The sequence below is a fragment of the Oryx dammah genome, unplaced genomic scaffold, assembly GCF_014754425.2.
Source record: "Oryx dammah isolate SB20612 unplaced genomic scaffold, SCBI_Odam_1.1 HiC_scaffold_3, whole genome shotgun sequence".
In the NCBI taxonomy this organism is placed as follows: Eukaryota; Metazoa; Chordata; class Mammalia; order Artiodactyla; family Bovidae; genus Oryx; species Oryx dammah.
In genome coordinates, this window is record NW_024070187.1 from 60463892 (window position 1) to 60522070 (window position 58179).

The window sequence follows — 58179 nt, forward strand, 5'->3', positions numbered from 1 at the left end:
ATATCCTATTGACTCAGGATAATTTGTCAAAAAGGCTATTCTTTCCTTATTATCTTAGCACCCGTTAAAAATCAACTGACAACCAATGTAAGCATTGTTTGCATTTCTGTAAGAACTTTAGGATAAGGTGGTCCATTTCTGCAGAGGTCACCTGAGATTTGCTCAGGAATTGCAATGGACTCGTAGATCAATCTGGGAAGTACTGCCATCTTAGCAATACTGATTCCTCCACTTCACTATCCTGCAATATCTTCCCAGTTATTTAGAACTTTTAAGATTTCTTCCACTAATGTACTGTAGTTTGCAGAGTACAAGTCTGGCATTTATTTTAAAAAATTTATTCCTGTTTCTGATATGATTGAAAATAAAATTGTTTTTTAAATTTCAGAGTGTTGCTAGTGTATAGAAGAGTTGATTTTCATATACTGATCTTGTTTCCTGCAACCTTGCTGAATTTGTTCCTAACATTTGTTTGATTTGTAGCATTTACTGTGGGACCTGCTACAAAATATTAAAAACCCAAGTGACTTAATAATCCTGTTTCAATGCTTTAGAATAGTAAAATAATTTAAATTTCATTTTAATTTATATCCCAATTCAAACTCAAATTATTTGGACTAAATTGCGTTTTCATCCAAAACTACTGTTCAGGACACTCACCTTGTAGTGAAAAAAATAAAACATTTTCCCTAAATAAAAAAACATATTAGTTTTAACTTGGTCTAACTTATGAATGATACATTCAGTCTCACTGTTCAATCATATTTGATATGTCAGATTTATTTTATGTAATAACTAGTGGGAAGCCACCATGCCACCTTATTTAGCCATAGCTACTTTGCTTTTGTAATGAGGTCACTGTTCATAAACAATCAACATCTTTTCACTGTTAAAAGGTCAAGAGAAGACACTGTAGCATTCCTCCTCTCCCTTAGAAGCATGTATGTTTAAAGTGTGAATGTACAAAATGCTGGACAGAAATTTTGGATTGCATGTCACTTTCACTTCATCACTGGCTGTCTCTTTCATTCACTAGATCAAATGGATTTTTTGGATGAGTTCTGGTCAGTTCCCTGACATAACTCTCTTTTATATGGGTATTAAGCATGTAACATTTTCTTAGCATTCTGAGTCAAGCAGAAAAGCCCTAGTGTCAAGGCAAAAAAACAATTTTGTTAAAGAAAAAAACACCCAGAAAAGCGTCTTGAATAAATTTGAGAAAGATGCAAAAAGCAAGTTAAAACACTTAACAGAAACTTGACATTTATTGTGCAACTTTATCTCGAACAGAACATGTGGCATTCTAGAGGTATATGAAGTAATAAAATCAATACTCCAATTAGAACACCTGAAATAACTGGCTCTAGTAACAAATGTTTCTTATAATTAAAAATATTGAATGTTTAAAAAACTCTTATAACATTTTAAGTTCCTAAAAGAAATGTGCCTAACACTTAAAAAACAACTTACTCTTCTATATAAATTGTTCACAAAAAATCTTGCTATCCTGTATTACACTATGCATTTATAGCTTTATTAACATATCTCTAGTGGGTATTAACTCTACACAGTACAATCAAATAGAAATTATTCATAAAGAATCAACAAGACTTCAACAATAAAAATATCAGGATCAATGGATTTGTCACAGTTTCTGCACATGTGTTCATAGAAAATAGAGTAAAGGCAAGTTGGCCCCAGTGTCAGGCTGCTACAGGAAGTTCCAGAGAGGAGAGACACACAGAGGCAAAGCTTAAATGGGGCAGGGTCGGACTGCAGCAGCGACCTTCAAGGTTTCAGGACCCCTCTCATGGCCTGGCACGCCCTGTTCCCTAGAAACAAACCCAGGCTTTGATGGCCGAGGCAAGCTCTTGAAACTTAAAACATAGCCAGAGGTGTCAAAGCCACAACTACAGGAAAGGATCAACAGATTACTGTATTTTCCTACAATATCTTCACAACAATTCTCACAGTGACATCATGGTTAAAACCCTCTCTTCCAAACCAGACTCATCAAATCTAAGGCTACGAATACAACAAATGTGAAAAGTGAAGGAATGCTGGCTAACTGATGTCCAGTGCCACGTCTAACATCTATCTGTTCCCAAAAAACATCACTTCACTGAGTTCAAAGTTTTGCTTTTATATCCCTGCATTTTTGTACCGGGAACCCTATGATGGAAATGTGAACAAATTAGTCATTTTTTTCACTACTTTGATTAAACAACAAGTCTATCCCAAAGTGTTGATGGGTTTTGAGGGCTGGAGAAAACTGGAACTACTGGAGAAAACTGAACGAGTCATTCCACTTTCTAAACCCCAAGATTTCCCCTTACTAGCTGAGTAATAAGCTCAATAAAATGGGATAACAGTAACAGCCTAGGGAATGCTTGTGAGGATTAAAATGAGAGGAGGCATAAAGTGCTTAGCAAAACACCTGCACACAAGGACTCTGAACTATAAGCTATAGCTACTGTCAGTGGTTTTGAATGGGCCTGAATAGTTTTCCAATGCAGGCAAGACCCATCAGGCTACTTGTACTGGGGGAATTCTGACAATGAACACACTTTTGATTAAGTCGTCTTAGCAGATATATTTTTCATTGTAATTTGGGGAACTATGATTCAGTGAAAGCCTAGGGCTTCTATTAGCCAGTTTTGGACAGCCATGAGGAAATTTAATCTGGTACTTTTACCACAAAGATACGGTAATTCAGTACTATCAATAAGCTGTACTGACTGAGCTGGTCATTAGACGAGTGAAGTCCTCTGAATGTTCTTTGCAACTGGATACACCATGGAGGGTAAAAGTGCTCTCTAACAGGTAAATATACTCATTATAGTTTTGAGTTTTAATTAGGAGGCAAGTACTGGTGAGTTATTACTTTTGCACTTCATGTTGTCCAGCATTAATTCTTCACTGTCCTCTAACCACTGGCTGATAATTCAAGTAACTGCAGAGGGCCCTCAACTGGGTGGCATTTTCCACATCATTTCAAGTGAAGTGGTTATTTTTATCCAGTACTTACATGACTGAAAGAAGCCATCACTATGTTTACAAAAATATATCATAATGATACATACTGCTGTTTAGAGACATTTACACTAGCGTTCTGACTCAAGCATCCTATTTGACATGTTTTGCCAAGCAGTTTTGGCAAGTGTCACCACATTAAACACAAACCAGTAAGACTTGCACCATATGCTGAAAATCACTATTACATTTTTAAAAATTGGTATATAAGAGCTGTCAAAAATTATAAGCATCTGTATGGTGAAATGACACAGCATTGAATGAGAAAAGTTCAAATCTTTTCTAAAAATGAAGCTATCCAACAATGAGACTTTTTTTTAAAATGAATGAAATCTAAGAAAAACTAAGGAGGTAGTCTGTGGGCATTAGGTTCAGGTTCTAGAGTACATGTTGAATGACAGAATTCAAATGAGGGCAATATTCATTTGTTTTCCTACTTGATACTCCATCCGTTTTCTGATAGCATCAGGAGGTCAAGCCATTAAAAGTGGCAGGAAAATGCAGACATCATGAACTTGGAGATCACCAAGTTTGTACCGCTGTCTAGACTTTGGGAAAAAAATCTGCTATTATAAGAATTTACTGGACTTAACCATCCTATCACTATCTGACACATGGAGAAGCTGGATCAAATAATATATTAATATATCACCTTATAATTCTGATGAAAGTCAGTGTGTTTATGACTGACAAAAGACTACACAGTCAATGTTTACGACCAATGAAGGGCTAAGAAAGACCCAGAATAGGAAATCAACCACTTGCTCTATGGCTGTGAAGTAGCCACATATATAACATCTCTCAATTTCCCTATCAAAAGAGATGATGACTTTTTTTTTTAACAAATGCTCTAATGTTATCCTCTCCACTCCCAGTGAAGCCTAAAACAGCAGCAGCCTTTAATAAAAGCTGCCCATTTAGCCCTAAACTTTACAAAGAATGCAGTTATCTGGATTAGGGTGATAAAGGAAGCCTTCCTCCTACCCACACCTGAAGCAGAAACAGATTCTATCATCTCTAGAGCATCTGGTAATACGAAATGATTCCAAAGACACTACTACAAACTTGAGCTCAACAGATTAAACTGGGGAAAGCAGGTGGGAAAGGTCTGTGCTAACTCAGCCAAGGCCAGAAATTCAGGGGAATATTGGAGGGAAGCAAGTACAACAACTGGGGTGAAACATTTCCATTGGTGACAAAGAGAAACAAGATTTATGCGAATTCTAAAGATCAACTCAGCACAAAAAGACCCTCAAATTTCAGAGAAATTACAAACAAGCCCGTTGCATAGTTGTCAGAATGGCCTTGAAGCTGTGTGTATACAATTCCAGAACAAATTCAGTGAAACCCACTGGCCTCACCACTTGTTTGGTCCTCAGTGCACCAAACGGCTAGCTGATTGAAATTCTCATTGTTCATCCCATCACTTTGGCATTGTGTCAACAGAGCCTGATTTAAGGCTGTGGAAATTGTGCATCTATGAACCTACAAAATTGAGCATTTGAAAATGGTTTTAGATCTTTGGATGTTTCTTGACTGACACAGTGAAAACTTTTACCGTTTGTCAATTCCAGAGATCATATAGTGCCTTCCTTATCAACACAGTAGAAATTTTATTTTTTGGTCCAAAGTAACAAAGAAAAAGAGCTAGCTTCCAACTCATCATTATCTAGAGGTGACCTCTGATCTCTGGTTTCTGTTTTAGTAACAGGTTCCGTCAATGTAGACACAACATACAATGTCACCTATCCCACGTCTTTGCTGAGAAGTATAAATTCAAGTCTTTGGAAAACATAAAGACACCTTATCTGAACTAAAATGAGAATGCCTGTTCCGTGTCCCTCAGGACAATGCTGTGTCTCAAGCTTCTCCCATGAGCACCAAACTAACCTCCATGGGGACCAGCCCTGCTCAGGAAGCAGAGCTTACCTGAAGGCGTCAGACAGGCGACCAAGAACTCGCCTATCTTTTTTCACCCTCACCATCTAACTAGTCATCATTTGAAATCAACTGTAGTTTTTTCTTTGTATAATATAGTATTCTGAAAATCTCTGCAGGCTCCATACACTTTCCAAACAACCCGAAAATGGGCTTGTATTGGGAGCTGTTTGGCAGTAGGTCAAGAGAGTTAAGGTTTAGGATGTGTAAAGTCTGACAGAGTGACATGCTTTGGATTCTAAAGTGATGGTAATAGAACATTCACCACTGGAACTCGAGAGGACTGGCTGCTCGTGTGGAAAGATTTTGTCCACTAATCACCAGATCCATCCTGGGAATTTTTATTGAAGACTTCATCCTGGGAAGGTTGGTGATCAATCCCTTCATAAAAGGAGCCTCCGTTGTGCAGGAAAGTGCCCACAGCTCGCCCCTGCCGGGCGTGACCCACAGCATCGCTGAACACTTTGTTTATCTGCTCCTCTGAGGGCATCCACCAGTCGGGGTTGGAGGTACAGTGCATCCTAATGAATTCTGTGGGAATATACACAACAGTAAAAAAAAAAAAAAAAAAAGAGAGAGAGAGAGAGAAACAGCTGGTTTTTGCAGTGGATGACAGGAAGGATGCTTAAACTTTAACAGCAGCTCTATAAGGAAAGCTTTATGGGACATCAGATGTAGTGCCATGATGACATCACTTATTAGACTTTAAAACTTACACCATCTACATTTTCTACTCACGTGCAGAAATAAAAATTATGTGAGTGGTCCCTCTAAGACACATTTGCATGAAAGGTAAATCTGATTTGTGAGGCATGGTCTGCACCATGCTAGGTTCAAACCCTGTTGTTACACGCCCACATTTTTAACTCTTTCCAGAAGCACAGCAAGTATCATTAGCATGGCATTCTTTAACCAGCTACTAATTTGTAGATTAAGTGCAACAAAATAAAATCTCAATAAGAACCTGTGAAGGTTTTGGTTCAGAAAAGATTTCCACATTATTACAGGCTGTATTTATGTCTCTAATTATGATATCTATACATATACTGACAAATATTTTTTAGATGAGTTTTCCTCTAAATATTTAATTTTACCAGATACAATTAGGAAGAGATAAGTGTATAAAGAGTAGCTAAGATTCCAATAAAACAATCTCGGCTTCCCTCCAGCTGAGTTCAAATCAACCTTTCCTGTTTTCTCAGAGAGTCAGGGGACATGCAGAGTTCCCATACAGCTATTTCATTAATAACATGGGCATCTGAAAACTGAAGTGAGCTTTCTGGAAAAGGTCCTAAGTCAAACTGTGTTTTTTTTTCTTTTTTGCACAGCTGATTGAAAGTTCAGGGTGACTGCTATTTACACATCATTTCTTCTCCAGCACTGCTCCCTCTATAAGACAACGGTTCTGGTCATAGGATTGGATTTGTCTGAAATTTACTTATGAAACCCTGATCCTATCTGCCCTGAGAAGCTGATGCTTTTAAGAACCTGGACCAGAAAAATCTCATGAACTGAACTGTGTCTATCTTAGCAGATAAACAGGGCCTTCCCCTCAATTTCATGGCTGAGGTGAGAGACTCGTTCATCTCGTCCAAGTCCCAGCTCCGGTGGCCTTCCCTGGGCTGAGAACTGTGTTTATTCAGCATCTCATCCTGCAAAATTGCCAGGAACCAGATGGCTGATGGTGGGGTGCAAGCCTAGCAAACACCAGAGGACACCTACATCCTCAAACCCAGCCATGGCCACTGCAACGCTGAAGAGCGAGGAAGCAAGTGGGAGCACCAGGGCTCACATAGCGAGGTCTCTCCCCATCATCTCCCCGTGTCCACTTAGGCACAGCTGTAACTGTCCTCAGATCGCCTCCAGCTAGGCTGTGAGCTCCACAAGTCAGGGATTCTGTTTTCTACTCCTCTTTGCCTTTCCCAGGTCTCCTACTTCAAGTATTCACAAGTATTCCTTAACTGTTTAAGGAGTTCCCCTACCTCTGTCCAGATGCCCCATTCTCCTAGGAACATAAAGAAATGAAAGAAGGTGCCCATCAGCAGAAATCAGCCCTGCCACTCTGACAATGTGCTGCTTTGGGATCCCTACACTGCCCCCTCCTTAGCACCCACTGTTGTGACAGGACTTCCCCCAACACTGTGCCAGACGATTACAAGCTCAAAGTAGAGGTCATTCTGTTACACAGACCAGAATCATTGTCCTGTAACTGACCCTCTCTTCCTGCTGGAGTCAAGCCAGGGAACAGGCCCGCCTAGAATTTGATTTCACTCCCTGAAGCACCCTGCTTTCCATCCCTCAAGTGTCCAAACCTCTGCAGGTTCCTTGGCCTTCCTACGCTTGCTGACCACAAGGATGTCACCCTGGGAGTCATCACACCTGAGCCTTCAGGAAAGGAATCCCATTTAGGTCAAAGAAGGCCCCAAATTCAGCCTTTGGGACAGATACAAGGGCTCTAACCAGCTGCCCTGACATATCAGCAGTTCCTGCCTATGCCTTCTCCACCCATGGGCAGGGGAGGCCTGTGCCTCCTGCCCAGCTCTCCTGTGCTGGAGAGTACACGTTCTAATTGGGCAGCCTGGGGTGCATCGGTGTCCCAGCGGGCCTGGCAGCATTCCCAGGGCAGCAACACTAGTGCTTTGGGATGTAAGTTAATCCCTCAGTTTCACAGACTTGCTCATTAAAATGTAAAATGTTTAACAAGGATTTATGGAAAGGGACAGTGAGCCCCCTTATCCTGATTCTTCACAAGCCGCAGGGCAAATTCCTGAATCCATACTGAGCATGCTCTCAGCAGGCCCCCTCTCCCTGCTAAGCTTACCACCACTCTGGTGCCTATGTCTGCTCTGATGATACTGGGGAATAAAGGAACCTATGGCTAGTTTGCTAAGGCAGACACTGGAAATTTCCGTCACCCAGACACTCTAAATGGAATCTTTAGACTGGCCAACAGGGGGTGCTCCAGCGCACCTGCGCCAAGTTGTTAATAATGCTGGTACCTTCATTCTAGGAGGCTCTGTCAAGCCTGGGCCACCTGAATCAATCACCTGGGGTGGTTGCGAGGTGCAATAATGCACGCCTCCCCTGTCCTCCCCCCAGACCCACTGAATCGGAAGTTCAGGGTGGGTCTGGGGATCTCTGTTGCTAACAAATGCTGCACAGGCACCCTAGTCGCTGTGGGCGTCAGGACAGGGGTGCAGGAGTGAGTGTCTTTCTGATGAAGAAGGCCTTATCAGTGGTAAGGTTTTTCCACTGTGACTTCTTCACCAGGAAATATTTTGATTCCTATCAGGAGTAAATCATCAAGTCTTTCCAACCGATAAAATCACTCAAACTATACAGGTTAAGTCTTTCCAGCCAATAAAATCACTCTTGAACTACATTCAAGTTAATATTCTGATATGGACTTTTCAGGTGCGAACAGAGCTTACGCTGGCACTGTAATGTTTCTGCTTGTCTGTGCTGATCTGCACCCACCGAAGCAACCGTTTATATCTGGCTTCTTCCTCCTCACCCTCTGCCTGGCCTATCCGTAGTGTGGATCGGCTACAGAGTCATCAGCTGTTAATACTGATGAAGTGGTGTTTTCTGAGCAGTATTTTTTAAATACGGAAACTTAAAAAAAAAACTAGAACAGAATCTGACTGGGCGAGAAATACTTTAGGCCTAGGGAAAATTAACTAAATAAATTTAAGGAGCAGGGGCAAGTATTCTCAACAAGGGTTAGCTAGACTGGGGGAGAGTGCCATAGGCTTCAAATGAAAACGGGGTAAATTTTAAAATCCCTTGTCTTCTTTTCCTCTGTGCTTTCCCCAGTGTTCCAGCTTTCCTGGAGGTGGCCTTCCCAGGCAGCAAAGAAAATCTGAACTTAAAGCGTGAAACATGAGGTGCTATGCAGTGCTTATGTGCCACTAAGTGCTAAAGCAAACAAAGAATTTTTAAAGAACTTCTTGATACCAAAGAGATGGGCTACATGAAGCCTATAAAGTCTCAGCAGAAAAAAAACCGAAATACAGTCAAGGCTGAACACTTGCACGGGGAGCCACAGCCAATGCGGTGAAATGAGACCACAGATGGACACTGAGCGGAAGGATGCAGTACCTCGGAGGCATGTTACTTTAACTGGATCCAGAGGGCGCCTCTCAGGACCTGTCTCTCCTGACTGCACTGACCTTTTCCTTTTTCCAAGGCCGCATGAGTACTTAAGCTCATCGGTAGTGAAAACAAATCTGATGAGGTATCGAAGGAGCCGCCTCCCATCTTTCTTTGAAGAATTTACAGCCTCATCCCACTGTTTGCTCGTTATGTAGACAGGATAGTTGTTCAACAGCTGCTTGCTTCCCTGGAAAAGTGAAATATTTTCTCATTACCTACTTAGCTGGCCAGCCAGCAGCCCAGGCGATCTCCATTTCAAAGGCAAACACGCTTTTTAACCAAGTGGCTATGCTGACAATGAACCGGGTACTGAAGAGCACAAGTAATTGCTCACTCTCAAAACGGGCACTTTTCAAATTACATTTGCATTCTCTATAACAAGAGCCAATGAGGTTTAATGAACACCTTTGAAAGAGGAGCTATTTATAACTTGCATTTTAACAGGTAGGTTAAAACGTGTCAAGATCCAATGACAGGAAACACTATTTAAATATAACCTGTAACTTTCCTTTTCAATCTATTAAAATATGCAAAAATGACTTTGAAGAGCATGATCAAACAGGTCTCCTCATCCTTTGGGTGGTGGTTAAGTACTTTTAGAAATGATGCTGGTGGGTTATTTCCATAAGTCATTTTTTTTGTGTTTAATGTACCTAATATCTGATAGCTGCTGCATTTCAGTGAAACAACATTAAAAAGTGAATTTAAAAAAAGTGGAATTGTGGAAACAGAAAAAAAATCACTAATAATAATGCAAAACAAGTTTCCTCAAATTATAGCTTCTGCAAATGCCACTATTTCATCAACTCAAAATTTTTCTTACTTTTCACCTTTGTAATTTATGTCTGCTATAAAATTCCCAGGCTAAATAGCTGCAATGGGACTAATTATAGGAATTTCTGTAACATTTATAAGCCATGTTTAGTCAATTGCACCTACACAACCATTATTTTAGCTCTGGTTGTCTATAAAATTCTACAGTCCAGGACAAATTAATTAACCCATGATCTCAGTTTTAATGTACTTCTTCCCCAGTAATTAAGGTGTACAAAATAAAGAAGGGAAATTCATTTAGTTTTACAACTTTGCCAATTTACTACAGGTTATAAATTGGCACTGCTTGGGTCTCACAGGTTTTTATTTTAAAAAGTGCTCTGTTAAGGTCTGAGGAGGGCAAATGGTACAGGAGCTGACAGGAAAGGAAGAGGCAGCAGACACAACTATGAAACTGTCGCTAGATTATACCCACAGAAACTCATCACCGCAGCGTGATACTCCCGCGAAGGAGCAGGCGTGTGACTGACTGTCCTTTTTATAGGAAGCAACTGAGGGACATGGCTTGAGGTTTGAATTTAGTCAGTTTGGGTTTGAACTGAATCTTAGTTCTGCGTCTTATTTGGTGTTTCTTGAACAAGTTACTTCAACTGAGAGGAAGAACTAAGTTATCATAGGTTTAAACTATGAGTATCTGGGAGCATAAACCAGCCCTTGGTTGTGTCCTACATATGATCAAAAGATGGGCAGGAGCCCAAAGGTTCCTAAGGGCCCCTTAGCCTAGACTGCTGTTTCATGGCAGGAGGGGCGAGACAGAGGGTTGACTGGCACGTGTGGCAATGTGGACAGGAAAGCGGGGGTGAAAGACATAAGACCAAGGGGGTTGGGCAACCAATCCTGTGAGCCAGGCTCCGTACAGGGGACTGAGGTGTTGCCGATTCCCAGGTGAAACAAGATGTCCTCCACAAAGGTCAGCAACAGAGGATTATGGTTGGGGGATGGAGGAGGCAGATACTAATGAGGACCAGTGTCTGTCACACAGCAGGTGCAATGAACATCTGTTGAATGACTACTGCAGGGACTCCCCTGGTGGTCCAGAGGTTAAGACTCTGTGCTCCCAGTGCAGGGGACAGTTTCAACCCCTGGTGCAGGAAGATCCCACACACTGCAGAGCAACTAAACTCATGAGCCACAACTACTGAGCCTATACTCTAGAGCCTGGCAGATGCAACAAGAGAAGCCACCACAATGAGAAGCGCACACACCAGAACGAAGAGTCGCCTCTGCCTGCCTCAACTGGAGAAAGCCCATACGCAGCAACGAAGACCCAGCACAGTCAAAAGTGAGAGAGAGAGAGAAAGAAAGGAAAAAAAAAAAAAGAAAGGAATGGGGAATCAGAAGGGAGTCCTGACACAAAGGCCCAGAGAAAGAGAGCAGGTGCAGGAGGGAGGAGAGGCGAGACTCTGGGGATGAGGAGGGCTGGGAAATGGGTCCCTGGATGGGACAACTGGGAGAGTAGCCTGGGGTGGGGTAGGGGGCAGCTCTCTCAGAGCATTCTGATAAGGAGTGGAGGTGCAGCCAGACTACAGACAGGGCAGAGCAAACAGAAATAAAATACAGACCAGTCTTTCAAGGGTTTGATCACTAAGGTTACCATTCAGCAAGTGCCTTCAATGACAGGAATGGGGCTGAGACCTGAACCTACCCTTCAAGGAGCAGGATGCGTTGTGGTGTTAGGATGAAAGTGCCGCAGGGTGCTTTGGGTGATGGAAGGAGAGAGAAAAGATAATCGTTGAGGGAGGGAGGGAGCATCAAAGAGGGGCTGATTTTCAGAGTAGGAAGACTTGGAACAAACACTGTCTCTGCCTGAGGGAATGACAGGTGGGTTCCCCCATTTCAGGTCCCTCTGAGCCAAAAGAACATTGCCCACAATATTAAACTTCTGTTTTCCCCCCTCAGAGTACAGAGGTGAATGTACTTCATGATGCATGGCCTTTCTCTGCAGGATATATCCTCACTCATAAGGCTCAGAGTCTACCAGGCCTTCTGTTGGCCAATCTGTTCTGGTGTACAGGTAGTTAAGCGCCGAGATGCTTTGTCTTAAGGACCTTCCGCACGGGGTACTGTTTACCTCGCCACTGGAGACCTACCTCGGTCGGCTGGTCAGCTGGCTGTGGGATCATGAGCTGGTTGTGATGCTGGAGCACCATCTTCAGGTAATCTAAGACGGTCTGGCAGGGCACTGGGTGGAAGAAATTGCAACAATTGCACATGAGCTGAACTGTGCTGGGAAAACAGAAAGCTTTCAAGGTTTAAAAAGATTTTTGATGTAAACATCTAAAAAAAAAAAAACTGACTCATTTTCTAAAGGAAACAGAATCTTCTTTCATTTGACATCCGCAGTTATTTCAGTTTGTAAACATGGAACAGATGCTGCAGTTTGGGGAGAAATTTTGGGTTCAGCACAATTTAAGTCAAACTGACTCTAAGATGAATTTGGGTCAATAATAATGATGTCACATTGAACAAGTCACAGAACAGACATGTCTTCTTTGATTTCAGTTGTAATATGAGCACCCAATGGTGGTTTTGAAAATTAAGGTACTGAAGACTGTGATGTTTCACTCATTTAAAATTGATGATACAATGCTCATTATTAGTGCCATTCACCCCTAGTTCTTCAGGAAAGCAGTTAAGTCATGCACTTTAGACCTGCTTCCTGACATGGACATGTCTGACCATGTAGTGCATCCCCTCTCCAGACACTCACCTGATCTGGTCCAATTCAGATTCAGTTAGTAGGTGTATCATTAACTGTTGTACTATATTTTTTGAGGCATAGTCTTATAGAACTATCGAATAATTACAATAAAACTGAACACATGAGCCCAATATACAGCCTGATATATTTTTGTACCACTGGAGAAATAATTCTTACATCTCAAGATTTATATTAGAGCCCTTTCTGAAGTATTAACTAATTGCTTTTAAAGGTCTCAGTAGCCTAGTTAATAACCTAATTGACATGGATCACTGGCATTTTCTATCCCGGCTATATGTTTTCTTAGAATGTTTTTGTCACATTAGAGAAAATAGTAAATATTTAACCTTAACCTTACTTTTAGAGTATTATCACTAAGCTTTCTTCACTTTTTTTCTCACATTTTTTTTTTTTTTTAAGAGAGCAAACCGAAGTTATCATCTTTATCCCCTGCTGATAGCTCTGGGTTTTTTTTAGGTGACATTACACTGCAACGTAAGAAATCAAACACTGTATCAACATCCTTTGGGAGAATTTGAACAATAAGTAGAAGTAGGTTAGGAAATTTTTCTTCTTGCCAAGAAATATTTTGTTAAATAACATCCTTACACATTTGTCTTACACATCAGTGTCACAGGTCACTCTTGCATAGTCATCTGAATATATTCTTTAAAGAAGCATTTTGGGGACAACCACAAAAGTCAACAAAAAGAAGGAATATGTGTTTCAGTTTGAAGCAGGACTTTCACTAAGCCAAAGTTTAATAAAACCTGTCAAGTATCTCTAATTTTGCCACTATATTAAAAGCCTAACTCACTTTAAAGTCCATCCTGATGTAACTAAATCCTGTGATTTACAATTCTGCCAGATCTCGCCCAAATTCCTCTTAAGGGGTGCACTTACTAGATAACAGTTCTATGTTCTGACAGACACTTTTACCCTGGATATGGCCGAGTAGGGAGTTTGAGTCACTGAGAGCTAGAAAATCCACTTTCTACACCATACCATTTCTGCTCAGCTATGCAAAGTTCATGGAAAAGTCTGAGCAAGTTAACTGAAGGACAAATAGTAATTTCCCACATTACTAGAGTTCCATAAACAAACAGTCCAACCCACTTGCTGATGCCATAGTGAGTGAGAATGAATCTTCTGGCAATGGGAATTGATTACAGGAAAAATGTAGAAGACTTGAGAAGCTAATGGAGACAGAAAACAGGTTTGCTATTGTTCTGGCTTTTCACTGACTGTGTGGCCTTTGGGACTCCATTTAACTTCTGTGTCTAAGTCTCTTCTGTACATTGCCAAATATAAGGGTTTCAGTAGCAGCAATGCAGGAGAAGGCAATGGCAACCTACTCCAGTACTCTTGCCGGGAAGGTCCCATGGATGGAGGAGCCTGGAAGGCTGCAGTCCACGGGATCGCTAGGAGTCGGACACAACTTCACTTTCACTTTCATGTATTGGAGAAGGAAACGGCAACCCAGTCCAGTATTCTTGCCTGGAGAATCCCAGGGACAGGGGAACCTCGTGGGCTGCCGTCTATGGGGTCACACAGAGTTGGACACGACTGAAGTGACTTAGCAGCAGCAGCAATCCAACTGTATGTATGTCACTGCACTGCAAAGCAACCTGTGCGAGGTATTCTGGATTTAGTTTGGAAGTTTTAGTAAAATTTGTAAATACTCACTGACTGATTAGGATTTGAATGAAACTCCTTTTGCTACTTTATCCATATTTTACATATGTTTACAGAAAAATGTTTAAGAACAAAATGCTTATAAAACTGAATATTCAGTGTGACCTCAACCGTGTTAAAAATAATTATGTGCAAAGAGAAGAGACTGGAAAGAAATAAACCAAAGCATCAATCATTAAAAATGATTTTAAAATTATTTTAAAAAATTAATTTAAAATAATTAAGATCTTTATCCTTTACCATCCTTGTAAAGACCAATTTAAAAAAATCTCTACAGAGTGCATGGACCATAACTTCAAAGTTGTTTAAAGAATGTCTACATAACTGTTATCTCCCCTTCCTTTGCCATCTATGACCTTCAGTGTTGCTTGTATAGGCTTGGAGGCAGACTCTCCCATCTCTACACCCCCAATATTCAGGCAGCAGTGCTAACCTCTGAGCAAGGCCAGCTGACCCAAACATTCTGGAAGAAAATGGAATTTCACCTGCATTTACCAGCCATGGGGCTCTGCTGAAGGCAGGTGGGTCCTGTGGGCTGATGTCTGGGCACAGGGCTGAAGCCAGGAACACTGAGGACAAGGCTCAGGTCTAGCTACTTAAATCGACTCTGCGGAGCTGGCTGCTGTATGGTCTGAAAGGCTTGTTAAGTAAGGTTCTTCCACGGAAAACTGCTCTTTTTGCCCTTGTTAAGGGTGCTTGGGTGTCAAGTACCTAATTTTCCTGGCAGATCACTACATTAACATCTTGATCAGCTTTTCTTCTTGTTCATTCAGCATTATTTAATCTACTCTGCTATATCACTGTTTTTAAAGACTCAAAACATTTACTCGAAATCCAGCACATACTGTTTTATAGGGAGACTGAAATTATTTACCATCCTGACAAGCATGCCATCTGTGTGCTGTATCACCTCTAAGTTTCTGTCCTAGTCACACTGTCTCTGGAAAGTATAAGTTCCTGAATTGTAAACATCTAGAAATAAACAGTGAGCTTTAAAAATTACTCAGCCTACAGACACATGGCTGTTCTCTTGATAATGAAAATGTTCTGTCTCTGATTAATTTAATTGATATGTACAGATGCTATAAGAGAACATGCCTGAAACTCGGCTGGAAATCAGGGATACAAGGATGACTCTGACTTAAGTCTCTGCCCTCAAGAACCTTACATGGCCTGCCTCTCCTTGTATCAAGACACCAGGAGAGACAAAGAGTGAAAACTTGCCCTGCTACTGACTTCAACAGAAGCAAGCATGATGTGCTACAGAGAGTGGTTAGTTCTGCCTGGGAACTGGGGGAGGCGTCTGGTAGGTACCTGTCACCTGCCTGGGATGTTACCTGAAGGATGAGTAGGAGCTCCTCGAGTGGGGAAAAGGGAGGGTATGTCCTTAGACTGGAGGGACAGCAGGAGTTAAGGGAAGACCAGAAGCAAGAGGTAAAGAAACTGCCTGCCAGTGCAGGAGACATGGGTTCAATCCCTGGTTCAGGAAGATTCCCTGGAGTAGGAAATGGCAACCCACCTCAGTATTCTTACCTGGAAAATTCCATGCACTGGAGACTGGCAGGCTACAGTCCATGGCGTTGCAAAGTCAGACAGGACTGAGTGATTGAGCATGCAGAAGCAAGTGCATGGAGGTTTAGGAATCGCAAATTGTCCAGAGGGGTTGGAGCACTCGGGGCCTGGTGGGAACTGAAGGGCGAGCCTCCAAAACTGAACAGGAGGACTCAGGTAGTGAAGGACATCATGCCATGCCACATTAAGGGTGCTGGAATTTACTCCATGCACCACGTGAAGCCAAGAGGCATTCAGCAGAGTGATGTGTGCTGTTTCATCTGGGAGAGCCTGGGATTGAACAGATACTGCAAGAGGCCACGTTCTGAGTCAGGCGTGGATGAAAGCCGTGGGAAGAGAGAGGACTCCATACGGATGGGCACATACAAGGTGGAATCCAAAGGACAGAAGACCGACATGAAATAGGAACAGAGATGCTTATGAAAGGAGCTGAAATTTCCCACCTGGGTAACTAACTCAATGCCCACCTCTTTACAAGGTTAAGATCACCACCACCAACCTAAGAAAACCACTTAAGATTTCTGTATTCTCAGGCACAGCACAGTGTCCGTATTGGTCTCTTAAGGTTGCTGCTCTGTATGGAGTGTTTCCTAGAAGATCTAGCAGGCACTTCGTTGTTACTTGATGAGCTTAATACTTCAGCATTCCAGTGTTACTAACCTCATGGTACAGAAAACAGAAACTGAGGCTCAGAATGGTTATGTAATTTGCCCAAACCACTGCTAGCCAAGGAGCAGGAGCAGGAATCCAAGCCCAGGTTTGACTCTAGAGCCATTTTCTTTGGCTCATGCTCTTGTGTGTCCCACAGTCTCTCTCACAGCTTACAGCAAGAGCTGTGTGACTTTTACCAAATCCTAAGTTAAAGAACTCAATTGTTTCCTCCTCTGTCCCTATCACTTGCTTTTTTTTTTTTTCTCAGAACATATCTGTGTCTCTTCATTCTCCCTAGAACGCCCGCATTAGATACGATCACTGTGTGTCTCAGGGCCTGAAGTTGACCCGAGCCTTCTCCCACAGGCACTTCTGGCGTGTGTGAGCTGGAGGCGGTGCAAGCAAGGTAGGCACTAGCAGACACTGCGGCTCCTCCAGGGGCTTTTTGTTCTCGCAAAACTAGTTATCCAGAAACGGACACTGATTTATCTTTTTAAAACCTTCTTACCATATCCTTACTTAAGATCAGACTGCATAATTCAGTGCGCAGCCTTGTGAGTTAGTGCAAATGATCCTCATTATTTGCAGACTCTGTACACTTGCCTACTCGCTAATGGACTTCCCAGGTGGTGCTAGTTGTAAAGAACCTACCTGCCAACGCAGGAGACATGAGAGACTCAGGTTTGATCCCTGGGTCGGGAAGATCCCCTGGAAGAGGGCCTGGCAACCCACTCCAGTATTCTTGCTTGGAGAATCCCATGGACAGAGGAGCCTGGTGGGCTACAGTCCACGGGGCCATAGAGAGTCGGAAACGAATGAAGTGACTTAGCACACACACACGACTCACTGACATGAATCTGTAATGGTCAAATTCGAATTTGGGGTGCTCTTGCTGGCACTGGAGGACTTCGGCAGGTCACCAAGAAACCCGAGTTGCTGGAATCATACACTCCTGGCTGAGGCTGAACAAGGATACGCTCTGCCCGCTTGTTTCAGCCCTCATAACAGTGTGGGACCTTTAGTTAGTGCCATGTTCTTTTCATTTTTGTGCTTTTCCTGTGTGGTGATCTTGCTGTTTAAGATGGTTCCCAAACGTAGAGCTGAAGAGCTGTGTAGTAGTTCCTGAGCACGAGGCTGTGATGCGCTTCAAGGAGATGTGTATGAGATAAGCTTGGCTCAGCTGTGAGTTACAGGGTTGTGAATTTAGTGTCAACCGACCAGCACTATATATTAAACAAGGCCTCTTTAAACAAACACATACTTAAAATGAGGTTATGAACTGATTGGGTGACAAAAACATTGAGACCTGAGGCTGCACAGAACTACAGTGAACGACAAGGATCGACTGTATTTTGAGGGTGGAAGAGGGTAATAAACTAGCTCTGTAAAATGTGAACATTAATTTTTGTTTGGAGTTATAAAGATAAATCAAGATGATAAAAAAATGTACATTAAAAAAAGTAGAATGTTCTTTAATAATATCAACAGTTAAGTTTACCTTCCCTATATCTGCACTTAGAAAATTTCAAGGTATTTTTAATGTCATAGTTATTTTACTTTGGAAGTTATCATTATTTCTAAAATTTTATTGAAGTTGATTAACAATATCATGTAAGTTTCAGGTGTACAGCACAAGTTATTCAGTTATATACGCATGAAAGTGAAAGTCACTCAGTCATGTCCAACTCTTGAGACCCCATGGACTGTGGCCTGCCAGGCTCCTCTGTCCATGGGATTCTCCAGACGATACTGGAGTGGGTTGCCACACCTTCCTCTAGCAGATTTTCCTGGCCCAGGGATCAAACCTGCAATTTTATGTCCTCCTACATTGGCAGGCAGGTTCTTTACCACTAGCGCCACCAGAGAAGCCCTCAGTTACATATAAATTTGTGTGAGTGTATATATGTATGTATGTATTTTTTTCCAGATTCTTTTCCCATATAGGTTATTACATAATATTGAGCACAGTTCCGGGTTCTACATAGCAGATCCTTGTTGGTTGTCCATTTTGTATACAGTACTGTTGGAAGTGGTTTTTTAATTACCATATTTTATGTTTTTAATACCTACATTTTGTCATATTTTAAAATCTCTAAACTTGGTGTTCAAAGACAATTATAAAGGGCAATTAAGATTTGAAGTGTTTTTTCTTCTTAATGGAACATAAACTACTGGTGTGTCTTATACTCAATGAGGGTTGAAATTAGATGAAATATGGCCTTTTATACCCATCTCCCTTATGAGTTCCCTTTAACCAGTGCTGACTGCAAGCTTTCTAAATAAAAGTGACTACTGTAACTTGACACCTTCTCCATTGAGATGTCTGCCCATCATTTTTCTTCTTTTAATAACCTCTTAGCTCTTTGTATCCCTGACCCCAGTATCTTCCTTTTGTGACTTTTTTCTTTAAACCTATTTCTTTTAAAAAATGTAAACTTCTAAAGACTCTGTAATTTCTAGTGTGATGTAGTATCTAGTGTAATATCTAGTATAACTTCTAATACAAAAGAAAATCTGCTAATGCTACCTCCTGGGATAAAATATTTAGTTACTTACATCTGCAAATAACTGGAAAGTAAGTTAGAAAGTACTTTCTAGAAGCCCCTCGCTTGCATGTAGCTGATACTCAATACAACTTTGTTGGATGTTTCACAAATAATACAATAAAGAAAGGCTGTCTCAGGTGGTGCTGGAAAGAACACCTCTTCCCAGTCTCTTTCCTTGAGGTGAGGGCTGGCGCCTTCCTGTCCCCCTTTTATAGCTGAAAGTACCTTCCCCCTGTAGACTAAATAGACTCATTTCTTTTGAATTCTTAGTTCAAGAACTACTCCCAGGTATGAACGCCTTATTTCAGGGAAAAACAAGAAGAAACCAGAATCTCAGACTGCTCAATAGCATGACTCTGGAGAGAGGGACGCGCCCGAGGAACTCCTCCCCTACTCCAACCCACAACAGGTGCCCCCATCATCTCCCACACCTGACTCCCTCTGCTCACTCTGCATGCTCCCCTCCCCTTTGTACTCATCCACCTGCTTGGCCGCAGGAAGAGTGATCCTATGACACGAGGGCAGATCCTATGAAAAGAAAGCCCCAGGTGCTTCCACAGAAATACACTGGCCTCTAGGATAACAAAGGCCCGCTGTGATTGTTGGGAAGTGTGGACACTGCTTAGGGAAAACTGACCTCAAGTCTCACAGCAAAGTTACTGCTTGCAAAATACTCCCGTTATGTGCAAAACCAGACATTATTTGCCACACTTTTCTTCATACGGGTAAAAAAATAACAGATTCCCCTGACCCCCAACACCAAAGGGATAGCTAGCTCATAACAGCTAGCCAGACTGCTTTCTTGGGTGATCACCTAGTCTGGTTTGTGTTTAGCCAAAGATGGAGCTTGGGGGGTGAGGGCAAGAGGTCAATGTCCTTCTGATTCAAGTTTTCATCTTAAGTGGCACTTTCAACCTGACGCCCAACACTCATGTCCCTGGGCAATGAATCCATGAGTCAAGTAATCAAAATAGCTCGTCTTTCCTGCATTTCTCACTGATTTTTACTATACATAATGGACAAAGCGATTTTTACCTATATAGTTGAGTTTCAGTATGGACTAAACTCAACTAAACTCTGACATTTAAGAAAAGAGTGAACTAAAATGGACCTGAAGGGGCGAATTTATTTCAATGACCATTATACCTACTACTGTAATTATCTGCAATTTGATCTCTGGTTCCTCTGACTTTTCTAAATACCTACTTCCCTTAGAAGAAATGGAGTAGCCCTCAGTCAACCAGAGTCTGAAATGCTGTAGTACTTGGGTGCAATCTCAACGACAGAATGATCTCTGTTCATTTTTAAGGCAAGTCATTCAATATCACAGTAGTCCAAGTCTGTGACCCAACCACTAATGCCAAAGAAGCTGAAGTTGAACATTTCTATGAAGACTTACAAGACATTCTAGAACCAATACCAAAAAAAAGATGTCCTTTTCATCATAGGGGACTGGAATGCAAAAGTAGGGAGTCAAGAGATACCTGGAATAATATGCAAATTTGGCCTTGGAGAACAAAATGAAGCAGGGCAAAGGCTAATAGCGTTTTGCCAAGAGAACACACTGGTCACAGCAAACACATTCTTCTAACAACATAAGAGATGACTCTACACATGGACATCACCAGATGGTCAATACTGAAATCAGACTGATTATATTTTTTGCAACCACAGATGGAGAAGCTCCATACAGTCAGCAAAAACAAGACAAGGAGCTGATTGTGGCTCAGATCATGAACTCCTTATTGCAAAATTCAGACTTAAACGGAAGAAAATGGGAAAAATCACTAGGCCACGAAGGTATCCATTCAATTCAGTTCAGTTCAGTCACTCAGAAGTGTCTGACTCTTTGTGACCCCATAGACTGCAGCATGCCAGGCTTCCCTGTCCATTGCTAACTCCCAGAGTTTACTCAAACTCATGTCCATTGATTCAGTGATGGCATCCAACCTCTGTCATCCCCTTCTCCTCCCACCTTCAATCTTTCCCAGCATCAGGGTCTTTTCTACTGAGTCAGTTCTTTGCATCAGGTGGCCAAAGTACTGGAGTTTCAGCTTCAGCATTGGTCCTTCCAATGAATATTCAGGACTGATTTCCTTTAGTATGACCTAAATCAAATCCCTTATGATTATTCAATGGAAGTGACAAATAGATTCAAGGGACTAGATCTGATAAGACAGAGTGCCTGAAGAAATATGGATGGAGGTTTGTGACATTATACAGGAGGTGGTGATCAAAACCATCCCCAAGAAAAAGAAATGCAAAAAGGCAAAATGGCTGTCTTAGGAGGCCTTACAAATAGCTGAGAAAAGAAGTGAAAGGCAAAGGAGAAAGGGAAACATATACCCAACTGAATGCACAGTTCCAAAGAACAGCAAGGAGAGATAAGGAAGCCTTCCTAAGTGAACAATGCAAAGAAATAGAGGAAAACAATAGAATAGGAAAGACTAGAGATCTCTTCAAGAAAATCAGAGATACTAAGGGAACATTTCATGCAAAGATGGGCACAAGAAAGGACAGAAATGGTATGGACCTAACAGAAGCAGAAGATATTAAGAAGAGGTGGCAAGAATACACAGAACTATACAGAAAAGATCTTAAAACCCAGGTAACCATGATGGTATGATCACTCACCTAGACCAGACATCCTGGAGTGTGAAGTCAAGTGGGCCTTAGATAGCATCATTACGAACAAAGTTAGTGTAGGTGATGGAATTGCTGCTGAGTTATTTCAAGTCCTAAAACATGATGCTGTTAAAGTGTTGCACTCAATATGCCAGCAAATATGGAAAACTCAGCAGTGACCACAGGACTGGAAAAGGCCAGTTTTCATTTGAAACCCAAAGGAAGGCAATGTCAAAGAATGTTCAAACTACCATACAATTGTACTCATTTCACATGCCAGCAAAGTAATGCTTGAAATTCTCCAAGCCCAACTTCACCATTACGTGTACTGAGAACTTCCAGATGTTCAAGATTTAGAAAAGGCAGAGGAACCAGAGATCAAATTGCAGAGAATTACAGAAAAACATCTACTTTTGCTTCACTGACTATGCTAAAGTCTTTGACTGTGTGGATCACAACACACTGTGGAAAATTCTGAAAGAGATGGGAATATCAGACCACCTGACCTGCCTCCTGAGTAACCTATATGGAGGTCAAGAAGCAACAGTTAGAACCAGACCTGTAACAACGGACTGGTTCAAAATGGGGAAAGGAGTACATCAAGGCTATATATTGTTACCCTGCTTATTTAACTTATATGCAGAGTACATCATGCAAAATGTTGGGCTGGATGAAGCACAAGATGGAATCAAGATTGCTGGAGTAATATCAACAATCTCAGATATGCAGAAGACACCACCCTAATGGCAGAAAGCGAAGAGGAACTAAAGAGTCTTCTGATAAAGGTCAAAGAGAGTGAAAAGGCTAGCTTAAAATTCAACATTCAAAAACAAAGATCATTGCATACAGTCCTATCACTTCACAGCAAATAGATGGGGAAACAATAGAAAACAGTGATGAACTTTATTTTCTTGGGCTTCAAAATCACTGCAAGATGGTGACTGCAGCCACAAAATCAAAAGACGATTGTTCCTCAGAAGAAAAGCTATGACTAACCTAGACAGCATATTAAAAAGCAGAGACTTTAGTTTGCCAACAAAGATCTGTCTAATCAAAGCTATGGTTTTTCCAGTAGTCATGTATGGATGTGAGAGCTGGACCATAAAGAAAGCTAGCACTGAAGATTGATGCTTTTGAACTATGCTCTTGAAGAATCCCTTGGACTGCAAGGAGATCAAACCAGACAAACCTAAAAGAAATCAAACCTGAATATTCATTGGAAGGACTGATACTGAAACTGAATGCCACCTGATGGGAAGAGTTGACTCATTAGAAAAGACTCTGATGTTCGAAAGACTGAAGGCAGGAGAAGGGGATGACAGATGACGAGATGGTTGGATGTCATCACTGACTCAATGGACATGAGTTTGAGCAAGCTCCGGGAGATGGTGAAGGACAGGGAAGCCTAGGGTACTGAAGTTTATGGGGTCACAAAGAGTCGGACAGAACTGAGTGACTGAACAACAAATGGACTAATTAAAGCAATCAAGGTTCTCTGTGTAGAAGGGCTATTCATTCAAGTTCATGGAGGTGACTCTTTACAGCAGCAGTGGTGGGTATTTACACTAACAGTGGGGATCATTAGCCTACTTTCAACAAGAGTCATTCAATGTCTGGCCATCAAGAGGACTCAAGAAATTGCAGCATTTTTGTTTTTCTGGGCAGTCGAAAAGGACGATTAATGGCAGGCCAGCAATGATTTACTCCTGACCCAGACATTTCACCTGTGCAGATTCAGGAAAAAGCAGGTGGAGTGAACCCTACATTGGCTGAGTAAGTTTACCAAGGATAGACGTCTTGCCACACATTCAGGATGAGTTGGGCAGCAGTACTCTGCGTGCGTGTCACCCGTCCTTGCACTGTGAAACCCCTACCCACAGTGCTGAACAGCTAATTCAAGAACCTGCAGTTGGCTGACCTCAGGACACCGTGTTCTCCCCTAATGAAACAGCAGTGGGGAGTGAGATGAGACATACCCTTTTGGTGTTAAAACCCACAGTTAATGGATCATAATTCACACAACTGTGAAAGGTGTAAACTGCCAGTCTGTTAGCTACACCTGACTGGGAGAAACCAATAGGGCTCTGGTTCTACTGCACTCTTCTGGGTTCCACCAGTCTCTCTCCTGTAATTAGTCTCTCTCCTGGAGTTACACTTTGCATCTAACTCCAGAGCTCAACTGCAACAACCAAGAATGGATTTACTTCACCTCTGGCTTGTCTCTCACAGGACAAACTGCACTCAATCCAACTCCAAGATATTCTGAGCCAAACCTCAGCACTGTCTGGGAAATGCTTTAAATAAAAGGACAGAAGGAAAGTAAACTTTTTGTTTGGCATTTCTAATAAACAAGTGGGTAACTTTAGTCAACATTTCCTTCTTTCTACATAAGCTGCCAAACTGTGTGATGCAAAGACATCGAAGAAGGAAAAAAAACATAATTTCTATTTATGGATCAGCCTTAAAAATTTAAAATGTATTATGTATGCTTTACTTTGAACCTAATATATTAGTATAGTAGTACATGCAGGTAAATAATCAATGGGTGTGTACACTGGTGGGTACATGCTCAAAATTTATCAATGGGCTGCATGATTAAAAAGGTTTTAATGTCTCTTGTTTCTTTGGCTATCCCTTACAGCTTGTGGGATCTTAGTTCCTGGACAAGGGATTGAACCCAAATCCTTGGCAATGAAAGCAGAGTCCTAACCGCTGGACAGCCAGGGAGTTCCTATTTTAAAAAAAAGGCTTTACTGTCTTTTATTTATTTAGCATTGCTATATATTCTTTTTAAAAAACTGAAGTATAGTTGATTTACAATATCATGCCAGTCTCTCTGCAAAGCCAGAGACATGTAGCAACGAAGTGAAAGCTATATACAAAATCAGAACCTTCCCAAATAAGGAAAAAATGGCTTTGCAACCCACAGAAGATCTTGCCATAAAGATGACTTTACTACTCTGCAAATCTAGCGTCTCTGAGAGGCAGTGAATGCCTCATGTTTAGCCAGGAGCACAACTGGTTTGGGAGTAGCCTATCTTTGAGCTATTCCTTTTAGTTCATAGTTGCTTGTTAACTTTAAGGGGAGTTTGCATGCTAAAGAAACCACACCTGTTGAAACTTAAGAAAGGCAAGAGATTAATGGAATAGAAGAGACAATTTGTTCTGAGTGCTCCCTTTGTAGGTGTCATTTCATTTCAATTTCTATCACAGACTGATAAAACACATATATCAAAATCTTTACAGATACAAAAGCTATTTAAAAGGAACAGGATCACTTTTTGAAGAAAACTCAAGCCCACAGCACATGGCCTATTTCAGTCTCATTGCCTTACACCTTGGAATCACATTTGTATCAATGGAGACATCTTTTAACAGGACTATAGCCTTCAGGTCTATACCCTAGAGGACTGTGACTTACACACAGGACAAGACTAGTAGCTCAATCTGAAATTTGTTTGGCACTGGCAGACTAACACTGCGCATGCCTGTTTTCCCAACTTTTCTACATCACTGGTTCCAACAGACAACAACAAAAACCACACACACATACACACATGCACACACACACACAGATGGGACAATGGAAAATGAGTGGCAGTGGCTTTCAAGTAACAGGGCAGGGTACCTGGGATGCTCTCTAACTTTCTTCTGAGTTCTTCGTTTTCTTGTTGCAGCGAAATCACCTCCTGCTCCAGCTCTTGGCATCGGGGACAGTAGCCTTCCTCTTCCTCCTCCTCTTCCTCCTCAGGCAGTGTAGAAGATGATGGGTGACCATGGGATTCAGATGTTGCTGGGGAGGTCCAGCCACCTAGCGTGTGCACAGGGGATGTTGACAGAGGATCCACATCCGCCAGGTGGCCATACTCACTGACCGAGGAGGTGTTTGGAGTTGGAAAGCTCCCTGAGAGCAGGTAATTTTGCAGGGAGTCGGTGAAAACTCTCAAAAATGCAGAAGTTTGTTGTTTCCTTTGCATATATTGCATTTCAATGTCTAAATTGTCTGAGGTCTGACTGTGGACCCCTTTGCCAACAGGACATGGTTCCTGTCTTTCAGTGTAACTTGAGCCTTCCTGCTTCACACAAGATATCATGGATTGAGAATGGCTGGAGTCTAGAAGTTTACCTCCACAATTTAAGAGGCTAAGGACTCGGCTGCATTGTTGAGCAAAAGCGTCCAAGATCATACGACTCTCTGAAACAGAGGAGAAGACACGTCAGAGACTGACAGCCAAGACAAGGGACAGAGGGTCCTCGACTTGGAGCTCAACATTCAGAAACATCAGAACCATGGACTTCTACTCTCTGCCGCACACCAGTGTGACACAGTGAATCCACATGTACCTGGATACACAGCTTCCTGCTGCTCCCGATGAGCCACCCCAACTAGATTCTGGGAAGTGGCTGGATGGGACTGGGGCACCGAATAGAGACCCCCTCTCTATGGCACTGGCTGGCCTGCACAGCTCCGAACTTACACCTTTGGCTTCATTAACATCCTCACTCTAATGAATCAAGCCAGCCCTGCAGACTCAACTCCTCATTGACAGGGGAGCTTACAGTAATCATTACTGCTATTTCTGGAGTGCCCTCATGCCCTTGCTATTAATCAGCTGATACAATCCTCACTGAGAGTACCTTGCTCCCAGATGCAAACTGGAGAAGAACAAGAGGTGAAGTGCTCACTAAACACCTAAGATAAAACAAAGAGTGGGCCTATGAGGCAAATGAGGATGAGCCCCAAAGCAACATTGTGTCATCCACCATCTGGGTTGGTAATTCTTTCCTGTATCTGATACCTTAGCCTGATCTATAGCAGCATCATCTGAAAAGCAGTGCCCTTCTCAGGGCTTCTCCCACCAAATCTCTTAACTGGCATGCACAGACAGGGCCAGTCAGTTTCCACAGATGTATTCCAAAGCGTGTTAACTGTCAATCAGTGGAAAGCAAAAAACGGATAGAAAGCAATCAGTTTACCTCAAAAAGAAAAAATATGGAAAGGCCCCCGTCCCCCACCCCGGTCAATATTGTGAAAATGTGACTCAATATTGTCAGTCTAAGAGTTCTGAAAATTCACCCTAAATGTAAACACTACATCAATATTCTCTTCTTTGTAGACCACCACCCAGAATGGGCAATTTATAAAAACCCAGAGAGAGAGATTTTTTTAGGGTTTATATTTGGCAATGAGGGTGCCTCTTATTTCCTCTCCCCTCTATGTAAAATAGTGGCAACAAACAAAATACTGTAGATTCTAGATGCCAATATCTATTGTTTATTATAGAAATATAACTAGTCACTGAAGGACTGATGCTGAAGCTCCAATACTTTGGCCACTTGATGCAAAGAGCCTACTCATTAGAGAAGACCCTGACGTTGGGAAAGATTGAAGGCAGCACAAGAAGGGGACAAGAGGATAAGATGGGGGGATGGCATTACTGACTCAGTGGACATGAGTTTGAGCAAGCTTCGGGAGATGGTAAGGACAGGGAAGCCTGGCGCGCCACAGTCCATGGGGTCTCAGAGTCGGACACGACTCGGTGACTGAAACAACTAGTTGCTTGTTGTCCCTGGAAATGTTGTCTAGCTGTATCTTTACTGAGGAAAAAAAGACCTTTAAAAGTGAAAAATGGTGAGATGCTCAAGAGTTTCTTTGGGGACAACAAACCAGAATAATTGTGATTTAAGAAAATTGATTTCTCTAGAAAACCCGTTAATGACCAGTAAAACCAACCTTTAGAAATCTCCATGCAGTACGTCATGCTCTTCTTTGTTTTTTCTTACTAGTCTTCCTAAAGTAACAAAGATATCAGGGGGAGGGGGACAAATCTCCTTTTCTAACTATTTATTTAAGGCCCAGAGTACACAGGAAGCACCCCTCACATCTCCCAAATCTATAAAATGCTACCATTCGTAAACCTTCAGGAAAAATGACAAGTCAGAACAGAGGCCAGTACTCTTCAGCTCAGCAGAGACCTGAGACTGTATATTTCATGAGTGGACTGGAGCTTGAGGGCCAGCACAGTATCTCAAGAAATATTTACTGAATACATGCGGGGACTCTTGTAGATAAAATAGTATCTTAGTTTACAGCATTTGTATTCTCACCCTGAATCCCACAAATATTAGGCACAGGCCTGCTTTTTAACCATAATTACTTTGAGTGCTGAAGAAAGAACTAGATGCCAGGTATAGTTTTAGTCTAGAGCTGACTGATGGGCTATGAAACTTGACCCAAGTAGCAGCTGAGATAAAGCTGGCTTGCTACTTTGGAGAAAAGGGGATGTGTATATGGGAACTATCTTTCCTACACCAAACACCGGAAGTCATGATGACTCTGCCCCCAGCCTGGTGGAAAGAAAGAAATGAGCTCATGATTTGAACTGAAATGTAATGGAGAAAGACTTCAAATAGTTGGGCATTATATTTTACAATGGCCAAAGCCAAATAAATCAGAAAGTAAACAGCTGAACCAAGTGGGGAGGTTTAAGATGTTGCATTCTCATTTTTTACTCCCAGGTTTTTGTTCTTTTATTAGTGAAATCAAAGGACAATATTGATTGGGGAGTCTCAATTCTGGCACATTAGCAGTTTTCATTCATTTAATCCTATAATCCCATTTCAGACCTGAAGTTGTATTTACTGTATGCATTTTAATCAGAATAGTCCCTATCGATTCATAGCCTATACACCTTTAATACAACCTTGATGAAACAAAATATGAAAAGAAAGACTAAAACAGAATTGCTTAGAAAAAACAGCTTGAATATATTTGTCCAGTGTCCTAAAAGGAGTTCAGTTGTCTGAATACTGATAAATCACATTACGGTATAGATTTTAAGGGGAAAAAAATCTGATGTATAGACAAGCATGATTTGTTTTCTTAACTGAAGGATAAATTTGTAATATGTTGAGAAAAAGTCATTATGTATTATGCTATTATGGATAATGTATTAAAGTGCATTCAGAACCTCAGAGAATAGTTATAGCCACAAAACAGTTCTTGTCTGCAGTTTTTCCCAATGTTTTATTCAGAATTTGTTCTCAGAACTGATATATGTAAAAACAGCCACTGTAGCCATTAAAAGGCTGAATTTTCTTCTTTTCAGTACCTTATAATATTTGAATAGTACTTTATGTCAGTACATTGAAGAGTGTGATGAAAAATATTACTATTATATTTGGTGGAAAACAGCAAATCTTTCCACTTAACATATACTGCAGCCAGCAATACTTCACCTTTCCAGACAGAATATAATTAGAAATGTAGGTACTGTGTGATGCCCCTTATTGCTAAGAAATGGAGAAAAGTTCTGTTTTTATATGAACACAGTTGTATGACACACTGATCCATGATTCTTAATTGAGCAAAGTGTGAATGTGTATTTTAAATTTTTTGAACTTTTTTCCCCCCACTAGTCACAGAATGTTCCACTCAAGTGTTAGCAAGGAAGTACAAAGTCAACAGATTATAGAGAGGCTTTAACACAACTTACTTTATCCCTAACTTCTCTAAAATGAAAGATCATAAAATGTTTTTTAAAAATCACAATCATAAAACACTCTAAAATGACCATGTTTCTCAAATTTGCTTTATTGTGAAATCTGTCAGGAGATAACACCATGTTGCAAATTGTGCCTAGTCTGATTCCAGAATCTGAACCCATGATTATTTTTGGAATTCAAAAAGTCATTTCTAGAAATTCTTCAGAATTTAAGAGGTTTAATCCATCCTAAATCTGGTAAGTGAAGAGCGATGGGAACTCAGCAATGAAACACAGGCTCCCTACTTTAACATCCTTCTTTGTAAGTAAAGCCTTGAATGGAATTTGCCCATCACAGCAGATTCCCAAGAGTATTCTGTTTCTATGAAGGAGATCACAGTAGTCAAGATTAGTGGTAACCTTTTGATTTTAGCCTAGTGAAGGGTGAAATATATTAATCTTAAGAATGCAGAAGCATAAAAAAATTTGTGACCTATACTACCACATATCCATATATTTATTATAATCTACTAAAAGGATTTCCAACTAGCTCAAAACAGATGATTTTCTTAAAACATTAATATAACTTCTATAAGAGGACTCTGTGGCATAGAAAATAGAAGTTACAAAATGAAAGCATCTCTGGAAGCATCATCCTGTTCTTAAATCAATGAACTACTGTATGTTTTTAAAAAAATGCCATCAGTTTTTTTTTCCCTAATGGCAAACATCAACACAGCAAAACAGGATGCAATTTTTCTAAATAAATAAATCAATGATGTGTCAAAAATTAACAGATGAGTTAATATACTCGGTGCTATCAAAACCAGATGGTGCTTCCTAATATTCATCCTGCTCAGTCAATCCCTGAATATTTTCTGGACCATCGGTATATAAAATAGGATGCTGCTATTTGTGATGGCAAACAAAAGCAATCATGCCTGCCAAGCACATACTATAACAGGCAGCATTTCAGCTCTGCTAGACAGAAAGTAATTAGAATGCTTTTAATGTCCAAAAGAATGATGCTGATAGGCTGCCACAGATGTGTAGATTTATGAATATTTATATGGTGGTTTATAGCTGACACTTTTATCAGTTGAAGAAGATAAAATATCTGCCTGACTCAAAAGCTTGACAGTCAGGTTAATAAAATCTCATTAAAGAGAATGACCTATGCAATTATATAGGATTTATTGTAATTCATTTTTGATTGTACTCTGCTTAAAGATGCAATTTCCCATTTCCTGATGCCAAATTTAGGCTGCATATCAAGATCTACGTGGGTTTTAACTCTAAGCCTCCCACAGAGGAAAAATATGCTTTTAGAACCATGGTATATTACCCCTTTTAAGGAAAATTATTCTCTTCAGGAGATTTTATAAGAACACTGAAAAATCTATTTTAAATCACGTGTCTCCTCTCAATGGTTTATGGCCCTTAATGGCAAATAAGGTTCATTTCAACCCTTTCATCTTTTCACAGCATTTACTCTGGACAGTCAGTTATCTCTCTTCCATCCTTCACTTATTTCATCTCATTGATGTTTTGACTATTTTCAGTTTACCCGGTGGCCGGAGACATTGCAGTAACACTGCAGGGAGGGTGCAACGAGCCACTCACCACCCTCCACTCCACCAAGTATGCTCACATGGCTGGCTGGGCACACATGCTCATTGGTTCCAAGTGGCACCACTAGTTCCTCAAAGGGCCAATCATCTCTTCAGGCGCCTGTCCTTCTGAGGGCCACTCACACACTGTGCCCATTAAGAGATGGCTTTGTCCCCAGTGATTAATATTATGACCACAATTCATTATGTCTAGTACTAAGGTCTTTTTTTTTTTTTTTTTTTTTTTGCCCCTGACCATTTGCCAATAACTGACTCACTGGAAAAGACCCTGATGCTGGGAAAGACTGAAGGCAGGAGAAGGGGATGATGGAGGATGAGATGGTTGGATGTTGTCACCGACTCAATGGACATGAGTTTGAGCAAGCTCCAGGAATTGATGATGGACAGGGAAGCCTGGTGTGCTGCAGCCCATGGGGGTCCCAAAGAGTTGCTGAGCCACTGAACTGATTTTCCTTATTGCGAGGAAGAAACCTACAACCCAATTCCTGTCTTTCCAACAAGCACATGGCATCCTATTCTTGAGGCTATCAAGCTTGCCACTTCATGAGCTCTCTTTAAAAAAATAAGAAATGTTGAAAATAAAGGGAAATAAGAAATACAGCGAATCTGAGGAGTATCAGCAAGCTCCTTTTCACTTTTAGAATCAGTGACATGATTTCCACCTGGGGACAGAGACAGACTAAACAGGACATCAGAGTAAACACTGAGAGGGGACATTCAGAACAAGAAGGAAAAACAAAACAAAACAACAAAAACTCTTTATGGATAAGAGTGGGGAAACTGCCAGAGTAGAAGGGACCCTGGAAAGGACAGCAAGTAACTGGTGCAGAAAACAGAATACAGGAAAAACAGCAGGAAAAACTAAGGTTAAAACTATGGATGAACATGAAAATGAAAGGGGGCAGACTTATACTGTCTTAAAAAAGGTAAAAGACTGAAAAACAATCAGCAAAGTCTAAAAGGAGAAAGCAAGATGAGATTAAAGACTTAAGTGGGCGGATAAAGAGGGGGAAACCCCCAATGAACACGATGGCTTGGAGGGTGTGCAAAGGAGTACACAAAGTACAGAATATGGGAAAAAAACCCCAAACTTCTGAATAAGAAAGCAGAGCTAGGAAATTAACAAGGAATGACCATGAAGTAGTTTATAAGAAAACCAGAACCCAAACCCAGAAAGCACACAAACCTCACTAAGAAAGGGGGAAAACACTAGAAAAATGAGAAAAATGAAAGGATAGCCTAACAACGAATACAGAAGCACAACAGAATACAAATACAGGGGAAAAGAAGAAAAAAAAAATACAGGGAAAAAAACCCACCACCTCTTGCAAACAATGAGGACATCCACACAAGAACCCCTCCAAATCAGTGAGGGATGTGACAGGGCAAGTCTTCACTATAACCTGTAATTAGATTTTCTTTCTCAAAACCAATCCTTCATGTGTCAAAATATTGACAAACAGAACATGAGCTTAAGCTTCTATAACTTATTTCAAGACGATGCTCCTATTTTCATTAGGAAAAAAAAAAAAAAAAAAACACCTTTGGATTCACTTATATGCAGGATTCGGAGGGCTCCAAAGTGCCGGAAAAGGCCTGAGCAGGAACTTTTTAGTTCCGAGGAGCGGGATAAACGGGGCTGCGCGTCCTCAGGGAGCACAGTGCACCCTTGGGCACAGGCCCCAGGCTGCGGCCTCTCCGTCAGCCCGCCTCCCTCCCCGCAGCTGGGCAGGAGGGCCGGCTTTTACCAGAAGTCTCGTACCCGGGGTGAGTGCTCCCCGAAAGGCATTTCTGAGGGGCCCGGGCCCAGAAAGCTCGAGAGGCGCGGGATCACGACGCGCAGCAGCGCCCACCCGGCGCGGGGAGGGCGGGCGGCGGGACCTGGAGCGCCCGGGGTTCTCGGGGCTGGGGGAGGGGCAGGAGTCTCCGTCCCTGAAGTCGCGGCCGCCCGCCCCACGCGCGTGACGGGTGCCGGGGGAGCCCCGCGTCTTACACCCACCCGCGGGGACCCTGGGGTGGGTGGGAAAAGGGGCAGGCAGAGACCGTGCGCGCTCGCACGGAAAAAACGAAACGGCCCTAGGGCCCGCCGAGTGACCGCGACAGAGCGAGAAAGAAAGAACCAGAGAGCAAACGGGAAGGAAAGAGGAGAAGCAAATGGAGGGGATGTGAGAGAGAAACGGAAGAAGCAGAAGGAAAAAGTGAAGCCGCAGAGAGGGAGGGCTTCCTCGAGAGTCGCCGGAGAGCGCCAGCTTCTCCCGGAGCGGCCGCCGCTGCCACCCGAGGGTGTCCCGCCCCCACTCCCAGCCCGCGCGCGGCCCCCGGCTCCCCCAGCCACCAGCCGGGTCGCCCATCGCCACCGCCGCGTTCCCCGGGCGCCGAGCGGGAGGCGAGCGGCGGAGACACCTGTTAGGAGGCGCGCGCGCGCCGTCGGAAGCCCGGGACGCGGCGGCGGGGGCGGCCGGGAAGCGCCAGAAGTTGCCGCCCGCGCGTGGAGGCCTCCGGGGTGCGCTCGGATGTCCGAATCCTCCCTCAGCCGGTGTGCGCGCCCCCTGCCCACCCCCGCTCTCCCCTCGCGGCCCTCCCGCTGGGCCCAGCGCGCCGCAGGCTCTCCGCGGTCCCCGGGCTGCTCCTTCCCGGGGCCCCACCCCTCCCCCCGGCCGTGGCGGGACGGAAAGTTGCGCCCGAGAGTAGGTACCTGCGCTGAGCTCCAGACTGGCGCCGTCGCCGCCCGTGCTGCTGCTGCCCGCAGCGGCCGCCGGGCTCGACCCGTACCTGACGACGGCGGCGAAAGAGGAGGATGATGACGCGGCGGGGGCCGCGGGCGGCGGCGCCGTAGTCCTCAGGTGGCCCTGGGACGCGGCGGGCGTGCCGGACGGAGACGACGACGACGCGGCGGCGTTGGCCCGGCCGGGCCCAGGGGGGAAAGATCCCTGCGCCTGGAACTGCTGTGGCGGCGGCGGCTCGCTGCTGCTGATGGAGACCGCGGCGTGCGGGGCGAAGGGCGGCGGGGGCGGCCGCACGTGCGGCAGCTCCACCAGGGTGGGTCGCTCGTAGCGCTTGGCCAGCGCGGGCCTCTTGCCCGGGAACGTCTTGAGGACGCTGTAGGGGCCGCGCTGCTTGTAGATTTTGGGGACGCTGGGCCCCTCCTCTGCCGGCTGCATCTCTTCCTCCATCCTGCGCCTCCTGGCCGCTTCCCGGCCGCACGCCCCCTCGGCGCCCGGCGCCGGGCCCCGAAGATGCCGCTGCCGCCCGCCCGCCGGCTCTGCCCGGGTGCGCGCGTGTGGGAGGGTGGGTGTCTGTGCCGCGGCCGCCGTCACCGCCGCCGCCTGTCGCGAAGCCTGGCATCGCCGAACCCCTGCGCGGGGGGCTGCCGCCCGAGCCCTGATTGACAGGCTGCCTCGCCAATGCCTGGAGGGAGAAAGGAGGTAAAGAGCAAGTGTTTAGGGTAATATCTGCTAATGATAATGGGGGCGGGGGCGGAGCCTGGTGCCGCCGCTGCCGCCCGCGTGGTCGCCGAGCCTGGGGTGCGCCTCCGACGGGGGAAGGGAACGAAAGAGCCGGGCCCCCGAGGGCGTCCTGCTAACAGCGCGAGGTTCTGGCCGGGACGAGACTTCGGAGCCCCGTGCACTTGAGGCTCCTGCTGTTATGGGCGGGGCCCGGTTTTAGGAAGGAGCTCTTGGCGACCCCTGCACGACCCCAAACTCTCGGGTTGCACCCAGTTGGGAGTAGTTGGGGCTGGGCCGGGCTGGGTAGCTGGAGTGTGTACACACTGCGTGTGTACCTTGGGAAGATAATACACCACGTTCTTCTGCCTATGGAAAATTGCTCCGCCAGCCTTCTGAAAAGAACATCTTGTAGGCTTGACCCAGGTTGCTGCGAGTTGTTTGCGTGCCCAGGGACTTTTGTCTATATCCAGCTCATGGCCTTCGAGTTCGTGTTGTCATAAGAAAACACAGAGCATCAGACTTTTACATTATGTCATTAGATTCCTATGAGAGGGCATAAAAGAATCTGTTTCCCCATTCTACAGATGAGAAAACTGAGGCTCTTTGAGGAAATTGCCCATAGTCACATACTCAAGTGTGTGGCCGAGTTGCACAGATGTACCCAGATGTGCAAATTTTCACTTCTTGTAGCAGGTAGACTCTGCAATTTAGGGGAAAAAATATGACCTGATATCCCCTTTGGGGATGGTGATTAGATACTCACAACAATACCGTTTGGGGGGGGTGGGGTGTGTGTGTGTGTGTGTGTGCGCGTGTGCGTGTGCGTGTGCGTGCATGCGCTCACTGTGTCTGGGGCCACCAGGGCAGAGTTTCTGGACGGCACACAATTCCAGTAGTTGTTTGAATGAGGGAAGCTCCTCTGTGGTTCAGAGAAGGATCCCATGGGTTAGAGATGTCTTCAAATCTAGAGGATTGCCCTGGCTTCTCCCAGCCATTTTGGGAACAAATCACCCCTCCCCTAGGTTAACTCCAATATCAGCAACTCCCTCCCAGGTTTGGTTTCTAGCCTTCAATCTTCACTCTCCAGGTTAGAATTCTGGGTACGTCTCCTCCTTGATGTGTGACTGTCATCTCTCCACTGTGAAGTTAGTTTCCTTTTCAGAGCTTTCCTTTTAGTCTTGGAAAAGTGACCTATTTTCTTCTTCTCCGGATTGAGGACCTTGGTCTCTCATTCGCCAGACTTCTCTTCCTCTGGAAACCTTCTCTCTCTTTGCAGGATCAGCTTCTGCGTTCCTCCACCCTCCATAGTCTCCCTCTTTCCTGCGGCCTCCTCAGATCCTGCTGCGGTTTTCTCCCCTCCATTTATTAGAGATGAAATAAATAATGCCATAAATAAAAGTATTTGGGAGTCCAGGAACTGTCAGGGCTGATTAGGGCATAGAGGACATTTTCTTTCTCATTATGCAAAAGCATTTCATAGGGAAATAAAAGAGGTTTCATTGTAACTCATGCATGTCATATTTCAAGGAATTCAAGATATTAATCATATTTAACATTATTTGCAACGTTTCTCCCTGGCTTCTGAAAACTGCTAAATGAGGACACGTGGATCAGTAAGAAAAAGGGAGACAAGCATGAGAGGGACAGTTAAGAAATAATGAAATGCTGGTGAAAGACAGGGAAAGAGAATGAGATGCCAGGGAGATGTTTCTTAGGCACATAAGTGAAAAATGGGGGAGCTTCTTCTCAGAGGTGAGACAGCTGAAATTGAATGATACTCTGGAGGAAATAAATGATAACAAACCTCCCCATACTTTCCTTTCTATAAAGCAGTTCTGAATTTTGCATTGAAATGTTTTCCTCCCACTTTACTCCCAGATAATTTGCCAATAAGTCCTGGTTTTTGAAAAGAAATTGAGTGGTGCCAGGGTGAGTAGGTAGGGGGTGGTTAGAGGGGAGAAATTCATCAGTTCTACTACTGAAGAAATAATTTCCTATACCTGGGAGCTTTTTCTTCTCTTATGTATTTTTAATTTGTATCAGCCTCACCACTTAAGCACCTTAAGAGACTGGGAACAGTACTTCTGTTGTTACAGTTTACCAATGAAAAGGATCTGCCATTCTGTATGTTGAAAAGTGAATGTTTCTATAAAACTGAATGGTAAAATTAGTGGTTTAGCTAAAAAAATGAAACCCTAGAGGAAAAATATTAAAATGCTTTAAATGACTAGCTTTTAGATCCACATGCTAGCCGTCACCTATGTCTGGATCCATAGAAAAATGAAGTGCTTAATAATTACATTTTAGAAAATGAAATGGGCATTTACTCCCAAGTGTGGAGTTGAACTCGATTTTAAAATTGTAAGTGACCACTGTTCCCTGCCTGGGGTTGTACGTACCTGAGAATTGTATATAAATGTAATATATTGAGGTTTTATAAAATCACTGGCAGCACTTTTGTAAGCATCTTACTGTAAATTTTAGTCCAAATTATCAGATAGTGATTTTGCTGATATCCTCTCTTTAGGGTCTCAGGGGCTGACGGGATGGTAATTACACCCATGCTTTAAATCTTTTTATATATTTACTCTTACTTAAAACAAAAAAGATAGTGAACTTTTAAAAAGCCAAGTGGCTATTTATGGATAGGGTGATTTTTTGACTGGCAGCATGTCAATTCCTTGAGCCATCCAGAATATAGCTTTTAAATAATAAGTCAGCCATGGGAAATGCTTTTTATTGCACCAATTTCAATGATATTTAATGAGCTTCTGATTGACTGTTTGATCTCCCAATGTTTTGTGCTACTTTTAATTCATTTCGTATAATAGAAAAAAAAAGTAATTGGAATAAAATTTTGTGACAAGATAATGACCTTCCACTTTGAAATTAAATGTCTGATTAGCTTCAACATTTTAATGCTGAGATGATATTGCAGCAGGAACAGGGGTGTGCGTACTATCACTCGGTGGAAAATGACTGAGGAATATTCCTTTACTTTTCCTATTTGCATAGTAGAAAGGGCACGGTAGCCACGGAATCATAAGCTCACAGTCCTAGAGGGACCAAAATGGTCTTTTATTCTTGTGGTTGAGTCTATGCCCATAGCTTTACTAAGACCCTGTCAAGTGGTTGTATAAACCATGCTTAAATACCTCCAGTGATGAGGACTTCACTACTTCTAGGAGCATCATTCACCTAGGGATTTATTCAACAAATATTTATTGAGTGCCTACTATGTGCCTGGTATCTTTCTAGGCAGTGGACAATACTCATGCTAAGTGGTTTTGGTTGAAACCACATGGACTGTAGCCCTTCCGGCTCCTCTGTCCATAGGATTTCTCAGGGAAGAATACTGGAGTGGGTTGCCTTTCCCTTCTCTAGGGGATTCTCCTGACCCAGGGATCAAACTCAAGTCTCTTGAGTTTGCAGGTAGGTTCTTTACCAATAGCACCACCTGGTAAGCTCTGGATATAGTGGAGCCAAATGTCAAGATCCTATTATGATAGAATTGGGTTGGGCAGGTAGTAAATAATCAAGTAGCTAGCTGAATGATATTAATATATTTATATAACAAATATATATTTATAAAAATATAAATTATGCTTATTATATGTTATAATATTTAAAATGTTAAATAATATGCATAATAATACTATTATTATTATTTCAGATAGAAATAATTATTAAAAAAACAGCATGGGGATGTTACTTTTGATAGGGTGATTGAGAAGAGTTGTTTGAGGTGGAACCATCCAGTTGAGAGTTACTGCTAAAAAAGAGCCATCCATCAGAAGAGTCTAAAGGAAATCAGTCCTGAATATTCATTCGAAGGACTGATGCTGAAGTTGAAACTCCAATACTTTGGCCACCTGATGCGAAGAACTGACTCATCTGAAAAGACCCCGATGCTGGGAAAGTTTGAAGGCGGGAGGAAAAGGGGACGACAGAGGATGAGATGGTTGGATGGCTTCACTGACTCGATGGACATGAGTCTGAGTAAAATCTGAGAGTTGGTGATGGACAGGGAAGCCTGGCATGCTGCAGCCCATGGGGTCACGAAGAGTCAGATATGACTGAGCGACTGAATTGAACTGAACTGAACTGATGAGAAGAGCAGTCTAGGCTGAGGGACAATAGTTGTGGAGCTGTAAGGCAGGAACAGGCTTGAAGTTCTCAGGGAGCTGGAAAAAGGGCCAGTAGTCCTGGCGTCCTGCCAAAGGGTAGAGTGAGGAGATGAGGTCCGAGAGGCAGGCTGGGCCCTGGCTGGGCAGGGCCTTATCCATCTGAGGAAATGTTTGGGATTCATTCTGAAAGCAGTTAAGGTGGGGAGTAACATGACCAGATTTATGTTTTTAAAAGATAATTTTCAGAAAAGGTAAAATCATGACTCCCATACATAAAAATGAACAGATGTTAAAGCTTTTATTTAACTTGCTCAATGCCATCATAGTATTCAAAGGACAATTTCATGTGGAAAAAGGAATGCTGAGTTGAATGCATAAATATTTAGTGTATGTTAGTTGGTTTTCCCACGAGGGATATGGGTGACAGCTGAAAGGGAAGCTCTACCGTGAAGGAAGGTTTATATATCTATCAGTTATCTAAACTTTCAAAATTGTAAAAGTAGTTCAAAGACAATGAAAGAGTAGATTCAGATAACTGGGGAAGGTGTGCTGTACATAGGCATTGCAGTTTTCCAATGAAATACAGTTTATTTCCTGCAATACTTTTTTAAAAAAGCCTTTTAATTTTGACAGTTATAGATTCTAAACTTTTCATTTTAGAATAAGCTTATTAATAAGCTTATTATTTTTAAATAATTACAGATTCACAGGAAGGTCCAAAGATAGTGCAGAGAGGTCCCAGGTACCCTTCATCCATTTCCTCCAAAGGGTGGAATCATGCAATATGTGATCTTTTGAGATTTTTCACTTACTTTAATGCCCTTGAGATCCATCCATGTTGTTGTATCAATAGTTTGATCCTTTTTGTTGCTGACTAGTACTCCACAGTGAATATCCCACAATTTGTTAAACCCTTCACCTGTTGTAGGATATTTTGGTTGCTTTCAGTTTGGGACTATTGCAAATAAAGCTGCTCTGAATAGTCTGGCAAGGGTTTTAGTGTAGATGCAAGTTTTGTTTCTCTGAGTCTTTACAATATTTAAAAAGATTCCTTCTGTTTTGTGAACAATGGACTGTAGAAGATCAGACTGGAAGCAGGGAGACATTTATTTTCTAAACAGTGACTGAGTAACCCTTTCAAAATAAAATCATGTATTTCCACTGCCCTCTATTGTCTTCCCCCTCCATAGAGTAAAATCCAGAGTGTGCCATTTCCTGCTAAAGTCCCCTTAGGAGCTACAACTATCCCTTGCCTCTCAGGCCTCTTTCCTTCTGTCCCCTCCCCCCCTCACTCCACTCCAGCCTTAATGATCCTTCAGATCAGATCAGATCAGATCAGTTGCTCAGTCGTGTCCGACTCTCTGCGACCCCATGAATCACAGCACACCAGGCCTCCTTGTCCATCACCAACTCCCAGAGTTCACTCAGACTCACATCCATCGAGTCAGTGATGCCATCCAGCCATCTCATCCTCGGTTGTCCCCTTCTCCTCCTGCCCCCAATCCCTCCCAACATCATAGTCTTTTCCAATGAGTCAACTCTTTGCATGAGGTGGCCAAAGTACTGGAGTTTAGCTTCAGCATCATTCCTTCCAAAGAAATCCCAGGGCTGATCTCCTTGCAGTCCAAAGGACTCTTAAGAGTCTTCTCCAACACCGCAGTTCAAAAGCATCAATTCTTCGGTACTCGGCCTTCTTCACAGTCCAACTCTCACATCCATACATGACCACTGGAAAAACCATAGCCTTGACTAGACGGACCTAGTCGGCAAAGTAATATCTCTGCTTCTGAATATGCTATCTAGGTTGGTCATAACTTTTCTTCCAAGGAGTAAGCGTCTTTTAATTTCATGGCTGCAGTCACCATCTGCAGTTACCAGGTTCCAAATGTCCTGTGTCAAGATTCTTACCTTTAATGTTCCTTCTGCTTAAAATGTTTCTTTCTCCAGATGTCTGCATAACTCCGTACCTTATCTCATTCCAGTCTTTGCTCTAGTATTTTTTTTACTATGAGCCCTTCACTAGTCACCCTATTTACAATTGAAGCCCTGCCTCCCTTCCCCCATACTCCCCACCTCTTTTTCTATCCAGCACCTGTCACCATCTGTCATGCTATACAGACTATCTGCTGTGTAACATCATGTATATTACACGGGCAGCCCTGCATATCCTTGCATTCCCCATCTGTGATTTCAGCCAACCATGGACTGACCTTCAAAATTTGATTTACTGATACCTAGAGCTGACTGTACCACTGCCATTTTATGGAGGGGACTTGAGCAGCCATTTAATGCAAGGGGCCTGAGCAGCCATTTTATTTAGGGTCTTGAACAGCCATTTTGTATATGGGACTTGTGCAGCCATTTTATTTATGGGATTTGTGTAGCCATTTTATGTTGAGACTCGAGCAGCCATTTTATGTAGGGAATTGTGCAGCCATTTTATGTAACATACTTGAGCATTGGAGGATCTTGGTATCTTCAGCGGATCCTAGAACCAATACTGAGGAATGACTCACTCATTTTTTTGCTTCCAGTGAGTAGTATGCAAATTCCTTAAGGGTAGGAATTCTGTTTTTGTTCTGTTCCTTGAGTCTGTAGCATCTAGACTAGCATCTAGCACAGAGTTGAGGCTCAGGAAGGGCTTGTTGGATGAATGGGTGACTTTAGGAGGCGCTGGCAATAGTCCAAATGAGAACTTGGACTGCTTGGACCAGGGCACTGGTGGTTTCAATGGAAGGAAATAGATAAACGCAGAATGTATTCAAGAGGCAGTTGTTCCTTTTTATACAGCTGTGGAAAGTTTATGCTTATGTCAAGCCCAAATTTTCTTCTTCTAACTGTTGGCTGTTGGGGTTATTCAGAAGAAGTTTAATACTCTCCCTAACTTGAATTTAGAATGAAATCTTACAACATTTTTTCTTTCCTTCCTGTGATGGTTCCTAGGACCTTTTTGAAATGGATCCATCCTTTTAAACAGTAGATTAGGATAGGCATCTTTGGTCTAATGACTATTTTTCTCACTAATAAGATTCTGTGTTCATTAGGACTCTTTCAGTAGCATGTGGCAGAAGCCCAATACAAATGAATTATGCATAAAGATGCTTATGGCTGTCATAACCCTGAAGACTAGAGGTAGGCCATGTGTAGAGCAAATATATAAGCTCATATAGTATTATTAAGAATCTACCTCTCTCCATTGCTTGCCTTCAATTTTCTTTCTGTTGATTGATCTTCTGGCAGGCTCTTCCTTTGTGGTGGTCATCTGGCCACCAGCAGTTATCACCTGTGTGAAAAGAGAGCACCTTTTCCCTGTCAGCTCCAGGGAAATACCTGAATTAACTGTCATTGTTTTGTTGTGTCTTGATTAGTTTACTTGTTCCTTGATCCTTCCAATGTTGTGATGTTGGGGCTGTTTCCCTTAAGGGGAAAAGAACTAGAGAACAAGAAATTGAAAGAATTTCCCTGAAGTCAAAAAGTGAATTAATTGGAGTTTAACCCAAGTGAAGAGTCTTATGTTTAATCAGAGTAGCAAATATAACTTGTTAAGCTTAGTAAATATAATCTTTTACTCTCTATTCCTCACTTCCCTCCAATTTCTGAACGAACATTCCTCCCAAAGGGCTGAAAGCACCCTGGACAGAAGTATGAGCTTGAGAAGTATATGAAAATCAAGTTGGATATTAAAGCCTGGAGGGCAAAAGGAGGAGCAAGTTATTAAGGGAAAGTCAAGGAGATGTAGTAATAGTAAGCTGAACTGTGGGTGATTCAGTTTTTTAAAAAATTGCAGTCTTCACCAGCAAGGTCAGTTTCCATTTTGCCCTCTTAATTTCTTTAATTAATTAATTTTAAAATTGTTTGGCCATGTGGCATGTGGGATCTTAGTTCCTTGATCAGGGATCAAACCTGCGTCCCTTGCATTGGAAGCACAGAGTCAGGGAAGTTCCTCTTAATTTTTTTATATGAGTATTGTATCACAACAGGAAACAATCAGTTCCTAATGTTAGTATTTAAGCCAGGATTTTAGTACATGGTACCACCAGAGGACCAACTTCCATGCAGAAGGTCCTGAAATGAGCCAGTGAAATGCAATCTGAAATATTTGGCAGTTAAATATTGAGATTTTGTGACATCACACATTGTATGCTTTACTGGAATTTTTACAAATTAATGCATGCCTTATGTCCCCAGCCAAGAAAGTGATTTTTCTGTTGTCCTGGCTGCTTGGAGTATTTCATGGTTTGCTAACAGAGCGTCTTTGTTTTATTTATTTACTTTTAAAATTTTATTAAAGTATAGTTGACTTACACTGTTGTGTTAGTTTCTGACATACAGCAAAGTGGTTCAGTTACATGCACACACACACATATATAAAGTTTGTGTTTTCTAATCCTAAACTGTCAATCTACTGCACCCCCTTGGGAACTACAAGTGTGTACTCTATGTCTGTGAGCCTGTTTCTGTTTCATAGGTAAGTTCATTAGTGTCGTATTTTATATTCCACACATAAGTGATACCATATAGTATTTGTCTTTCTCTTTCTGACTTACTTAATATGATAATCTCTAGGTCCATCTATATTGTTACAAGTGACATTATTTCAGTCTTTTTATGACTGAGTAGTATTCCATTATACATTTGTAACATCTTTTTTATACATCCATGTATTGATGGACAGTTTAAGTTGCCTGCATGTCTTAGCTGTTGTAAACAGTGTTATGAACATAGGGGTGCATATGTCATTTTGAATTAGAGTTTCATCTGGATGTATGCCCATGAGTGAGACTGCTGGATCTATGCTACTTCTCATTTTAGTTTTTTGAGGGAACTCCATACTGTTTTCCTTAGTGGCTGCACTAATTTACATTCCCAACAGTGTGGGAGGGTTCCCTTTTCTCCACATCCTCTGCAGCATTTGTTATTTGTTGACTTTTCAATGATGGCCATTCTGACTGGTGTGAGGATATACCTCATTGTAGTTTTGATTGGCATTTCTCTAATATTTAGAGACATTGAGTATTTTTTCATGTGTTTTTTTGCTATCTGTCTTCTTTGGAGAAATGTTTTTTTTGGTCTTCTGCCCATTTTTTGATTGGGTTTTTTTTGTTGTTGTTGTTATTGAATCATATGAGGTGTTTGTATATTTTGGAAATTAAGCCCTTAATGAGGCTTCTTTAAATACCCATTTTTGAAAACCAAGAGAAATATGTTTTTCTGCAAAAATTATGATAATTTTCTAGCTGAATTCTATAATGTCCAGGAAGCTGGGCTTTTTGTATCTGTTTTCTAGTACAAAACAGGAAAGTTTTATTTTCCCCCTGTGCTTTTGTCTTCAAAAAGCAACTGGTAATAAATGTCATGTGTTGCATAATATTAATGATAACACTTTGGCCTTGTTTTCAGGTTAGTCAGACTTCTAGGTTCCCCACCCCCCAATAGCTTCAGAGATGACTGATTATAGAATCATAGACTTTGCTTTTCAATAAGAGATGATATTAGTTTCCTAGGACTGTTGTAATAAAGGAGCACAAATTAAGTGGCTTTAATCACAGAAATTCTCACATTTTTGGAGGCTGGAAATATGAAATCAAGGTGTCAGCCAGGTTGGTTTCCTTTTGAGGACTATGAGAAGAACCTGGTCCATACTCTCACCTGACTTCTGGTGGTTGGCTTGCTGGCTGTCTCTGGTGTTCCTAGGCTTGTAGAAGCATCACCCCAACTCTGCTTTCATATTCCTGTGGCATTCTCCCTGTATGCCTGTCTCTGTTCACATTTCTCTTTCTATACTTTCTTACCTCAGCCCTAGCAAACTAACACACATACCGTTTAGGCAGATTATATGATAATCTCTAGTAACAAAAATGAATAATGGCAGAAAGGTCAAATGTTTGATTTTTTTTTAAAAAGCAAGACTACTAGAACTTGTATGATTTAAAATACATTGCTGGAAGACTTATTTGCACACAATGCTGCTGCTGCTGCTGCTAAGTCGCTTCAGTCGTGTCCGACTCTATGCGACCTCATAGACGGCAGCCCACCAGGCTCCCCTGTCCCTGGGATTCTCCAGGCAAGAACACTGGAGTGGGTTGCCATTTCCTTCTCCAATACATGAAAGTGAAAAGAGAAAGTGAAGTCGCTCAGTCGTGTCCGACTCCTCGCGATCCCGTGGACTCAGCTGACCAGGCTCCTCCGTCCATGGGATTTTCCAGGCAAGAGTACTGGAGTGGGGTGCCATTGCCTTCTCCATTTGAACACAGTAGATATGCACAATTGGGCATAAACAGTGGCTTCCCACAAGGCTACAGCTCACAGGGCCAATTGTAAGTGAGGTTATGAGCAGGGACCTTTGACTATTCCCATCATGCCCCTTGAATTTAACGAATTCAAGCACATCCCTGAAAATGCTGAATGAGAGTTACACAGAGCTAATACCTCCATGCCTTCTCCAACCCCACCCTCAAAGGTAAGGTCAGAGAACAAGTTGTCACACATAAAACTTATTAAAAGCATGTATAAATATATATTTAGTCAGCCAGTCTTAATGTTGGCTGACTTAACTTTGCTGGGAGAATTTTCAAACATACTGTTGCCTAGATCTTTCCTCAGACCAGTCAAAACAGAATGTCTGGGGTAGGGCCTTGGCATTGGTGGTTTAAGAATCTCTTTGGATGATTTCAATATAGAGCTATCTTTAGACTCACTGACTGAAGCAACAGCAGTGTCACTAGAATATAGACATCATTATATCAAGGTAGCTGTGTGGAAGCCTAGTATACATTGGGATGCTTGAGCATTTTGCTTTTAATGAGCGAACAACATATCTCCCTGTCCCCCCAAAGATAAACTGATACAGTTAGAGAGCAGTCATATTGGCCTGGAGTCTGAGCTAAGCAGGGCTGAAACATAGGAAGAAATGGACTGAATGCAGAAGAGATTGAGACTAGCCAGACAACAGGTTTACTGGGTATGAAAGAAACAGTCCTTTGCAAGAGGAGAAAATATAGTCAGCTCAAGTAGGCATCTTCATGAAAGGTCAAGGCAGTGATTTTAAACGTTGAGTCTTTAATATTATAACTCTTGGTTGCAAGAGACAGAAATCCAACTCAAACCAGATAAGCAAAAAGGGAAGTTTATTGACTCATTCAACTCAGAAGGATTTCTAAGATATCTCATAGGAAAGGCAAAAGGACTGCAAGAATTAGTCTTTGAGATTAGAAAAAGGGACTCACTGACGGTAGAATTTTTTCTCTCTCCGTCTAACTCTCATCTCTCCATGTGGCATGAGAGATGGCCTCCAGTAGACCCAAAGTGTTGTCTTCCTAGGTTAAAATCCACAACAGAAAGATGGCTGTCTCATGCCATCCTTGGTTCAGTCTTCATTGTTTTGGAGAGAGGGTTCTGTTATCGGCTAGGCTGGGGTACTGCACATGGGAAAGTGATTCCCTGAGGATGGGATGCAGATAGACAAAAACAACTGCTCTCTACCCCATCTTGAGAGTGAATTAATAACTCTTCTTTCAGCCTTTAATAAAAACCATTTTTATGGGATTCAAATGCTACCTAAATCAAGGAAAAAGCCTTCTTTGGAAATGTAAGGGAAAAATGAAATGACAACAGAAGACAAGCTTGAATATCATGAGTGAGAATCAAATGGTTTTAGGCTTAACTGTCTCTCTTTTCTAGTTGGTGAAATTTAGGACTGTTCTGGACTTGTTTGTTCAAGGACAGGTATACCTATGCAAACAAGAACTTGACTTACGCTTGACACACTCTGCTCTGTAAACCAGATATAGCATTTTGTGTAACATGCATGACAATAGCTGTTACTTAGGTTAGTTACTTTCCCTTTAATGATACAGCCTAGTGGTTTTGTTTTGCTTTTCTCTCCCAGTGGAACTCCAGGCTTCCCAAGAAAGGTCATCTGTGAATTTGGAAGATAAGAACAGACCTATGGATGTGACACCCACCTTGGGGAGTCTTGAACTTGGGGGCATGTGTTTTCAGCCTGTTGAAACTATCATAGATGTTTCTGATTTCCAAGAACACAGATATGGTTACAAGTGTATAGATTTGTTTTTCTATGATGTAAAGTTGAAAGAGATCTCATTTTGTTTAGAAACTTGTAAGCCACTCCATATCCCAGGTGTCTCATTTTTGCTAGTAGAAGGATAGCATGAGTAAAAGTCTGAGTGGTACAACGTACAATTACAAAGTTGTGGGCTGGGCTAACCATTCGTTATCCCTGTGTCTTAGTAGAAAACATAAAATAGAAATTAGGGATATGAGCTCTGGAGCCAGTGCCTTGGGTTTTATGTTGGCTCTTCTGCTTACTAGCTATATATTCTTGCACCTGTTACTTAACCCTTAGTGCCTTGGTTTGTCCATCTTTAAAATGGAGATAATAACAGTGGCACTTGGCAGCATTGTCCTGAAGGTGAACGGAATGTGGCACATAGGCAGAGCCTGGCACACAGAAAACATTTGGTAAAGATTAGTTCTTACCATTGTCTGTATCATTAGATACAATCAAGTGAAGTCTTTTGGCTATATCTTAATCCCAAAGGAGCAGCTGTCCCAGAGAGGGATCTATGAAGCTTATGCTTCTCTGCTGGCCTCTCCCCAAGCCCCATAAAGAGCACAGACCTTGGTACCAGCAGCCCTGGACCCCAATTTAGGCTCTACCACTCTTTGAAATATGGGCAAGTTGTGATTTCAGGCAGATTAGGTGTGCCTGTGAATCCCATTGTCCTTGATCATATAGGCAGGATGGTCCTGCTACACTCATGGCTTTAGCAGGTGGGCAGGTCAGTGAGGCAGCACTTGGCAGCTGCCCCAGGCCTGAGGTCAGCAGTGTGAGCAGCCAGCGGCTCAGATGCACTCCACACTTGCCTTCCTCTCTCCCCCAACACTGGTAATGTTTCAGTAGACGGAAGACACCTACAGTGCTCTTGTTTTTAACAGTCTCCCATTTTGTCTCTATCTTGCTCTCAAGTTTTTGCTATTCTGGATTTCAGAAAATAGTTCAGTTGCCAAAATTGGTTGAATGAGCTACTTTTAAAATTAGTCAAGTGATACGAAGTATTGCTCTGCGGAGCGGTTCTAGCAATTTCCCTTCACAGAACCATCCTCTAAGAGGGTGTTTTGACAAAAGGGGAAGATTTACAAAATTCACTTTATAAGAAACATCCACACCCAGGGAAATTCATGTCGTAGAAATCTCTTCCGTTCCCTAACTATGATAAATCAAGACATGGATCATCATTCAAAGATAGACATTTTTGATTTATTATTATTATTCACTTCAGCATGAGGTCCTTCTTGGGCTACTGGTTTAGTCCTATCTGGATGGCCTCAGGTTCTAACCTCAGCTATTTAATTTCAGCTCAGTTCAGTAGCTCATGTTTATGGATAAATGAGCAAAACAGTAGAGATCAAAAGCAAAAAATAAAATTACTATGGAATTCATATTTCAGAAGCTGGAGCCCAGTAAATGCTAGTGAAGTGTGGCGTTCAGAACAAAAGGCCCACACTTATGATAATACGCCTAACAAGGAAATGAGATTGACACAGCAATTCTCTGTTTTTGTTGTCCCCTGAGGTTAGAGATTATGCAGTGCGTGTTTCTGTTTTTAGCTTCTTTGGTAATTCCTGTGGTGAGAGACTACACTCTGCATATTTGTCAAGGTTGCACTCCTGCGAGGTGCTGGGTCTTTGAGGTAGCGCAGGAAACACGGTTCTCCTCTGAGCCTTGAACTCCATCCCTCCCCACTCCAGTCACCCCGTGATCCAGGGCCCCCCCTCCTGTGACTGATTTCTTTATTTATGCTCAGTTGCCAGGGAATTCCACAGAGGAAGCATAAGACTATCTTACCCACAGTGGTTGCTGTGAGAAATGTTGAAACCGGTGTCCAAATGACAAAATGTCTATGTTCTTTATTTGATATCTCATTGTAATCGTGAGGCCTTTTAACACCAATTGAAGGTAGCCTAAGAATAGGAAACTATGGAACATCAGTGTGGATTTGAATGAAAAGTAAACTAGTTTGGCTTCTTTTGTGACAAAAGTGTAGGTTTGGGACTGGTGCCTCTTTGATAATAGTTATTCTGGCCAAGTTCTAGGGTTGCAGTGTCATCAATAAACTCAACTCAGACCAGTTGAAGGAGCTTAGGGCTGTGTCAGTTGAGGTAGCTGGGAAGGATATGGGGTAACAGATTTACTACAGCAGTCAAGATTGTAGTCACTGGCATCAAGGGTTGGTGCTGGCAGGACTCTTCCGTCCCCATCCACACCTTATCCCTGCTTGCCTATTTTAAAAAATATATATGTTTATTTGTCTGTATTGAATTTTAGTTGCAACAGGTAGAATCTTTTAGTTGTGGCATGCGAACTCTTAGTTGTGGCATGTGGAATCTAGTTCTCTGGCCAGGGTTTGAATGTGGGCCCCCTGCACTGGGAATATGGGGTCCCAGCCACTGGACCACCAGGGAAGTCCCTCTGCTTGTCTTGCTTCTGTGTAAGTCATCCTTACTCTCTCCTGCTGAAGATCCACCCTCTCCACATGGCAGAGCACACAGCCACCCTCAGCCTCAGCTTAGTACCCAGGTAAAATTGGCTTAAAGCTCAACATTCAGAAAACGAAGATCATGGGATCTGGTCCCATCACTTCATGGGAAATAGATGGGGAAACAGTGGAAACAGTGTCAGACTTTCTTTTTTTGGGCTCCAAAATCACTGCAGATGGTGACTGCAGCCATGAAATTAAAAGACGCTTATTCCTTGGAAGAAAAGTTATGACCAACCTAGACAGCATATTCAAAAGCAGAGACATTACTTTGCCAACAAAGGTCCGTCTAGTCAAGGCTATGGTTTTTCCAGTAGTCATGTATGGATGTGAGAGGACTGTGAAGAGGCTGAGCGCCGAAGAATTGATGCTTTTGAACTGTGATGTTGGAGAAGACTCTTGAGAGTCCCTTGGACTGCAAGGAGATCCAACCAGTCCATTCTAAAGGAGATCAGCCCTGGGATTTCTTTGGAAGGAATGATGCTAAAGCTGAAGCTCCAGTACTTTGGCCACCTCATGTGAAGAGTTGACCCATTGGAAAAGACTCTGATGCTGGGAGGGATTGGGGGCAGGAAGAGAAGGGATCGACAGAGCATGAGATGGCTGGATGGCATCACGGACTCGATGGACGTGAGTCTGAATGAACTCCGGGAGATGGTGATGGACAGGGAGGCCTGGCATGCTGCGATTCATGGGGTCGGAAAGAGTCGGACATGACTGAGCGACTGGAATGAACTGAACTGAGCTACTGAACTGAACTGAAAGAGAGTTCCTTTTGTCCAGTGTATGCTCAGTCACTCAGTTGTTTCCAACTCTTTGCAACCCCATGGACTGTAGCCCACCAGGCTCCTCTGTCCATGGAATTCTCCAGGCAAGAATACTGGAGTGGATTGCCATTTCCTACTCCAGGGAATCTTCCAGACTCAGGGATCGAACCTGAGTCTGCTACATTGGCAGGTGGATTCTTTACCACTGAGCCACCTGGGAACCCTTCCAGTGTTTGTATGTAGATCCCAGGTGAGGAAGCAGGTTTGCTCTGCTTTGGAACATATACCCACTCCTTGGACCAGTCAATCTCTGTGGATGGATATTATGATTGGTTGGCCTGGGTCTGATGCTTCCTACTATAGCCAGGGTAGAGAGTGAGTTCCCAGGAGGAGAGGCAATCCAATAGTTGTTATTTGAGTCCAGGACAGTCCGCCCCTCGTCTGTCTGATGAGCAGATTGTACAATCACTAGCATGCATTCACTGATCATAACTGTGCCATGTTCAACCAAAACGCACTCACGTACTCCCTCTGAGAGACTCAACCTGATGTCACATCTGGTTACCACATCTAGCTCCAGGGCGTGGCTCTTTATGACCCAGCAACCTGTGACTAACCATTTCCAAAATACCCAATGGATATCAATGGGTATATCACAATGGAGGCAAAAGAAGATAAATACATAAAAACTCCTAGTTAGAGAAAAGGAAAATGGAGAGCAAATTGTATCAGTGGCCAGTCCTTAGCCTTTTCCATATGGTGCTAGACAGACAGGGATAGGAAGCAGTCCTTTCCCTAGCAGTGAAACCCTTCCAAGATCCAGTGACTTGAAGTGGTTTTACTGGCAAGCTTATAATTAAGCAATAGGATGGGTATGGCACATTCACTTTAGGAGATGTGCAAGACATACTCTGATCCCCAACATCCATGCCATCCTCAAACCAGTCTGTTTATGGGTTGGATTACGTGCCAGTCCTATATTCCAAAACCCAAACCCAGCTTCCTGATCAGTGATTCAGGATTTAGATAACAAAACATTAGCTTTGCAGGGACTTGCTTTTTTTTATCTGAACCATTTGTATTGGAACCTTCTACAATATAATGCATACTTTCCTGTCTCTTAAAAAAAATGTGAGCAATCTGTATTTGTTGTGAAAAAGGAAAAAATACAAATGAACAACAAAATGTTACCCGTAATACCACTATCCAGAAAGCGACCGTAAACACTTGACTTACATTCTTTTGGATGTTCTTTGTTAGTATGTGTGTGTGTGTTGATGTGTATGTTTAGCAAAAATGAAATCATAGCATACAACTTGTTTAAAGCCTGCCTTTCAATCCTTCTGCCATTCTAAAAGGTGATAGGATAACTCAGGAGAAAGAGAAGAGAATTGGTCTTTTTAAGGGCCTGGGTATACGCACATTATCTCGTTTAATCAGAACTGTGAACCTAGGGACACAGGAATGAATAGTGGTTCCAGCCTAGGGCTCAACCACTGTGGCCTGCTAAATCTCCTCTGTCCACTTCCTCACCAATCCTGAGTTAGTTTCCCTTGAAAGAATCTGTCCTCCTCCACCCTTCCGTTCTCTTTCCTCTCTCTGTGACAGACACCCCTGATGCTTTCTGTTTGCAGCTTTGTGGGAAGTTCTTTAGGTTCATTTAGATGATTTGTGGGGCCAGTGGGATACAAACTATGAAACCATGACTGTCCTGGGATCTCTAGAACTAGAGGTCACCATGCAATATCAGAGTAAGTGCTGAGTTCCTGGTAGAGAGGGCATGCTGCTGTCTGGGGCAGTAATCCTTGGTTCTGTCATCAAGACTGAATTTTAGGATTTGGGTCAGGTGCAGTCTTTTTGTTTTTTTCTTTCTTCTCCCCTCAGGTGCCTCTCGGCGACTGTAGTTGGCAAACCTTTGCCTGGACCAAAACTGAGCTCTGAGTGTGGTCCAGAGGCTGTAGACTTAGATGCACACAGAGCCTGATGTCCTGTGGAGGGGCGGCTCTGTACCCCACCCTGTACTGCTCTGGTCTTCTCTGTAGTATGTGTAAAATGACAGAATGGCTGTTTTCTGCATCCTTGCCAAGTGACCTCTCAGTCCAGTTTTGAAAATCTCAGTGGGAATATTGAAGTTGAATTGGTGGATGGGTACAAACTCTGGAAGCTGATCTTCATCTTTTTGGGGAACTTCAGGTCAATGTATCCAGCGCCTGTACTGCTGCCCCAGAGGATGATTTTTATTTATTTATTTATTTTTAATTTTTATTTTTAATTTATTTTACTTTACAATACTGTATTGGTTTTGCCATACATTGACATGAATCCACCACGGGTGTACATGAGTTCCCAAACATGAACCCCCCTCCCACCTCCCACCCCATATCATCTCTCTGGATCATCCCCATGCACCAGCCCCAAGCATCCTGTATCCTGCATCAAATTAAGACTGGCGATTCATTTCTTACATGATAGTATACATGTTTCAATGCCATTCTCCCAAATCATCCCGCCCTCTCCCTCTCCAGAGGATGATTTTTAGAGGGAAGTTGGGTCATCACTGCTTTGCTCAGATTCCTAGTGGTTTCTGCTCTCACTCAAACCAAAGCCAACACAATGCCTGCCAAGGCCCTTACTATCCATCCCTCTTTTTTAAAAAACTGTATTTATTTATTTTAATTGGAGATAATTACTTTATAATATTGTGCTGGTTTTCACTATACATTAGTATGAATTGGCCATAGGCACGCACGTGTCTCCTCCTCCCTCTTCCCCCCGACCCCACCCCTCCAGGTTATCACAGAGCTCTGGCTTTGGGAGCGCTGCATCATACATCAAACTCCCACTGTAGTTATGTATTTTATGTACGGCAATGTGTATGTTTCAATGCTTTTCTCTCAAATCATCCCACCCTTTCCTTCTCCCACTGACTCAAAAAATCTGTTCTTTACATCTGTCTCCTTTGCTGCCTTACACATAGATGGTTGGTATCATCTTTCTAGATTCTGTATATGTGCATTAATATCCCATATTTGTCTTTCTCTAACTTACTTCAATCTGTAGAAATAGGCTCTGCATTCATCTACCTTATTAGAACTGACTCAAATGTGTTCCTTTTTTTCAGCTGAGTAACATTCCATTGTGTATATGTACCACAACTTCCTTATCTATCCACCCATCTTGTCCCCTGTCTTGTTCTCACCCTTTTGTGCTCCACCACTCCATCCACACCAGCCTTGCTGTTTCTGGGGGTCACTTGAGCGGCTGCCATTTCAGTGCTGGCTGTTCCCTCTGCCTGAATTCTCTTCCTTGCACATCCACACAACTTACTCCTTCAGCAGCTGCTGCTGCCTTTTTTTTTTTTTTTTTTTGGCCACACCATAGCATGTGGGATCTTAGTTCTCCAACCAGGGATTGAACTCATGTCCCCTGCAGTGGAAGCTAGGAGTTTTAGCCATTGGACTGCCAGGGAAGTCCTTCCATCTTTAAGTCTTTGATCAAATTCTCCATGTAAGTAAAGCAGGCCCTGAGTCAGAGAGCAAACCCTCAGTTCTCACTGAGATCATCTCTGATTCCCTGACCTGCTGACCACTTCCTGTCCAGAGTTGATCACTACTTCTTTCTGCTTGCCTCCTGCGTTTGCAGTGTACCTCCCCTCACTAGAAAGGAAGCTCCTTGGAGATAGTGGTATTCTCTGCAGTATCTCTAGCATCTGTAACACTGCCTGGCTTGATAAATATTTGTTGAATTACTGAATTGATGGCAGTTTCTTCAGAGGCTAAATGATCCTTACCTAGAAACCCCCTTGCCCCCCTCCCCATTAAAAATAAATAAATACAGATGTCCACTCACTAATGGAATAGGTATTTGTTTGTAAGTTGGCTATGAAATTAAATGTTTGCCTCTTGATTTTCATAATGAAATTAAAGATGCATTTCTATGAAAAAAGTCTCCCAGGAGATTGAACAAGGATTAGGAAAGCTTCCAAATCTATGACATTCTGGGCATCATTGCCATGCTGTGTTTACTCGCTGCCTTGGCATTCACCTGTCCGTTCTTGCTTCTTTACATCACTTGCAGCCCACAGTGACAGTTCTAATGCTTCCCCTCTCTCTCCAAGGAGGGTTTGTTTTTTTTTGATGCTAGGATCCCCTCACTCCATGTTATACATTGTTCTGATCTTTCCTCTCCTTTCTTTCTCTGAGAGCCTAATGTATAATGATATTGTCCAAGGTTATCAAGCACACCATCTTTCAGTTTACAGTTAGAAATGAAGCACAGCATCAGTTTAGATTTCCTGTTCTTACCCTCGTTTATGCTGCGGGGTCTCTTGCCCTGAAACCACCTCTCCTAATAGGTATTTCTTAGAGTCCTCAAAGGTGAGCCCCACAACTTGAATGTGAGCTGTAGACACCATTTGGTGTCTGCTATACTCTTTCTCTCTTGCTTTAGCTGTCCATAATCGAGGTCCAGTGCCAAAGGCATCTCTTGAAGGACTCTCATCCTTATCAGTGCAGGTGGTGTTCACTGGGGGCCACTGCTTCCTGGTGCTCCCAAGGCTGCCAGCCCTCTGGAGTTCTCACTGCTGAGAAGTGGAGGAGTGACTGTGGGCCAAGGATATTGCTGCATTTAGTCCTCTGGGTATCGAAAAGCATTGCTTGGGTTTGTTGTTGTTGTTGCTGTTTGTTTATTGTCTTCTTAAAGCTTTGAAATGATGGTTGACTTGACTTGTACCGTTCAAAAATCTCAAGGTTGTGTTGTAATCAGAACTCAAACCCAAGATTCTACATGAGCTTCTTTTAAAAAAAAATTTATTTCCTTATTTTTGGCTGTGGTGCCTGTCTTCATTGCTGCTAGGGTTTTTCTCTAGCGGCATCATTCCAGGGCCACTCTCTGGTTTCAGTGCATGGGCTTCTCCTGTTGCTGAGCACAGGCTCTAGGACACACGGAGTTCAGTAGTTGCAGCTCCTGGGCTCTAGATAACAGGCTCAATAGTTGTGATGCTCAGGATTAGTTACTCCATGGCATGTAGGCGCTTCCCAGATCACAGATTGAATCCATGTCTTCTGCACTGGCCGGCTGATTTTCTTTACCACTGAGCCACCAGGGAAGCCCCACATGAGCGTCTTGATGCTGTCTGAGCTTGCAAGGATTTGAATCATCCTATGGGGGAGGTCTGGGAATGAGAGCCCTGAGAAAATGATCCTCCTCTTGCTCTAAGAATCGCTGCTTTATTCTTGTAGGAGAACCCATTACCCCAGTGAAGCTGACTGTTGCAAGGATCCATGGTGGTGTCAGTGCATCATTCACACGGTTCCATTCATTCCTTTATTCACCAGATCCACTGAGCGCTTACTCCATGACCTGTTGAGAAGATAGCAGTGAGCCATACAAACATGACTCCTGTCCACCTGGAGCTCACCTGTGGTCTAAAAAGGGGGTAGGGATTACACAGGTAAATGCCCATTGATTATAGATGAGTTAAGACCATTAAAGGAAAAGCCAGGTTTATTGAGATTATTGGGTGGGGGGTTAGTGGGACAGTCTCCTGGGTTGTGGGAAAGGGGTTTTGGGACAGCCCCCCCACCTTGAGGCTGACAGAGGGAAGCCAAAACCTGAAGCATGGGTAGGAGTTACACAGGAGTAAAGAGGAGAATGATGTTCTAGGCAGAGAAAAAAAATTTTAAGAGCAAGGTATCAGGGAATCTATAAAATATGTAAAACATTAATTTATCACTAGTAAAATGGCTGACTGCAGCATATTAAGTTTACACATGGGTTGTAGTAATAATAATATCCAAAATAACCCATCTTATTCCCAGTGACTCAGGACACATTTTCTTTGCACCTGCTTCCTGCTCTGCAAAACCTGTGGTAAGTGAATATCTATGAGAATGTCAGGACCCTTTGGTTGATCAGGGTTTTTTTTTGTTTGTTTAGTTTTGATAATTTAAGTCATTTCCAGGGAATTCCCTGGCAGTCCAGTGGTTACGACTATACTCTCACTACCAAGAGCCCAGGTTCAATACCTGGTCACAGGGAACTAAAATCCCACAAGCTGCATGATGCAGCCAAAAAACAAGCAATGTCCAGAACCTAGTCCTTTGCTTAAGCCATGGAATATCTTGGGATGTTTTTTAAAGTGGTCATCAGCTTTGTGCTTTGGTGGGCTGGATCAGTGCTTGAAAAGCCCCTAAGTGTACATGTAAGGGAATTTCTGTGTCTTGATGCACAAATGAAGGAAAAAAAAACATGTTGCATAAGAAAGGTGCAGCAAGAATTTCAGTATGCAGATCTTGAACATCAGGGCACAGTGAGGCAGCTGGATGATAAGCACATTTCTTGCTCTTTAGCTTATCCAGTGGTGCTAGTGGTAAAGAACCCCCCTGCCAGTGCAGGAGATGTAAGAGACATGGGTTTGATCCTGGGTCAGGAAGATTCCCTGGAGGAGGGCATGGCAAACCACTCCAGTATTCTTGCCTGGGAAATTCCATGGACAGAGGAGCCTGGCAGGCTACAGTTCATAGGGTCACCAAGAGTCAGACATGACTGAAGCGACTTAGCATGCATGCATGCACACGTACAGGTATAACTGTTTCTGGGGACTGACATGACCTTTCTGGAAGAGGATGAAGTAGAATTAAGAAGCCAGGGATCCTCCTTTCTGTGCAGCCTTTGGACATACTGGAGTTTTCATGAATCATGGACCACAACCTTGGTGGATACCAGAAAGAAACATCCAGCAGTAGCCTTTGCTTCTGTCATTCTCATATTCTTTTCTCTTTACAGTTTTATTTATCTGTTTATTGGCTGTGCTGTGTCTTCGTGGCTGTGCATGGGCTTTCTTAAGTTGTGGTAAATGGGAGCTACTGTCTAGTTGCAATGCATAGGCTTCTCATGGCAGTGACTATTCTTGTTGTGGCGCATGGGCTCTGGGCAAGTGGGCTTTAGTAATTGTGGTGGACCAGCTTAGTTGCTCCAAGGCATGCAAGATCTTCCTGGACGAGGGATCAAACTCATGTGCTCTGCATTGGCAGGCCAATTCTTAACCACTGGATCACCAGGGAGGTCCTCATATCCTTTTTGATAGTTCCTGAAGCTTGTGAGTAAAAATAATCTGAATTCATGAGATTTATTTCCACCATCCACAAACCCATCTCTGTGTCTCCTGCGTCTAAGACAAGGCCACAACATTTGGATATCCAAGCAACTTGTACTCTTGGGTGTTGTATACATGATAACACCCAAGTGTCCCTTTCCTATGCCAATTTTTATAAGTTCCCGTATTTGTCTATATAACACTCCAGTGTCCCTTTTTTATGCCAATTTTCACAGAGTTCCCATATTTGTCTATAGAACAGTATTGACTTACGCATAGCACTTTAAAACTGCCTCATGAGCTATGCATAGGTGTCTCATCCATTCATTCATTCAATCAGCATATATTTATTGTACTAATTGAATATGGGGCTTCCCTTGTAGCTCGCTGATAAAGAATCCGTCTGCAATGCAGGAGACCCCTATTTGATTCCTGGGTTGGGGAGATACCCTGGAGAAGAAAACAGCAACCTACTCCAGTATTCTTGCCTGGAGAATCCCCATGGACAGAGAAGCCTGGCTGGCTACAGTTCATGGGATCGCAAAGAGTTGGACATGACTGAGTGACTAAGCTCAATAAGCACTGTGTATCAGGTGTTGTTTTATGAGTTGGTGGTGAACAAAACAAATTTCTTATCCTAATATAGCTCACATTTAACTGAGAGGCACAGGCAGTGAACAAGTATATATGTATATAAAGAGAGAAATATGTCAATAATATAAGTGCTAAGAACAAAAAAATGACAAGCAATAGGGAGGGATGGGAGTAGGGTATACTACTTGGTACAGGGAAGCCAAGAAGACCTCTCTGAGGAGATAACATTTTAGCAGAGACCTGAAAAAAATAAGGGAAGAAACTCCATGGTTTTGTGGGTAAAGAGCATTTTGCATAGTTGTTTAGTCGCTAAGTCATGCACAAACTCTTTTGTGACCCTGTGGATTGTCTGTAGCCTGTTAAGCTCCTCTGTCCATGAGATTTTCCTGGCAAGGATACTGGAGTGGGTTGCTGTTCCTTCTCCAGGGGATCTTCCCGACTCAGGGATCGAACCTGTGTCTCCTGCATTGGCAGTAATAAGCATTATATATGTTGGTAGGCAGATTCTTTATCACTGAGCCACCAGGGTTTTGTCCAGAGGGTACAGCAAATGCCAAAGAACTGAGGAACGAGTATGTTTTACTTGTTCAAGGAATAGTAAGCACAGTTGTGGGTGTGGGATGGGGCACTGAGATGATGGTGGGTGGGAAGGAAGATGTGTTAGGACATAAAAGTCTGAGAAGTAGAGGCCAGAACAAGTCGGGCAAGGTTTTAACAAACTCTGT

General features: G+C 42.7%; 1 protein-coding gene across 1 annotated transcript; it reads right to left on the reverse strand.

Moving 5' to 3' along the window:
* Positions 1 to 1246: 1246 nt before the first annotated feature.
* BEND4 (BEN domain containing 4) lies at positions 1247 to 34038 on the reverse strand. Its single transcript, XM_040238111.1, has 5 exons — positions 33561 to 34038; positions 25379 to 25945; positions 12051 to 12142; positions 9073 to 9313; positions 1247 to 5502 (listed from the first exon to the last, which is right to left on the reverse strand). The coding sequence occupies exons 1-5, from the start codon at positions 34036 to 34038 to the stop codon at positions 5285 to 5287; spliced, it is 1596 nt and encodes a 531-aa protein (XP_040094045.1). The 3' UTR covers positions 1247 to 5284.
* Between the last annotated feature and the right edge of the window lie 24141 nt (positions 34039 to 58179).

Bases quoted from the DNA above. Each gene is read 5' to 3' on its own strand.
- BEND4 (XM_040238111.1), bottom strand. From the start codon at position 34,038: ATGGAGGAAGAGATGCAGCCGGCAGAGGAGGGGCCCAGCGTCCCCAAA. The intron at 12,143-25,378 runs GTACCCTGCCCT...TCTTCCACCCAG, and splicing joins AAAGTTAGAGAGCATCCCAG to TGCCCTGCCAGACCGTCTTA. The intron at 5,503-9,072 runs GTACTGCATCCT...ATATTCCCACAG, and splicing joins TAAAGTAACATGCCTCCGAG to AATTCATTAGGATGCACTGT.